Genomic DNA, 70339 nt, shown 5'->3' with positions numbered 1-70339 from the left:
AGAAAGAACAATTTAGACCAATGGGGGAAGGGAGGCACTGTCCTACATATTGAAAAAGGGCAAAATTAAGAAAGGTGTGTAAGCAAGGAGAGAGAGAGAGAGAGAGAGAGAGAGAGAGAGAGAGAGAGCGCTAGCTCTTGGCCAAGCATTACTTTTTTTTTTTTTTTTTTTTTGGACTTTTTTTTTTGTGTTTAAAGTAACCCCACTTCTCATCCCGAGGAGACCTAGGCGATGAGAAGCTGGATTGGGAAGAAGGCTCCTAATGTCAGGTCATTTTATAGATCTTCTCACACAGTCATCCAGGCAAGCCCGCCAGATAGGGAAATTGTTCTTTAAAAACTGAGAGTTTGTAGGGCAAGGTGGGAAAATGATTCACCCAAGACCACAGACTTAAAGCTGGGATTAGATACGTCTGTCAAAACTGCTAAGTGCTGCACTGCAGCTAAACCAAGAACTAGAAGCACATGTTTCTTAAGCCGAACCTCCGTCTTGTATTAGCCCTCTCACTGACACCCACGAGGATGTCTTTCCCGCATCGCGGAAGGATAGCGGCCAGCAGCTTCCTGTGTGGGCATACTACTCAATCTTCGTTGAAGAGAGGGATGGGCCGGCCCCACCCCTGGGTCCAAAGCCGCGAAGGCGGGTGAGAGGGCTGAGAGGGTAGGGATTCAGCCAATGGCGGGGCGATATGCAAATCTAAAAGACCTTGCTTTCTTAGGGTTGGCTAATCTATCAGCAGTCGTGCCCAAATCCCTCCTCTCTGAACACTGAACTATTCCGGGCGGGTGTTTGTGGCTCTAAAAAACTAAGAGGAAAAAAGTCTTGAGGATTTGGATCTGAGTTGTCCCGGCGCCCCCACCCCCATCCCCCGCTTCCCCTCCCCTGTCTCTACCTCTCAAGGCTCAAAGCTTTGGGAACCCTCTAAGTCTAGGTATCAGTTCTGGGTGTATCCAATCCCAGAGTTCGGGTTTGAGAAATTACCCCATCCCTCGGCTGGCCAGGCTCCTACTGACTTCACCGGGTCGCTCTCAGGGTTCCTTCACCTCCTCTACTACACATTAAAATAATAATAATAATAATAATAAATAAAAAGCCTTACTTCCCACGTCTAGAAGGGCGAGCCTCCAGCATCTCTTCCCTGACTTTCTTACTTGCTAGGGGGAAAGCAGTGAAGAAAGTCCTGACTCAGTTTCCCCATTCACATTCCCTTTCCCTGTACTACTGCCTATGCTGAAGGAACCAGCAATGGTGAGGTGGTAGGCAACGAGGGGCGGGCAAGAGGCAGCTGCTTGACTCTGTCTTGTGGCTTTCCACCTTGTTCCTGTCTCTTCCTCATTTCTAGTTCCAGGGCCCTTCTTGCTCTTTCTCCCGCCCTCACCCAACCTCTCACTATGGATTCCATGATGTCCAACAGTTCCCTACCTCTCTGCCAATTCCTTGGTGATGCGAATTGGACACATTTCTTTGGGGGGAAGGAAGACTACACGGGAAGAAAACACAATAGAGTATCCAGGGGTATAGAACGTCAAAGTGGCACTTCAGAAGTGCTCTGGCAGAGACCCGAAAGGAACTTTCTGCGAGGGTCCCGGTGCAACCGCTCGGTAGCTGGGATCCTGGAGCGGGTAGAGCCTGAAGGCTGCAGTGTCGCTGTGCCAAGTCCCAAGACTGGCTCTGGGTCCCCACCCTCTGGTGTTTGGAGCTGCGCGGGAGACAGTCCCACTCAGCACTCACCACCACAGTCCACCGACGTGCGCAGGGCACAAGAGCAGCAGCAGCAGCAGTCCGAGGCAGGAGGGCACCGGCGGCAGCATCCTGAGAGCTCTCCCGCAGTCTGGCGCGGGCGAGTAAGGCTGCGGGGTGAGCCGGGGCGCGCGGGCACCGGGCTTCAAGGCAAACGCGGCGACCGAGGCGGCGGCCGGGAGACTAGAGCTCCGGCGGCGGTGGCGGCGGGGGGGCCCATCCCGGGCGAGGAGGGCGCGGCGGAGGCGGAGAGCGGACCCAGCAGCCAGCGCCTGTGTCTCCTGCGGAGCTCGCTGGAGAGAAGAAATCAGAGCCGGGGGCGGGGGTGGGAGGGGAGCGGGGCCGGAGCGTGGGCGGGGGAGGGGGGTAGGGGGGCCACGGGGGTGGCAGTTGCGACAGTCAGGCGGCGGGACTCTTGGGAGGGAGCCGTGCGCCCCGGGGCGGCGGGCGCAGAGCGCTGCGAAGGGCGGGAGCAGGGTGCTGGGGCGGGGCCCGCGCGCGCTCCTGGGTGCGGGTCCCGCCTGCCGGCCCCTCTCCTTGCCTCGGTAGGGTTGTCCCCTGCCATCCTAAGACCTGGGGCAAGGAGGGGCGGGGCGAATAGTAGAGAAGGGTAAGAAGGGGAGGGAGGAAGAGGAACTGGGGAAGGGGGACTAGCAGGGAGACGTTTGACAGGTTTGTTGACTGTAAAGAGAGAAAACTTCCCAGGAATGAGGGAGTTTAGTGGGGGAACAGTACGCAGGGATATACAGATGGGGAGGAAGTCGGCCGGGGGCGCAGGATGCTCGGTTGAAGACTGTCCAACTGGACCGCGGGCCCAACGAACTTTGGAGGCGTTACTTTCTTGCGGATAGCCTACTCCCGCGTCTTTTGCCCCTTCTTCAGCCTCTGTCCCAGCAAGGGAATGAGCCCGAGGCCTGGGTTCTTGCTCCCTAGCCTTGCGGCAGCGGCCAGCCGGTATTGGGGGCGGACAGTGTGGGGGAGATAAGACAGCAAGTGGAACCTCTCCAGGGCCTGCGCTCCAGCATTCGCTACTCATAAACGTGGCGGAGGGCGGAGGTTGCTGACTTGCAAGAGAAGAGGGGTCAGTGCTGGCTGTGGCCGGGTCTCACTTGTCCACGGGTCCCTGGAGCCTCAAGTTCCTCCCCCAACTTGGCCAGGGCAGAAGGGGTGGGAGAGCCAGCTGCAGGTGAGATGGCGTTTATCTGATTCTCTAATGCCACAAAAATGTCTTTGATGCCCCTGACCCCCTCCCCACGGGGGGGGAGATCAAAGGCCTCGTGGGGAGGAGGGACAGCTCCATTCATCAAGCCAAGCGGCTGGCAGCGGGCGGCAGCCTCTGCTGCTCTGGCCTGGGGCAGAGGCCCCCCGACGTGCCCCAGGAGTGCTGAGGGACAGGTGGTGCGGACATTCCGAAGCAGGAGCCAATTTCCCCGCCACCGCTATCTAGAGGGCCCATCAACCTTAAACAGGGGACCTTAAGCCCACGTGGCAGAAATTTCACACCAGAGGGGAAAGTTCCTTGTCGTTTGGGGTGGGGAGGAATTTAGAAGTGGAAACCGAGAACACTGCCAAGATAGACAAACACCACTGGTGAGCGAAGAGATGGAACTGTCCCGAGTCGTCCAGAGAGTGGGGCAAATGGGTAACGATGAGACTGGGGGCAGAAAGAAGGCATGAGAAGACCACGGATGCCTACAGCAGGAGGGAAGCAGATCTGGGGAAAGACGATGAATGGCAGAGAGAAGAAGTGGAGACACCGTAGCCTAGACACAAAAATAAGGCCTTGGGTTTTCTGGGAGCCCCAATGTGGTCTCTGGGTGTCAAAGGTGTAGTCCTTGTCCTGGATAAGGAGATTTGCACTCTGGGGAAGGGAAGGAGAAGGTGCCCTGCCAGATATTGGACCAACCTACCTTCCTCCCATTCTAGTGCTCTGCTCTGCTCTGCTCCAGCACATAGCAATTTTGTACACAGCCTTTTGTATTAGTGCCAAGCACTGTGGACACCACCACACCCGTGGACATAGCTCATTCAAAGATGTACCAGGCTGAGTGAACACCGAGGCTCGGGGTTTTCAGTGTCCCTGGAGGCTGCAGGTGGGCCAATCCAGTGCCTCAGTTCCAAGCCCCTTACCCAGCCTGCTACTGTTATTGCAGATTATGAAATGCTCTCCTGTCCTGCATTCTTCTCTGAGGCAAGAATTTTAATGTATTTGTCTTTGTCATCAGGGGACCTGGGCTCTGGGATAGCCCTGAGAAGGGAGCGCCCCAAATCTACTCTTTGCTTATTCCAGACCCCAGGCTTTCTTGGTACTCCCACCTCCCCCCCACCCCCCATGTCCTATCCCTGCCCCCTCGCCCCCCCACACTGTCTCTCTGTGGGGTGGATAAAAATGATGTTATTGAAACAACAGAATTGGGAGCAGTGGCAGGGAGCAGGGATCAGCTCAGGAAACTGGGGCTTTTGCCAAGAAGCCTGCTCCCCCGCAGGCAGCCTTTCTGCCCCCACCCCCCACCTTTCCTCTAAACACACAGAGTTGGTCCCACCCCTCCTGCAATGTGCTCCAGCCAGATCTTGCAGAATCTTTAGCCATCCCTGGACTCTCCTAACCTTCATCCATTCTTCCCCGTCCCCCCAACCCACTCACGCCTCCAGAGTCCCACTCCAGAATCACTTGACAAATACTGCTTGCAAAAGCTTCAGAACAGGGGAGACCAGGAGCCCCTATTCCAGAACTTTGGTACCAAGGGATTGGCATTTGTCACCTGGGGAAACCAGGGCTCTGGGAGTGCCCTGCCTGCCTCTCTGCCCACAGATGCTCCCTATAGGTGCTCCCACAGATGCTCCCCATTGTCATCGTCCTTTGGCTGTTATCTGAACAGAGGCAGATTGAAGACTTTGGTCTTTTGTCCCCTCAAACCGTCAGAGACCCAAATTTGGAGGTTCTGGAAGTTTCAAGTCACTACTGTTACCTTAGTAGATTTTTGTTTCAGAGAGCAGAGCTGAAGGACCGAGACACACCAACAGCTACAGATATGTATGCACACATGCACACATGCACACATGCACACTCAGACATACCATCAGATGGGCACATACAAATGGACAACCCCACAGAAATCACACCCTTGACTCCCCCCCTCCACAATGCTAGTTCATTTTCATGAGCAGGCACAGATGGAGAGAGATGGTGGTCTTGCTGGGACTGAAATTCATGCCAACCGCCATGACGACCACACCCATGTACACACACACACACACCCACACACACACACACACACACACACACACACACACGGCTTCCGCATATACATCCATATAGAGAACAGAAAAGGTAGTGGTATGGAATGAGCAGTGTGAGTTGAGAGGCTGCAGTGGGCATTGTGAGCCTCCATCACTCCACCCTAGCCCTGTGAACCTGTAAATTCCACTGCTAGGCTCTGGTACAAAGACACTGCAGGGGAGACTTGGGTGTCTGGCTGTGGGGTGGAAGAGGAAGGAGGGGCAGAGGTGGGGACTGTGGAGGGGAGAGGCAGCTGAGACAGATAACATCAGAACCGCTGCAGGCAAAGCAGAGCGCTCTGTCTCCACTGGTCTCTCTCTCTCTCTCTCTCTCTCTCTCTCTTCTTGCCTTCTTGTGTCTTCATGTCTCCCCCATGTACAGAGTTTGGTCTCTAAATCACTCTGTTGTGTCCCCCTCCCCTCCTTTCCTCAGGATGGCTGAAGCTGCAGGAGCCCAGGAATTTAGGCCTGTGAACCTTCCCCTCCCAGTAACCTCCATCCTCTCCTCTTCCCCTCCCTCCTTCCCTGCATCTCTAGCAACGGGATATAACTGTCCTTTTCAGGATGGTCATAGACCCTGAGAAATTCTACAAGCTCTGGGTCTCTCAGACCTAGGAGAACAGAGAGAGCAAAGGCCAACCCTCTAGAGAGATGGAGGGAAGGAAAAAAGAAAGAGAAGGGAGACCTGATTTCCTCTCCCTCTAGGTATCCCAGACAGCTTTATTCAGCTTACACGGCCTGCCTAATATCCCAAGAGTGTATCCACCTTGTCACCCCTGCCTCACGGGGCCCAGTTCCACAGAGATTCCCCCTGAGTCATTGTGTCTCACCACAGAGCTCACCTGCCTCACTCTGGCCCATCTTGATCCCCTCAAACCTCCAATAGCACCAAGGAGAGAAAAAAACCTGCCTGGAAGAATTTTGAAATAGGGGACGGGGTTGGGGGGGGCTGAGGACCAACCAAGGGGCTGTTTCCCACCAAGGCTGGATTGGGAGGGTGCCAGGGAGCGTAGGTTTCCTCTTAGTTCAACTTCAGCTGACCAACAGGAAGGGCTAACCCCCTGAACCCCTACAGTCATCTTGTTCCGGGCTGTCTCCTGCATAGTTTTCCCCTTTTGTTTTGATTTGTTTTTTTCTTGTTGTTTTGTCCTTGTTTTTATGATAATAGATTTGATGCTTGAACTCAGGGCCTCAACTGCTCCAGGAAAGAACATTATCTCTCAGCATCTTCCCACACTCCAACTCCTGTTTCTGACTGGGGGGTTGGCAGGGGTAGGGTGGGTAGTAGCCTAATCAGAGCTCAAGAAACCAGGTCTTTTGTCAGCCTCTGTCCTGGTTATATCACTGGGACTGGGTTGTTCTGGCTTTCTCACCCTGGCAGCAGGCAGCACCCACTATGTGCTGGGCATCCAAATAGATAGTGGGGAGAAAATGGTCTCACCTATCTTCATGAATCTGGCTAATTACAGCATTTTTTTTCTCTTTTTTCTTTTTTTCGGAGCTGAGGACTGAACCCAGGGCCTTGCGCTTGCTAGGCAAGCGCTCTACCACTGAGCTAAATCCCCAACCCTAATTACAGCATTTTAAAAAAAGGAAACTTCAGCTTTGTTGGTACCTGGGGACCTAGGAAGGTTCTAGAGATGAGCCACGCAAAGAATGTAGACCTCTCTCTAAAGAGAAATGCTCCAACTAATACCTAAGAGGGTGACCTGGAGACACCAGGGAGGAAGGGCATTTTAAGCAGGGAGCAGCTATTGAGCCTTTGTAAAAGTCTTGCTAAGAGCACGGAATGGGGATGGGGTAGGGGGTGGGGTGGGAGGGAGGGAGGTCACGAAGTTGGGAGGTAGACTCCGATTTGCGGTGATCAGATCAAGAAAAGCTTTCTCGTTATGGAAGTGATTTTCTTTCTTTTTTTAAATTATTGTTTTAAAAGTAGGGAAGTGTTCGGGGCACGATGGTGCATGCTTTTAACCCCAGTACTCAGGAGGCAGAGGCAGGCGGATCTCTGTGAGTTGGAGGCCAGCCTGGTCTAAAAATGGAGTCCCGGAGGCACAGGGTAGTTATAAAGAGAAACCATGTCTGGAAAAAACCAAAACCAAACAAAGTAGAAGCCGGAGAGGTGGCTCAGCGGTCAGGAGCACTTACTGCTCTTCCAGAGGATGGAGATTCCATTTCCACCACTAATATGGCGGCTCACAACTGTCTGAAACTCCAAGATCTGACACGCTTACACAAACATGCATGCAGGCGAAACACCAGTGCACATGAAATAAAAATAATTGATTTTTTTTTTTAAAGAAAGTACTGAATTGCTATAGGTCAGACCTATTGCCAAAGAGAAGAAGGGAGACTGAGGAGGGCCTCCATGGTGCCAGAGACCTAACACCAAGGAACACAAGATGCACAATTGTGCCACAGGGTTTAGGAGTGTGTTTAGATGACAGGCAAGTTACAAATAAGCTACAGTTGAACCCTCCGTCAGCTGAATGTATGCTGCTTGGAAAATGTATTCCATATATCTAACCCACTGAGCACAGTAGCTTTGGCTGCCCCGTCCCCATGAACGTGCTCAGAACCCTTATATTACCCATGTGATTTGTAATAAAGCATTGACTATTTCATGTCATGTATACTGTACTGAAATGAGTGGATACAGCACACATGGGTGGGTATTTTATAGTCGTGAAGGGTTAAAAAAAATCACCTGCAAAACACAACATGCAAAACATACAGGCTTTACAGTGTATAGGAGGGGTCATCTCATGTTACCCCCTGGCAGGGCTGTCCAGGAACTTAGCATCTACTGCATATTTCTAGCTCATGGGAATGAGATCCAAAGGATGGTGTTTAGTGGATACGGAGAACTTTCATGCCCTTGTGGAGGCAGACCTTGTAAGCTGGGTGAGTCAAGAGCAGATCCTAAGTAGCTACTCACCACCCTAAAAGTATAGGGTAGTTGCTCTGGGGTTGAGAGAAGGAGGGAGTTGGGTCTTTAGGAGTCTGTGGATCTAGCAAAAGACCGTCTTTTCATGGAAACTCATTTCATTGGTGTGCAAGTAATGGTACATTTATTTTATCCTCTTTTCTGTGTTCTTCATTTCACTGGGTAAAGGTATGTGTGTGTGCACATGCATGCGCATGCACACATACACACACATACACACACACACACACACACACACACACACACACACACACACACACACGGAGCATGATTACGCCATGAGCAAGTGTTAACACACATCCAGATTTATTTCTATACATAGGAAAGCCACCAAGGTAGAAGTTCACTCTTTTACTTTCTTTGCAGTGCAGAGGTTTGAAGTCAGGGCCTCAGACTACACCACATCCCTAGCCTAGAAATATCCCTCAATCCTCAATACGTCCAGTCCTTTAAGTTCTATATGGTCCTTGGACCAAGTATATAAAAGCCTCACGGGACTGCTCAACAGAAAACAGAGCTGACCTTTAAGGAGATCTGTCTATATTCTATAGAGCTGTGGTTCTCTACTGTCCTAATGCTGTGGCCCTTTAATACAGTCCAGTTCTTCATGTTGTGGTGACCCTCCCCCAACCATAAAATTATTTTTTGTTGCTACTACAGAACTAATTTTGATGCTGTTGTGAATTAGAACCTAAATATCTGAGTTTTCTGGTGGTCTCAGATAATCCCTGTGAACGGATCATTCAACCCCCAAAAGTGTCTCACCCCACAGGTGGGGAACTGTTGCTGTAGAGAAACATGTAATGAAGTTACAAGGTTCAGGAGCATATGTCTTCTGGTTTTCCTAGAAGCCCAGAGGTGACCTTCCTCTCCTTCAACATCCATTCTGCACTGGTTGGCCTCACAAAACAATGTTCCCAGCAGTGGGGTTACAGGAGTAAAAGAGAGGGGGTCAACCAGGGAGACCACCGTGGAGATTTCACTCAAGCAATAGGGCGTGGTCAGCCCCAGGCTTGGAAAAGATGTGTCACAACCCTCACTGTGGAGACAGAATAAGACGGGAGCCCAAGCAGGGGCAAGAAGGCCAGCTACAAGGCTCGGTGGCTGATTGTCAAACAATGTAGCTTTCACCTGGATGTGGGGAGGAAGGGGAGGAGAAGGGGGCCGGTGTCAAGGACCTAGAATGACTAGGAGTGACAGGAGACTCAGTGAGAGAGCAGGAGGAGGCCTCAAGGTTGCCTTTAATGCCTAACAGAATGGGATGCTAGTGTCGTTTATCCTGAAAGGAACATTCAAGGGCACTCAACTCTGGGCAAGGTTGTTTGGGGGAGTTTGGGATGTGAATTCAAGGTGCTTGGAAAACATGCATGAGGATCTGTCAGGCAAGAAGTTAGATCTGCAGGTCTGGAGCAGAGGTGTGTAGGGTACAATTAGTTAGATATATGGGCTGAGTCATTGTGGCGTAGGGTACAATTACCCTGGGTTTCCCGGAGGACAGTACGGAGCTGAGAGTAGCCCTGAGGAAGGACAATCAGTAACGGCTAAATGAGGAACGAGGATGCAGAGGAGACAGGGGAGGGCTGCAGACAGGAGACAAAGAGCATGACAGCTTCACGGAAGCCAAGATAAGGTCTGCCTCAGGAGGCAGAAAACAGACAGACCTCCTCGAGGTCAATAATAGGAATGTGTTCTAGAAAGCAGGAAGGAGGCTGGGGATTTAGCTCAGTGGTAGAGCGCCTGCCTAGGAAGCGCAAGGCCCTGGGTTCGGTCCCCAACTCCGGAAAAAAAAAAAAAAAGAAAGCAGGAAGGAAAACACCGAGAGAGCTAAGCCCCAGGCCAACCGTGCTGATGCCCAAACACTGTCCCAGAACTTTCTTGCCATGAAGCGTTCATTGGCACTGCTTGGCTTGCCAAATACACACCCTGCTTAACTCGGTGTTCCCCTGCCCCATTTCCCCACCCCATTCCCTGCCCCATTCCCCTGCCCCACTCCCCACCCCATTGCCCTGCCCCACCCCCCACCCCATTGCCCTGCCCCATTCCCTGCCCCATTCCCTGCCCCATTCCCCCACCTCATTCCCCTGCCCCATTCCAGTTTGGCTCTTGCTTGTCTTCCAACCTCATCGCATTTTGTCTCTTGGAAAAGTCCTGGCCTACACGTAGCTCTTGGTCAGATCTTAAGCCCTGACCCACGGACTCCTCCTTTATACTCTGTGTACCTCACTTCTTAGCCAGCCCCGTTGAACTCCCAACTTCCCTCAAGATCTCAGATGCCTGTAACAACATCTTCATTTCTCAGGAACTCACAGGACTTCAGTTCTGCTTTGTAGAAAATACAGCATCAGCATCTAGACTGGGTTTCTCTTGTATGTTTCTTGTTTCTGAATGTGTTAAAGGATATGAGTTGAGTCTCTGGCTTGAGGAAGGGTAACCCAAGGCGATGAGGTAGAGAGTGGTATATCTTCAACCAACCAGGTCTTCTGAGCTTAGAAAAGAAACTGGAGAGCCCAACAGATTCCTAGGCAGGGCCCTCTCTGAGCACATAGACACCTACAAGTCGGCTCTTGAAGTCCTAAGAACAGCGCCACGGCGCCATCTCCTGGCAAATAGCACACTGTCCTTTAATGACTGAAAACTTGTCTGCAAGATGGGAAAATGTGAACCTAGAATGAACTCCAATTTGTAAAGATAGCAATATAGCTTATGGACTGCAAAACAAAGCCTGGGAAAGATGTGGAGAGAGCCCTGTGAGGTATTGGGGGTAAAGCCGTAAATCTGTGATTTCTGGAGATGATGCCACTGATGGGGACCTCATAGGACTTCCGAAATGATACTAGAAAGAAGTCATTCAAAAGGGGGAAAAACTGTAAACAGGTGAAACTGTAACTATGAGTACATTTTGGATTTCTAAATAGCTGGAAGTAGCCATGTTTATACACAATCACGGACATACTTGATCACCTGATAGAATATTACATGGGCATCAGTCTATAGAGCAAGTTCCAGGGGTCTTTGCAGAGAAACTCTGTATCAGAAAGTGTGTGTGTGTGTGTGTGTGTGTGTGTGTGTGTGTGAGAGAGAGAGAGAGAGAGAGAGAGAGAGAGAGAGAGAGAGAGAGAGAGAGAGAGAATATTATACAGGTGTTAAAATGTGGGGATGGGGATTTAGCTCAGCGGTAGAGCGCTTGCCTAGGAAGGCCCCGGGTTCGGTCCCCAGCTCCGAAAAAAAGAACCCCCCCCCCAAAAAAAAAAAAAAAGAATAAAAAATGTGACGTACTCTTATTGTATCAGAACCAAGAATATTCACTATAAAATGTCAAGTGATGAGTAAGCCAAGGGTGGTCTTGAGCCTTCCAGGCCACCCTGCCTTTATCTCCTCCATGCTGGGGTTACAGCTGTGCATTACCACTACAGGCTTATGCAATGCTGGGATTGAACCCAGGGTCTTCTGCACGCTAGGCAAGGACTCTACCAACTGAGCCACATCCCCAACCTTGCTAATTTTTATTATCAAGACAGCAGCTATTTAATGGAAATTGATTAGGAATGCATTGCAAGCTCAGAAGGCTAAGTTTCCTTCGGGGACAGTTATGGTCAGAGATTTGCAGAGTTTCTCCAAGTGTCCCTCTCCCTTAGCATAGGCCTGGCCCAGAGCATGTGATTCATCGATGTCCGCAGAGCCACAAGGTGAACATGACATCATAGGGCCTGCCACCTTCCTCCTTGCCATTCTTCCCCAACCTTCAGCCCAAGGCCTGCAGTTATTCGTTCTGACTATACAAAGCCCAGCCATGCGGGAAGACTGTCACTGAACACCAAGGACCAACCTTCTGCTTCCTCTCTCAGCGCCTCCATTCCAAATAAGCCTCAAATGGTCAGAGGGCAGTTCCCACTGAGCTAGGTAAGTCACCATTTGGATTTATATCAGAATCACTGAGTGGAAAGAAAATGATCCCACAGATCTTTGCATCTTAGGCATGTAAAACAGATCAGTAACAGGGTGGGTTCTCTAGATATAAATGTCAAGATGACTTTGTAGTATGAGAGGTTTGCATAAAGCAACATCTGTAAAAGATAGGAAGGAATAGGGTTTGGGCACACAAAGCTTCAACCAGTCCCCAACCCAGGAGTCCTGAGGGAGTTTGTATTAGGTGACTATCTTAGGGATTTACGGTTGTGAACAGACACCATGACCAATGCAAGTCTTTAAAAAAAAAAGATTTATTTATTTTATATATATGAGTACACTGTTGTTGTCTTAGGACACAACAGAAGAGGGCACCAGATCTCATTACAGATGGTTGTTAGCCACCATGTGGTTACCAGGAATTGAACTCAGGACCTCTGGAAGAGTAGTCAGTGCTCTTAACCACTGAGCCACCGCTCCAGCCCCCAATGCAAGTCTTATAAGGACAACATTTAATTGGGGCTGGCTTACAGGTTCAGAAGTTCAGTCCATTATCATCTAGGCAGCAGCATGGCAGCATCCAGGCAGACATGGTACAGAAGGAGCTGAGAGTTCTACATCTTCATCTGAAGTCTGCTAGTGGAAGACTGACTTCCAGGCCGCTAGGGTGAGGGTCTTAAGCCCACACCCACAGTGACACACCTACTCCAACAAGGTCACACCTTCTAATCCTGCCACTCCCTGGGCCGAGCATATACAAACCATCACAGTGACCCTTGTCAAGTTGAAGCAACCATACCTTTGCTGTCTTTGTCATTGGCTATACGAGTGGCCCCAGCCAGCGATGTTTTCTGCCACCAAAGGGAGCTGATGATTGGAGACCTATGTCTGCTGACCACACTCCTGGTAGCTAATACTTGAAGAGGAGTCTGCTTTTACATGTCTCTGTGTTTACATGGATCACACGTTTGGCAGAAGTGGACATTAGAGCCACGGTCATCATTAGGAGTGAGATGACCATTCCAGTTTGCAATTCTACCCCAACTCTCTGCCACAGCCCCATCTGTCTACCCTACCTGGGTAGACAAGTCACCCGATCCAAACCAGATTCCAATGGAGACATTATTACTAATGTCCTTCGCATGACCAACGTGAACCCACAAGATACTCAGTAGGTTCAAGGATGCGGAATGTTCCTCTTCTTGGTTGTTTATCTCTAGGATTTCTGACCCTCCCTTCCTGAGCTCCTTGTCTGCCACGTCCCACACTTGACCCCGTCTGCCTTTGCCACAAGGCTGTTGCTGCATTCACATGGCTACTGCCTGCCTCCCAGGCACACCAAGTACCTTCATTACTCAGACCCTGCCCCCCACAATTACAGCTCAACTACCACCCTGGGCCATTTTACTTGAAATTTCAGAAGGCAAGCAAAATATTATTAGTTGAATTTGCAGATAGCAAGGGTATGGTCAATTTCAGAAAAATTGCTTATCAGCTATGAAAATGCAGGCAGAGAGATAGCTAGTCTGTGCCTCCCGTGAGGATTTTAATGTTCAGAGCCAAGTCCCCAGAGCTGTGTAAGGGTTAGATAGCATCCCAAGTGCACACACAGAGAAAGACCAATGCCAAAAGATATCAGGGCCAGCTATGGTGACGCAGGCCTTTCATCCCATCATCCGGGAGGCAGATGCAGATGGGTCTTTGTGTGTTTGAGGCTAACCTGGTCTATGTAGTGAGTTCCAGGACAGCCAGAGCTATGTAGAGAAACCCTGTTTCAACAATAGCAAAAATACTAGGTATCTTCCCCCAAATCATTTTTATTTTATTTTATTTTATTATTTTGAAACAGGGTCTCATATAATCCAGGCTGGCCTCAAATTTGCGATGAAGCTGAGGTTAGCCTTAAACTCTTTTTTTTTTTTTGGTTCTTTTTTTCGGAGCTGGGGACCGAACCCAGGGCCTTGCGCTTCCTAGGCAAGCGCTCTACCACTGAGCTAAATCCCCAACCCCAGCCTTAAACTCTTGACCCTCCTTCTTCTATCTTACCCAACTGCCAAGATTACAGGATGCTAGGAACCAAACTTGGGCCCTCTGGAAGAGCAGCAAGCACTCGTAACAGCTGAGACATCTCTCTAGGCCCATTTTTTTAAAAAATTTATTAGTACATTGTTGCTATCATTTCAGATGGTTGTGAGCCACCATGTGGCTGCTGGGAATTGAACTCAGGACCTCTGGAAGAACAGTCAGTGCTCTTAACCGCTGAGCCATCTCTCCAGCCCTAGGCCCATTTTTTTAACCCCCCAAATTTCAGGTTTTTTGTTTATTTTTTCCCATTTTTTTAAGTGAAGAATTTAGGATGATAATCAAATATTTCTGAACTAGATGAGGATAATTCCTAAAGAACCAGAGGTGTCCATGGCTCCATTGCCTTAGAACTTTAAGTTAAAATGAGACGATTTAAGGATTAAATGTTGTCATAGTAGTTTACACAGAACACAGATAAAGCAAAATACATGAAGAGTCAACGCTGATGGCACCTAGGGAAACATGACCTATGCCCAGATGTTAAACTCATGCAGGAAAAGGGAGACACTCAGGGGGATCAACAGGATCTAGTGTTCCTGAGCACCTCAAAGGACAACCGAACCTGGGCTCTGACTGTATGGCAAGTCTCCCGTGCGACTGACGTTCCTGAAAGGCTGGAGGACCCGTCTGGCAACTTGTGGGTCTTTGGCGTTTTTTTCAAACAATTGTGTAATCCAGGAAGGCCAAAGTTCTGGGAGCTGAGCACTATTTTCATCTGACCCTTTCCCCATATGATAATGAATAGTGTCTGAGTCCTAGCCTAGTCTACATCCCACACTCCTCATGTGGTAGAAGTCAGCAGAGGGCACCATATCCTAACGAACAGATCGCACCATCGCACCAGCCAGTGATCCCTTCAGAACCACTGGTGAGGGCGGGGGTGGGGGGTGGGGGGAGGACACCAACACAGGACTGGATGACAACACGACACTGACTGCTTGGGTGAGATCTCCGAGGGGCTAGACCACAGCTGCTCTGGTCAAAGTCCTGAGAAGGGACAGGGTGAACCAGTGGGGTCCAGGGCTGTTCCTGGAAAGGTTTTTTCTCTCTAGGTTAATTGAAGCCTACCCTCAGTCGTGAAGAGTAGCATTCCATTCTAGCATCACCTTCCCCGTAGGAACGCCACACTGAAGATAAGACCACTCTTCTTTCTTACAAAGCATTTTTCAAAATGTTCTTGGGGGAAGAGAAACACAGCATCATTAGAACCTCCTGAGCTCCTTAGAAGACTCAAAGGGATTACCTTTGTTTCCAAGTCTGAAATGAATTTGTGATTTCAAGATTTCCAACAAAATTAGTCCATAGGTATTTATTAGTGATGTTTACTTTTTTAAAAAGCAAAAATGCAAAGTGCTTACAAGTAGGAAGATTATTACTCCTCCTACAGCATCTGTTATGAAACATGGGTGTTCCATGAACCAACAAGGCCAAACAAACAGGGACACATCCAGGATCAATCCTCAAAATCGATGCGTTTCTGAAAACAATACCTCGAGAACAAGAAAATGCTCCTCCTCCTCCTCTTCTTCTCCTTCTCCTTCTCCTTCTCTTTTTTCCCTTTTCTTTTGCTTTTTGTTTTTCTCTTCAGACCAGGCTGGCCTCAAATTCAGAGATCCACCTATTCCTCTCAAGAGCTGAGATTAAAGATGTGTGCCACGATGTCCCATTTGAATTCTCTCTCTCTTTTTTTAAAGATTTATTTATTTTTATTTACATGAGTACACTGCAGCTGTCGTCAGACACACAGTAGAAGAGGGCATGGGGATGGGGTCCTGCTACAGATGGTTGTGAACCACCATATGGTTGCTGGGGAACTGAACTCAGGACCTCTGGAAGAGCAGTCAGTGCTTTTAAACGCTGAGCCATCTCTCCAGCCCGAGTTCTTTTTTCTCTTTGTTTCATTTAAGAAAGGCCATCCTCTGCTCATTACGTAGGTAAGGATGACTTTGAATTTCTGATCCTCCTGTCTCCATTCCCAAGGTCTGAGATTACAGACCTTGGCCAACACGCCTGGTTTATGCAGTGCTGAGAATCAAATCCAGGCCCTTCTGCGTGCTAGGTAAACACTCTACATTCCCAGACTCTTTTCCATTTTATGCCTGTCTCCATTCTTTGGAAATTTCTAGTGATATGCATGCGTTACTTTGGAAACATCAACTCTGCCAGAGAGGTATTACTAATTCCCATTTTAGGAATGTGAGGGTCAAAGCTCAGGGAGCATGCGCTGGGCTCAACCGAGAGTCACGTGGCTAGTGTAGGCAGGTCTGAAGCCAGGCAGAGCAAGGATACTGTTGAGATCTTAAAGCAGTGAGGCTGTGCTCAATCCAAAGTCTCTGTCTTTTGTTTTTGGAACTGAACCTAGAGCTTGGCTCATGACAGACAAACCATCGAGCTCTAATTCCAGCCTTACCCGAGAGCTGGCTCTTGGTTCTAGGTGAACTCGAACTGCTTAGGACAGCCGAGCTGCAGCTCTGAGGGTAGGAACCTGCACCTGACCTAGATTTTTTTATTTTTCTTTTTTTAAAAAAAAGATTTATTTATTTATTTATTTATTTATTTATTTATTTATTTATTTATTTATTATAAGTACACTGTAGCTGTCTTCAGACACACCAGAAGAGGGCATCAGATCTCATTACAGATGGTTGTGAGCCACCATCTGGTTGCTGGGATTTGAACTCAGGACCCCTAGAGGAGCAGCCAGCGCTCTTAACCGCTGAGCCATCTCTCCAGCCCTAGAGGTGACATTTTTATAGCTTCATTTTATTTCTCTTTTTGTGGACCCTAGGGTTGAGCCTCTAGCCTCACACATTAGGTAAGCATTGTCCAACTGGGTTTTTATTCTGAGCCCCTAAGTTGACACCTAACCCTGGGTAGATAGTGGGGTGAGGATTCTGAAGGTCAGAGAGAGAAAGAAGAGAAAGGCAGAGAACACATGATAGTGAGAATGATCGATAAGCCCTTAGGCAAAGTCCCTGTACATACAAGCAGCATGGCAGAGCTGTTCTGAACAGTAATGCTGAGCTGGGATATCGGAGGATGCTGTGAATCCAGATTGGACAGTGAGACTGAACTTGATCATTATCTTTTTTAAGATATATTTAGTTACTGTATGTATGTGAGTACACTCTTCCTGTCTTCAGACACAACAGAAGAGGGCGTCCGACCGGCAGCTAGGCTGAGGGGTGTTTCCTTTTAGGATAAAGTGCAGGCAATGACAGTCTCTTCCTCTGTGGAGGTTGGAGGACGTGGGACACGGATCCCAGAACTGATATTGCCACCTCCATATTTGAGAAAACGAGGGCTAAGATAAAAGGAAAGTATACCAGAGCTCCCAGTTTGAATCAAATATAAAGCCTTCCTTCCTCCCAACGCCCCAGGGAGCCAATCAGTTTCAAATCAGTTAAAACAAAAGTTTTTGTCCATGGCATGTGGCTAAAATGACTCTGGTGCAACCTGTCTTCTGAGAAGTAATTCAGGGTCCCCTCACTTCCCTGACACTGAGTTCAAGTCCTCAAGAACTGACATAAGGCTGAGGTGGGCGTTTTGTCCTCAGTCGTCATCTGGGTGTGGCAGCTGCATTATTGCCCATCTGGTCCTCAGTTGGTAAGCTGCATGAGGTTATGTCATTTCTGTGTCTAAAGATCAATGCTCATTTCTGCCAGCCTTTTTCTCTCTCCATACCTGCCCTCCTCTTGAGCACAGTAGACATTCATGTTGACTCTTTGCTATGCTAAACCGCAGGAAATTTCGGGAGATTTTCTTTTTTTTTTTTTTTTTTTTAGATTTGTATATTGTATACGAGTGCACTGTCACTGTCTTCAGACACACCAGAAGAGGGCATCGAATCTCATTACAGATGGTCGTGAGCCACCATCCCGTGGTTGCTGGGATTTGAACTCATGACCTCTGGAAGAGCAGTTGGTGCTCTTAACCCCTGAGCCATCTCTCCAGCCCCCAGGAGATTTTCAAAGATGTGGTTGGTGTCCTTTCTGCACTGCGGTTGGTACTAAATTCATTGTGCTGTTTCCCTAGCATGTTGAGCCTGGGGCATTCTGGGTAGCTCCTAAAGATCTATGTCCCTAGACCATCAACCATGTAGCCCCTTCTACTCAGTTACTTCATAGAATAAGCACAGACCACCTCTTGCTCTCAGATCCCATGAAGAGCCTTTGAGAGTTCTCCTTTCAGGGATTCCCTTTGTCCTAGTGTCTCTCATGTCCTAACGTCTTGCTGTGTGTGTGTGTGTGTGTGTGTGTGTGTGTGTGTGTGTGTGTGTGTGTGTGTGTGCATGAAGTGGCCAGAAGACAACTTTGGGTGTTGTATCTCAAGACTCATCCCATCTTGATTTTTGAGGCAGGGTCTCTCATTGATCAGGGGCTCACCGATTCAGCGAGCCTGGCTGGCCAGATAGCCCCAGGGGTCCTCCTGCCTCTGAGAAGCCAAATCTTTTAAGTTCAGACTCCATTTTAGAGAACCTGACCTAAGTTTGAACTCAGGTAAACTAATAGGCTGATACCTAGCATTAGTTTCCAAGTTGCCCCCCTCAACAAAACCCAAGCCTAGCTCCAGTCTCTAGGCTAATCCCCAACAAGACCTGAGTTTCCAGGTTACATAATCCCTCAACAAGACCAGTGTCTCCAGGTTATTCCCCTAACAAACCTGCACCCCCAGGTTACAAGTCCGCCCCCGTGCCTAATGACCACTAATGCAGAGGGGATCAGAAGTTAAGTTTATGATGTGACTCCCAGCACCAGCCAATGATGTGAGAGGCCACAGTGGCTCTCCAATGAGATGCTTGCACACTCACTCTCTGCTTGCCACTCACTATTAAGCCTTGCTCCAATAGCTATTCAGGGCTCCCCCCAAAACCATCCTGCATGATGGTGGTGCATCAGGGGGGCCCCAAGCTAGCTCAAATAGAATAAAATCCCTGCTGTGTGTTGCATCCGATTGTATCCTGTCTGTTTTTTTGGGGGGGATCACTAACATTTCCCTGGCACAACACCTCTACCTCCCAGAGCTGGGATTATAAGACAGCACTACCCACATCCAGATCCTCACACTGGATGGGAAATCCTTTAACAACTGGGCTAGCCTGAGTCCCCTTGCCTTCTTGAACTTATTAACTCGATGTTTATTCTCTTGATGATTTTCCTGGTATTATCGCAACAGTATGGATATGTATCAAAACCTAGTTAATCCAAACTCTTCCTTTTCCCAGATAACATTAAGATGTTTTAAAGTACCTTTAACTCCACACCCCTGCTCCTAAGTCATGTGTGGCTATGGGAAATATTTAAATCTTTAACCTCAGTACATTATAATTACATTATTTATTTTATTATTTATTTCTAGCTATTTAATATTATTGTTATTTGCAGTGATTGAACCTAGGGCCTGGTGCATGTTAGACACACACTCTACCATTGACATGAATTCTTAGCCATGTGCTATTTATTTATTTACTTATTTATCCATCCATCTGTGGTAGTACGGATTGAAGCTATATCCTCATATGTGCTAGGAATCCGCTCTACCCTTGAGCTGTATCTCCAGACTTCTTTTTACTTCCTATTCTGAAACAGCATCTCCCTAGTCACCCAGGACGACCTTGAACGTATGATCCTCCTGCCTCAACCTCTCAAGGATTATGGGTCTGTGTCACTGGGCCTAGTTCCTCTCTATACTAACAAAATTTGTAATCCACTCATTTAGATTATCCTCAGCTTTACGATTTTTAGAGTTATGATCTACTATGTAAGATACTGCTTCCTGGCTTTGCAGATGCCGCTGTCGCTTTTTGCTGCTTGCTGCAGACATGGTCAGCCCCACTGTGTTCTTCGACATCATGGCCGATGGCGAGCCCCTGGGCCGCGTCTCCTTCGAGTTGTTTGCAGACAAAGTTCCAAAGGCAGCAGAAAACGTTCGTGCTCTGAGCACTGGAGAGAAAGGGTTTGGCTGTAAGGGTTCCTCCTTTCACAGAATTATTCCAGGGTTCATGTGCCAGGGTGGTAACGTCACCCGCCATAATGGCGCTGGCAGCAGGTCCATCTACGGAGAGAAATTTGAGGATGAGAACTTCATCCTGAAGCATACAGGTCCTGGCATCTTGTCCATGGCAAATGTTGGACCAAACACAAGTGGTTCCCAGTTTTTTATCTGTACTGTGAGCAGCTGGATGGCAAGTGTGTGGTCTTTGGGAAGGGGAGAGAAGGCACGAACATTGTGGAAGCCATGGAGCGTTTTGGGTCCAGGAAGGGCAAGACCAGCAAGGAGATCACCATTTCCAACTGTGGACAACTTTAAAGATTTATTTATTTATCATTATTTATAAGTACACTGTAGCTGTCTTCAGACACACCAGAAGAGGGAATCGGATCTCTTTACAGATGGTTGTGAGCCACCATGTGGTTGCTGGGAATTGAACTCATGACCTCTGGAAGAGCAGTCGGGTGCTCTTAACTGCTGAGCCATCTCTCCAGCCCTGTGGACAACTTTAATTTCTTTGTCTTGCAGGCATTTTACCCATCAAACCATTCCTTCTGTAGCTCAGGAGAGTGCCCCTACCCCATCTGCTCGCAATACCCTGTAATCTCTGCTCTCACTGAAGTTCTTTGGGTTCCATATTTTCCTCATTCCCCTTCAAGTCTAGCACGACTGCAAAGTTAAGTTTATGATTATGAATAAAAATTAAATTAAAAAATAAAACAAAACAACCCCCCCCAAAAGCAAACAACAACAACAAAAAGATACTGCTTCCGGGAGCATACATTCCAGAGTTTCCTGAACTAGAGTGAGGAATGGCCTGCTTTTACCTGCCGGAAGAGGTATTGTGTCAGTTGCTCTTGAGTAACTATAACCAGGGAACCTGGAGGAACAACTTAGTACAGATGTATCTTGGCTTCAGTCCATGGCTGTGTGGTCTCCTGTGCTTGCTTAGAAAAGCAGCAGCAGGCGGTGTGAAGGAGGCTGCAGATAGGAGAGAGAGAGTGAAGAAACAGACGAGACCATGTATACCCTTCAAGATTTATTTATTTATTTATTATCAATACACTGTAGGTATCTTCAGACACACCAGAAGACGGCATCAGATTGCCTTACAGATGGTTGTGAGCCACCATGTGGTTGCTGGGATTTGAACTCAGGACCTCTGGAAGAGCAGTCAGTGCTCTTAACTGCTGAGCCATCTCTTCAGCCTCCCATGTATAACCTTCAAAGTCATACTCTTTAAGGGTTTTATTTGTTCCAGCTAGGCCTCACCTCTTAAAGTTTCTCGAAGTTTCCAAAATCAACTCACCAGCAAGAAACCAAGCATTCCACACCAGAGCCTGTGGGGAGAACTCAGTGTTAAGACATATCCTTCTTTTATAAAAATACTTAATTTACTTTTATTTTATGTGCATTGGTGTTTTGCCTGCATGTCTGTTTGTGCTGTCTGTGAGGGTGTCAGATTCTCTGGAACTGGAGTTACAGACAGTTGTGAGCTGCCATGTGGGTGTTGGAAATTGACTCCAGGTCGTTTGAAGGAGCAGCCAGTGCTCTGAACTGCTGAGCCATCTCTATAGCTCTCCTTCTACCTTTTTGACAAATTTTCTTTTTGTATAAAATTGCAAGTTAGCAGCAGGATACGATGGCACACCTTTAATTCCAGCCTTGGGAGGCAGAGGCAGGCAGATCTGTGAGTCTGAGGCCAGCCTGGTCTACAGAGTGAATTCCAGGACAACCAGGGCTACACAGAGAAACCCTATCTCAAACCACTCTATCCCACGAAAAATTGCAAGTTGGTACTTTAAGTACTGAAGACATTCTTCTGCTTTCTGTTTTTTTTGTTTTGTTTTGTTTTTTGTTTGTTTTTTTTTTTTTGTTTTTTTTTAAAGATTTATTTATTGGGGCTGGAGAGATGGCTCAGCGGTTAAGAGCACTGACTGCTCTTCCAGAGGTCCTGAGTTCAATTCCCAGCAACCACAGCTACAGTGTACTGATATATAATAAATGAATAAATCTTTATAAAAAAAAAAGATTGATTTATTTATTTTACATATGTGAGTACACTGTCGCTCTCTTCAGACACACCAGAAGAGGGCATCGGATCTCTTTACAGATGGTTGTGAGCCTCCATGTGGTTGCTGGGAATTGAACTCAGGATCTCTGGAAGAGCAGTCAGTGTTCCTAACCACTGAGCCATCTCTCCAGCCCTGCTCTCTGTCTTTTTAAATACACTATTCACTTATTTATTAAAGAAATGGGGGTGGGGGGCAGAAGAGAGAAAGCTGGAAGTCAGAGAACAGTTAAAGAGAGTCACACCTTTAATTCTTCTTCTTCTGTGTGGTGCTGGGAGCTGGGAACCAAACCTGGTCTTCTATGAGCGCAGGGAGCTCAGGTGGTTTGGTTCGGGTGTGACTGACAGAAGGGCTCTTTGGTGCTGATTTGTCTTAATTTGTCTTAATTCTGCAGAGCAACCTCGGAGATCCCCACATTTCAACCTCTCAATACCAGATCCAGGGAAAGGAGTTCTGTTAACTTCAGCAAAAGTGTAACCTGCTCCCTTTGGGTAATTCTGTCCGTTTCGCCCGAGGCACTCGATGTGCAGTTAGGTGAGCGAGCAGCAGACTGTTCTGGGACCCACTATAATTGAACTCTCAGAAAGTCATGAGATCTGAGCTTGGGGGCGGTTACGGTTTCTTTAATAACTAAAGTTGCTAGGTAACAGTTTAAAGAGCAGGGGCAGGAGAAGGCTCAGTCAGGAACGTGTTTGGCATATAGGCATGAGGCCTGAGTTCAGATCCCCAGCACTTAGGTTTACCTTCTGTGATACCAGCACTGGAGGTAGGTGTGGGGAAAAGGCAGACCCCAAACCTCACAAGCCAGTCAGTTTAGCCAAATCGGTGAACTCCCTGTTTGGAGAGATGGATTGACAGAGAGATGGCTCAGTGGTTATCAAGCACCTGTTGCTCGCCCAGAGGCCCAGAGCTCAATTTCCAGCACCCATGCTGGGGAGCTCACACACGCCTGCAATTCCAGCTTTAGAGGATCGGTGGCCCGTTCTGACCTCCACAGGCACCTGCACTCACTCTTAGATACCCACCCACAGTTGCACAGACAGATACACACAATTAAAACAAAAAAAATAAATATTTAAAAGGCTGGAAATGTGGGAGACAAAGATTTAAAAGAAAAAATGGAGAACAATTGAGAAAGACATTGACATCAACTTCTGCCTCCACATGTGCCCCTCATATGCACACACACATACACACACACACACACACCACACATGTAGGGAGAGCACTGTAAATACTGAAAGCAGATGTGAGGTTTTTCCCATAGAGATGCAAAGAAATTCCAGACGCCAACAGCACCTACCCAACACTATTCCCAGTACCCCTCCAGAAGGCGGTCCACAGAGGGACTATGAGGCCACCGGGACTTATCAACACAGTCCTGGTTCTGTCCAGGACTTTGGGGCTCTAGCACTCATGATGTTGTCCAGCCATAGACAGGGTGGACAGAGCTTCCAACGTCTGTGTCTGATGAAGCAACAGAGGCCACTTTCTCAGTGTCTGAGCCACTCTGGCCCAGGGTACCCCACCTGCAGCTTATCGGAGGTAGGTTTCAACCAGGGTACTCCCCTCAACCTCTTCAAAGTGTTTTCACCCGCTTTGATTAAAAGAAAAATTACTTAAACAGGATCTCCAACTTCATGTACCAGACAACTCTGCTCTGCAGGAATGGCAGCCAAATCCACACTAGGGTCAAAGTGCACAGCCCTTATTATAAATCGAGTGTGCAAGAGAGCCAAGAAGTAGGGTTACAAGAAACATAACTCCATGGCCAGAGATGAAAACCAAGCACCAAAGAGGTTTGCATGACCCAGATGGGGCCAGTGCCTTCTGCTGATTCGCCTTGCCCAGGGGGATGAGTGGGGGTGGGGCTGGCAGCAAGAGCAGGTGTGGGAACAGTGGTCCAGGAGCAGGTGCAGGGGTGGGGACAGGGCTAGCACAGGGCAGGGCAGGGCAGGGTAGAGGCAGGGCCAGGTCAGGCCAGGCCAGGGCAGGGCAGAGGAGCACACTCTTTAAAATGAAAACCACAATGGTTTCAGTGTTGTACAGCTCTGCCCCTGCTGGAGCCATTTTGATGGCTGTGTGAGGTGAGAATCACGCTGCCAGACAAGGTCTGCCTTCAGAGTCTTGGAACTGGACGCCTGACGACATGGGGGGAGCAAGTGGGGGTGACGAATGACAATAGGAAGGATTTACCGAGCGTCTAGTACCTGCCAGACCTGAGCTTCTCACACGTCCTCTCACATGTCAGTTGTGGCTGACGGAATCCAGAAACGGCAAATGTTAGCCTTGTCCCCATCACTTGATATTTTTATCAAGTTACTAAATCTATTTTTGCCTCTGTTTCCTCCTCCTCTGCAAAACAGAAGTAATAAAACTCTTCATCTCAGAGGGCTGCGAGGGGCCACGGGCTCCACTGCCCAGGGTGCATTTTGCAATGTCTGGGAGATACTGAGCACCGTGGAAGCATTACATCAACACACGGCAACCGCTAAGTCCAGCCCACCCCACAGTGTGCGTGTGCTAGCTAGAGAAAGGCTTTTAACAAAATGTCCAACTTCTCAGTGGCTTAAACACAGCAATTTGTTTCTAATGTAACTGCCCAGAGGTGAGAAGGCCGGATGAGGAATGAGGGTGGGGATATGTTACAATCTGACTGTGTCCCCCAAAGTCCCTGTACAGCAATGTCAAGATGGAGGCTTTTGGGGGCAATGGGGTCTGTTCTATTGGAGTGAGTTGGGTCCTCCTGCACTGAAGTATGCCTTCTACTTTCTGCATTCTGCCATAAAGTCCCTGATGGCTGAAGGTTCATGATCTTGGATTTCCTCAGGCTTCAGAACCATGAGGAATAAATTTCACTGTAAATTATCCAGTCTGGGATGTTCTGTCAGGGCAACACTAAATAAAGACAGGAAGCTCTAGATGAGGGTGGGGGAGGGTCTCCCATTTCAGCCTACGTCTTCCGTCATGGTGACCTAATGGCTGCTCCAGTGCTGACTACCATTTCACAATCGGGGCCTAGGGGATGTTTCCCCCGTTCAAGGGCACCCTTATGATGTTGCTGCTGAAATCTCATTGGCCAGATTTAGTCACGTGGCCACACTATCTGCAAAGGAAGCTGGGAAATATAATTGTGGGGGTTTACTGACAGAAAAAGAAAGAAAACAGAATCATGGGTCTGCCTGCCTCCAACAGGAAGAAAACATTCATAGCTTCTGAAGAATATATATGTATTCTTTTTTAAAAAAGAATCCTGAACTAGGAAATGATGACCAACTGACCAACGTGCAGAGGCCACTGGATATTAACAATCCCTAAGTGTGGGCAGCACAGCTGACTTCCGGTACGGGCAGCTTTGCCCATGGGAAGTTGTTCCTTACCAGGTGTCCACTGCGGCTGCGTGGGAGTGGTACACCTTTCCCATCTGCTGGAGACCGGTGGATGAAAACCAGAGAGGAGGGTCGCATGAGGCCTTCCGAGTAGGCTTATGGATTCTTTGCCAATCCAGTATCCTCAAAACTTAGAAGGCTGATTGGCTCCAAATCTGAGCAACCACAGCCGATGGTGCTGTGTAAGCGCTGCTCACATGCCCAGGATTCTCCAGACTTGGAGTTCTTACCCGTTCTCCTTCACACTGATGTGACTCTCTAGATGAGTATGAGAAAACCTGCTTGGTTTTTCTCAACCTGTGGGTCGTGGCCCCTTCAGGATTTCCAACAACCCTTTCACAGGAGTCGCCTAAGACCATCGGAGAACACAGATTTACATTACAATTCATAACAGTAGCAAACTTACAATTATGAGGTAGCAATGAAAATACTTCTATGGTTGGGAGGTCCCCACAGCATGAGGAACTGTATTAAAGGGTCACAGCATTAGGGAGGTTGAGATCCACTGCTCTAAAAGGAACTCTCCTTTCCTTTGCACATTTGTGATCTGGGGTTTGTCGTGTGTGTGTGTGTGTGTGTGTGTGTGTGTGTGTGTGTGTGACAGGGTCTCATGTATCCCAGACTGGTCTTGAACCCCCTGTGTAGCTGAGGATGACCTTGAACTTATGATCTGCCTGCCTCCACTCCTGAGTGCTAAGATTACTGTATACACCACCATGCTGATTTTATGAGGTGCTGGAGGTCAAACCATGACTTCACACAGGCTGGGCAAACACTCTGAGGTACTTCCCTAGACCATTCTTCTTTTCCTCTCCCTTTCTTTTCTTTTCCTGCTTTGAGGCATGGAGTTCAGTTTCTCACACATTCGAGGTAAATACCTGTCTGCCACTGGACAACCCCACTACCTTTGGAACCATTTGCACAAGGACTAGAGTCCGGGCCCGCCCTTGCTATCTCTCCCATCCTCCTCCCTCTGGTAGCCTGAGTACACCTCTTTTGTAGGACTTTGATAACAACAGCAACAGTCTGAGTGTTTACACTGGTTGAAACGAGTTAGGAGCTCTGTGGTCCAATCCCAAGGGCACATGATGCAGTAAACCTGGAAAGGCCACTCCTGACCTTCCCAGTATACTTCCCATCCCTTTCACGGATTCAGAGCAGGCTTAAATCTCATACCTCTGCCTTCTCTTCAATGCTCCATTCTCCATGTTCCACATAGGACCTCCTCCCCTGGAAAGTCAGCCCTGATTGCATCAAACACACAGAACTGGTGCATCGTTCACTATCGCACGTGACCTTTGTACCCTCCTCAGAACAGAGCTACCCTTCCGTGTGCAAATATCTTTCAGCTCATTTGATTTCTGGCCCCTGGGTGGCCAAACCATGTTGGCTGGAAGTGACGAAAAGTTCCTTCGGGGATCGGCCAGATCCAATTAAAGTCTAAGCTGGTTGTTCGCTTGCCAAATGACCTTGGAAAGCACTGTCTGTTTTCTCTGAGTTCCTTTCCATGCCTGGGTGATGGAATGAAAACATTATGTAATGGAGACTGCCAAATGAGACTCTCTAGTTTTCTTTTCTTTTAGTGGTAGAATTAAATGAATTTGAACTGGAACGACTGCCCATCATAATGACTGAGATCACCAATTCCCTGCTCCTTGAAGCCTCGTGGCTAAAGTTGGCCAATTCGACGAGAGCAAAAGTGAGGGAGTAGCTTCCACTTTGGGTCTTAGGAGCTGCATGAATTCTTTTCTTTTTTCCTTTCCTTTCTTCCAGCTAGAATGCTAGTGCAAGGGTAGAAGCTAGAATGGTCATCTGATATTCAAGAAGAAAGTTGTTTTGGATGGTTTCACAGCTACCTTACCAGCTCTAGACTGTCTATAGACTATTGTTGTTTAAAATACCTTCCCTCTCCCCTCCCTGTGTGTGTGTGTGTGTGTGTGTGTGTGTGTGTGTGAGAGAGAGAGAGAGAGAGAGAGAGAGAGAGAGAGAGAGAGAGAGGTGGTGCCAGAGGCCAGAAGAAGTTGAGGTGTCCTGGATTGTCAGGCTGTCTTAATTTTTCTTGAGACAGAGCCTCTCACTAAACCTGAAACTAAGCTGGAGACCAGCAGGTCCCAGTGATCCTCCTGCTTCCACACCTCCACATCCAGATTTATATGTGGGCCCAGGGGACTTGAACTCAGGTCCTCACATTTGCCCAGCAAATGCTCTCACCCACTAAGCCACCTCTCAAGCTCCTGGGCATCTTTTTTTTTTTCTTTTTTTTCTTTTTTTCGGAGCTGGGGACCGAACCCAGGGCAAGCGCTCTACCACTGAGCTAAATCCCCAACCCCATCTCCTGGGCATTCTTAAAGTGGGTTTTTGTTACAGCAACCAAACGTCTATCCTAACCAACTTTTGTTTGGAAGTGCTGCTACTTAAAATGTAAAACAAATACTAGTTTAGAGACTGACTAGCCGCTAGCAAGGAAAATACTGCACAGGGGCCAGCTGTGGGCCACAGTCACAAGTCATACAGGCTATGACTGTCATGCCTAGGCAATAGAACACAGCCTCATGGACACTGAGGTGGGCCCACTCGCTGTGCCTCGGGAGTTCCCCTCTCTGGCAACAGATCCAGGTCTCAGAGACACTCAGGAAAAGCAAAAGCCTCCCTCCTACACAGTTCGTCTCCACCCTCCTTAAAGGCAGTTGCAGGTGCTTGTGCTTTGAAGGAGAGAAGAAAATATGTTCAATAGATCCAGCAGGAATCCAATAGTCCGTTCCTGAGTTCCACTCAGGGGGTCGCGGTGGAAGAGACTGGAATGACACGACGAAGGGAGGGCCAGGGAGAGGGAAGCCAGAGCAGCTGGGTCAGTGTTCCGCATTTGGGTTCTGACTCAGGCCCTAGGAATGCCAAAGAAAGCCGCGCGCCGCACAGGAGCCAGGCTGGGTTCCCCTCTGGCACAGAGAGATGCAGAGTCAGTACTCATGGTGGGTTAGGGGCTGGACTCCTTCATACCCATTCATCTCGCCTTGGCACAGGTCAATTCAGGTATTGCTCCCTCTGCACACAGGTATGAGCCCAAGCTCTCAGTCCCATCTCTCGCCTTTGTGATGACCAGCAGAGCGCCCACTGGTCTGATTCTCTTTCTCCATCCTTCATCTTTCACTAAAGAAGGGAATAGGTTTGTGGGACCCCAAATGGGAAGTCTCGGCATACCCTGGCTCCTCTCTCGGGACCACCCACAACACCCTCACCCACCTCCATCCTTGAGTGTATCCTCCCTAATTCATCCCACCCAGGCTAGGGAAGTTTGCATGGAGGAGAAGGTAAAGGCAGTCAACTTTCCTCCTTAGAACTTTCAGTTCGAAGATGAGAGTTCCACCTCCGTAGCGCCCCCAAGCTGCAGTGCGGGAACAGCTGCGGGCTGAGCTCTCCCTCCCAAGACCTGACAATCAGAGAGAACCCGATACCCCGAGGGCCTGCCGCCAGGGACCGGCCCAGAATAGTGCCACCCCGCCGCCGCCTGTCGCGCATTTGCTAACAGACTAGAGCTGGCCACATGGAGCCCGAGCTGGAGCACACACTGCCTGGGGTACCGGGGTCCCAGGGGGCCGCGGAAAAGGACAGCAAGCGCGTGGCCGTGTGTGTGTGTGTGTGTGTGTGTGTGTGTGTGTGTGTGTGTGTGGCCCGGGTACGTGGCCCCGGGTGCTTGTTGTGCACTCTATTCTGTGGTCGGTGCTATGTATGTATGTATTTTGCGTGTATGTGCCTGTGTACGGTTCCAGGTGTGCCTGGGGCATGCAAGTTGTGCATATCTGTATACCTGTGGTGTTTGGGGTGGGTGTGCTTTTTAAAGGGGGACAACCCAGGGACTTTAGATCAGAAAGCATTTTCACTTGAGACATTTTCTCCCAAAGACCCTGACCTGGAGCCACAGTGGGGGTCCAGAGAGCCCAGGTGGGTGGAGTGCTGCTCCCTGTGGGTCTCGCCTTTTCTCTTTAGCTCCCTTGTCTCCTGCCTTTTTGAACTCCAGTTCTTAACTCCTAGCTTGGCTTTTGTCAGGAGAAATTCTTTCCCCCTCAGCCTTCTCCCTTTTTTTCCTCTCCTCCCTTTCCCCAGTGTGTGTCCCCCATCTCCCCTTTCCCCTTTGCTGTGTGATTTGTGATAAATTGCTTAACCTCTCATAGTTTTGCCCCCCCCCCACCGATGCTAACTAGGAGGAAGGCTATTCCTATTTACAATGTGTGCCTTGGAAGATTCCTATGAATAGAAAACGAAAAATATTCCGAGGGGGGTGGGTGGGAGGGGCTTTGAAAGGCCAATATCCTCACTAATGACATCAGACTTGGTTTGTTGTATCATTCCCTACTAATCAAAGACGTTCCTTTCCTCCTTCCAGAGATGGACTTCTTAGAACCAGAAGAAAACTCATGGCCATCGCCAACTGTGGCCACCAGCTCAGAGAGAACCTGTGCTATACGGGGAGTCAAAGCTTCCAGATGGACGAGACAGGAGGCCGTAGAGGAAGCAGAGCCACCAGGTTTGGGAGAAGGTGAGGCCAAGGTCGGTTATGGTGACAGGGTCAGCAGGAATTCCAGAGCGGAGCTTGACCTCAGACCTCTCCATCACATGGACTTAAACCCAGTCCCATCATGGCCTCTGTCTCCCTAAACGAGACAGCAATACCTGTGCTGGCAACCCCAGGCCCCAGGGCAGCCACCTTGGAAAGGTGGAACAGAGTTACTATCAGCTAGGACTCTGAGACTCTACAATATCCCTGTGCCCCAATGCTGCCAAAGACTGAAAGCACAGAGAGTATTTGCTTTGGAAGATGAAGTTACTGTCCTCCCTGCTTCCTTCCCCCAACAGGTGCCCAGTCTGGACCAGCTGCTGAGTCCACCAGGCAGGAGGCCACATTCCCAAAGGCCACACCCTTGGCTCAAGCTGTTCCCTTGGCTGACGCGGAGACCTCCACCACAGGGTGGGACCTGCTCTTGCCCGACTGTGCAGCCTCAGCAGTGGGCTCCAGCACAGGTGACCTGGAGCTGACCATAGAGTTCCCAGGCCCAGAGGTCTGGGACTGTGAGCTCAAAGGCCTGGGGCAGGACAGGCCTCGGCCTTGCCCCTCCCCGCAGGCTCCACTTCTCAGCCTGAGTTGGGACGATGAACTTCAGAAACCCGGAGCCCAGGTCTATATGCACTTCATGCAAGAGCACACCTGTTATGATGCCATGGCCACCAGCTCTAAACTGGTCATCTTTGACACCACACTGGAGGTAAGACTCTGGGTGACTCTACTTAACCACAGGGCTCAGCCTCCTGCCTCTGTAGCTACCACCCACATTCTCCTGGATGTCTTGTCAAGTTGTAGTGTCTGAAAGCCCCTTTCTGGGACTCCTTCTTAGCATCACACACAGTAGGGAGAGAGCATGCTCTGTGGGGATCCCCTAATCGCCATCACATCTCTGCTGCCTAGAACCTGCTAAACCTGGGGTTGGCTACTCTATCTCCATCATCTCTAAAATGGGGATCAGAAGCTTGCTTCCCTTGTTTCAAAGGAGTCTTCAAACAACCCAGGGCAAAGTAAGAATACCCTAAGACATTGCAGAGCTACTCAGGACCGAGAGGAGGGTACCGGCTGCGATAACCACTCTTCCGTTAGGCTAGACTGACTCTGTCCTTAGCACTGTTACTGCATGATGTTCGAGGCATGATGCATACATGCTCAAGGCCTGGTACATGTGTCATCCACAGAACAATCTGGCTCTGGTGTTTTACAAAGAAATATACTATTGGAAAAGCTTTGCTTAAGTCTTGATATGTGTCAAAGAGTTGGCTGCAGTAGAATGCGTGTGTAATGCCAGCACTGAGGGGGCTGGGGCAGGGAGGTCTCAAGTTCCAGGCTGGCCTCTAAACCAAGGAACAACAACAACACCACACGCGCGCACACACACACGCACACACACACACACACACACACACACACACACACACACACACCAGAAACATAGGGAGGACAGGAGAGAAGAGAAAAGAGTTAAGAAAAGGGAAGAAGAGATGGGAAGGAAGGAAAGATGAAAGTCAAGCAGAGCCAGCACATATGGGTAGTGTTGCTTAGGATACAGGTCAAAACAAGTTAGTCTCAAATTTAGTGGGGAAACTGAGGCAGCTGTGCAACGGGTGACTAAGTATTACCTCTAGTCGTTAGATAAGTAAAACAGCATCGTGTCTGTATGCACATGGCCTCCTTGTGGAGGAAACACTGCTGTGTCTAATTATGGTCCCTCAGTTCCTCTGGGCACAAGCGGCCATATTTGCGTGGCAAATGTGCCCTTGCCATTGGAAAGAGGCAGACTCATATGGAGAAGACCCCACGGGAGGAGCCTGGTGGGGACAACAAGAGGGGAGGATGGACTGCTGTCAGTCCTCACTCCTCCCCTTTTGTTCTTTCCTGCCCCTCAGATAAAGAAAGCTTTCTTTGCCATGGTGGCCAACGGTGTGAGGGCAGCCCCTCTGTGGGACAGCAAGAAGCAGAGCTTTGTGGGTGAGGAGAGGCGGTTGGACCTCATGTGGTGCAAGAATGTTGGCATTGGGTCCTCACTGAGCCTTGCACTTAGGCCTAACTTCCTCCACATTTGTCACCTGCCAACCCTGTAGGCATGCTCACCATCACGGACTTCATCCTGGTGCTGCACCGTTACTACAGATCCCCCCTGGTGAGTTCTGGGGTGACTGGTGGGCTGGGATAGGGACATCTTCAGGAGGCCTGATGTTCCAGGGCTCAAGTCTGACCCCAAAATCCCACCAATGTCTTTAGGTCCAGATCTATGAGATTGAAGAACACAAGATTGAGACCTGGAGGGGTAAGTCGGAGAAGACTGCAGGGGTTCAAGTTGGGGCCCAAGGCCTGAGACAGAAGGTGGGAGGGTACAAGGCAATGGGGAAGCCTTAAGTGCCTGCAGGGAGGTAAGCAGTCAGGAGACAGCGCAAGGCCACTGGGAACTACTGTGGCCTGACTCAGGTTTTTCTGCAGAGATCTACCTACAAGGTTGCTTCAAGCCTCTGGTCTCCATCTCTCCAAATGACAGGTAAACATCTTCTCTGCTCACTTGAGCCTGCTCTCTCTCTCTCTCTCTCTCTCTCTCTCTCTCTCTCTCTCTCTCTCTTAAAGATTTTTGTTCTGATATTTGTTGCTTGGGGTGTGTGTGTGTGTGTGTGTGTGTGTGTGTGTGTGTGTGTGGTGTATCACAGTGAACATGTGGAGAACTGAGCATGTTTTGCAGAAGTTGGTTCTCGCTCTCCACCAGCAGGACAGCAGGGATTGAGCTCGGGTCAACATGCTTGGCAATGAGGGCTTTTATGTGCTGACCCATGTTGTCTGACTCTTGAATCATGCCTTGTGCTATCTCTTCCTGGGAAGCAGAGGGATGAGGGAACCTTGGTTCCCTGTTAGGGGACCTCAGATGGAGGGCCTCTACCATGTTGCTCCTGGTCTCACTGCTTCTATTCCCTAAAGTCTATTTGAAGCTGTCTATGCCCTCATCAAGAACCGAATCCACCGCCTGCCGGTCCTGGACCCTGTCTCCGGCACTGTGCTCTACATACTCACACACAAGAGGCTACTCAAGTTCCTGCATATATTTGTGAGCCTGGGATGGTGGGAGCAAGGGGAGAGCCTCGGGAGACGCTCTAGATCCAGTGTCTTGATCTGATGAGATCACTACCGTGTCCCATCCCAACAGGGTGCCCTGTTGCCCCGGCCCTCCTTCCTCTGCCGCACTATCCAAGACTTGGGCATTGGCACATTCCGAGATTTAGCTGTAGTTCTGGAAACAGCTCCTATCCTGACTGCGCTGGACATCTTTGTGGACCGACGAGTGTCTGCACTGCCTGTGGTCAATGAATCTGGTAGTACATCCAGGGTGAAAGGGTGGGCAAGGGAGGGCCTGACTGAAGGACGTGGGCAGAGCATTGAGCCAGAATCTTTGGGTCATCAACTGGAGGGCCCAAGACGGAGTGGAATTAGGAGCCCCTGCACACTTTGAACTTTGGGCTGTTCACTTAACCTTTCTGAGGCCCAGGTCCCCCAAGTGTGGAAGGGAATTGTGCTAGGGGTGTTGTTTTGAGACACGGTCTCATCCTGTTGCACAGAAGATTACTATGTAGCCCACACTACCTCTGCATCCTAATGCTAAATCGTGGGAATGCACCATCATGCCCCAGAATGCCCCATGTGTGGAGGGAACTGGTCCTTCTGCCTTTGAAGGAGGACTGACAACGCTTTTCGCAATAAGATGGTGGTCAGAGGAAACAGCAGATCCTTCGTGCGCACCTAAAAATGAACCATGGGATCCTTCACACCCAGCCAGACCTCATTGTCCTGCTTTAGAAAGGGTCAGACAGAGTATTTCTTTAGTTAGACTATGGCCACAAGGTATTTAAAGTTGTAGCTTGGGAAATGATTCCGTGGGTTAAATGATTTACTCTAAGCATAAAGACTAGAGTCTCAAAAAATGGGGGTGGTGTGTAGTTCTGGGGCTCAGGGGATGGCAGCAAGGATCCCTGGGACAATAAGCTGACTAGTTAGATTAGCTGAATCTTGGAATACCAGGTTCAGTGAGAGCTCTTGCCTGAATAAACAAAGTGAGAAGCAATAGAGGAAGACAGCTGACATCAACTCCCAGCCTACACACACACACACACACACAAGAGTGCACGCGTGTGCACACACATATGTAGAACTACACACATATGTAGAAATACACACACATGCACACACATGCAGGAGCATACACATACAAGCCCACACACACACACACACACACACACACACACACATATACACATGAAGGAGCACACACATACACAAACACACACAAGCCCACACACACATATACAAATGCAAGAGCATACACACATGTGACAACACACTCATGCCCCCCCACATGCACAATACACACAGACACTACACACAACACACACAGACACTACACACTACATTAAAAAGAGGTATGTAGCCCACACATAACTCTCTAGTTACAGTCACTGGAATGCAGCTGGATATTATGAAAGACTTTTTAAAAAAGATTTATTTATTTAATGTATGTGGGTACACTGTCGCTGTCTTCAGTCACACCAGAGAGGACATCAGATCCTGTTACAGATGGTTGTGAGCCACCATGTGGTTGCTGAGAATTGAACTCAGGACCTCTGGAAGAGCAGTCAGTGCTCTTAACCACTGAGCCATCTCTCCAGCCCCAAGGACTTTAAACTTATACTTAAATATGAAAATTTTCAAAATTTAATACAATACTAGAGAACAACATATTGCCGTGATCAACTCATCAGAAGTAACCAGGTAACTTACAGACGTTGGATGCTATCACCCCTGGATCCTTCAGTTTATACCTCTTACAGTGAGCATATTTTATACTCCCCAACACAACTGTGAATGACTGGGCAGGTGAGATGCTCAGCCAGTAAAGGCATTTACCAATCAAGTCTGGCGACCCGAGTTCAACTCCCAGAATACACACTAAGGAGAGAAGCAGCTCCTGAGACTTGTCCTGCTGTGACCACCCACACATGCTGTGGCACACGCGCACACACACACACACACACACACACACACACACACACACACATGCACAATCACATACACTAAACATAATTTAAAATGTTTTTTGTTTTTTTTTTAAAGTCCTAGGCTGGAGAGATGGTTTAGTGGTTAAGAGCACTGGTGCTCTTTCAGAGGACCCATGTTCAATTCCCAGACACACATGGCAACTCACAACTATCTGAAACTCCAGTTCCAGGGGATCCAACAGCCTCCACATACACAGACATACATGCAGGCAAAACACCAAATGCACACGAAATATAATATTTTTTTTAAAGTTCTGTCTTCAAATTTGTCCATTTGCCAAGGCTATGCCTTGTTCTTCAGGCCCTTTTTCCTGTGAACCAGAAATTGGACTTAAAGGTCTAATGGTTTAACTCCTGAAGTCGGGCATCTTAGTGATGCTAAACCTATCTGAGGCCCCATGATTAAAGCAGCAGCTTGTGGGACTGTCAAGATGCGAATTTCAAAGACTTTATTTCCCCTGAAGAGCACTCTGGTACTGAGGTGTGTTCTTTCCTGTCTTTCTCCTCCATCCTCACTGCAGGTCAAGTCGTGGGCCTCTACTCCCGCTTTGATGTCATTGTAAGTGGGGACACTTACAGGGGATACTGCAGGGAGGTTGCAGTATGGGAACCAATGGGACTACCCTCTGCAAGTGTATCAGACTGCAGTCTGGGTGATGAGATTGATTCATGACTCTTCTCCCTGCCCCAGCACTTGGCTGCACAACAAACTTACAACCACCTAGACATGAGTGTGGGAGAAGCTCTGAGGCAGAGGACACTGTGTCTGGAGGGCGTTCTCTCCTGCCAGCCTCACGAGAGCCTAGGTGAAGTCATTGACAGGATTGCACGGGAACAGGTACCTTGCACCCTGCTGGGCATGCCCTCAACACAGATGGCCTAATTCTTTGTTGCATAGCTCTCGCCATGCCTGTATCCTGGGCACTTGGCCTACCTTCCCTTTCGTGACCAACTTTTGGCATCTGCATTGGTAGGTGTCTGGTCCTGTTCATAGGGCCCTTGTGCCAAGATCCACAGCCAGCTGAGTGGTCAAAGCCATGACCAGCTGCTCCCAGGAGATGCCCTTTTCTCCTTGGGCTGTGTTAAGCTTTCCCTGCTTCATGGGACTGGCCCTATTAGCTGCTTTAACCAAAGACTCTGCCCCTCCCTGAACCCTGTGGACCCACAGGTGCATAGGCTGGTGTTGGTGGATGAGACCCAGCATCTTCTGGGTGTGGTCTCCCTCTCTGACATACTTCAAGCGCTGGTACTCAGCCCTGCTGGCATCGATGCCCTCAGTGCCTGAGACCTGAGTCCTCATACCCAAGCCATCTTCTTCACCTGAAAACCAATGAAAGGACCTTGGAACCTGAAGGGGAATTGGCTTTCACCTTCTCTCAACCCCATCTGCTGGTTCTGCTCTGGTACAGGTAGGCTTTGCCATGAACCATAGGGCTAGTCCTTCAGTCTTCCTGAGCTCCTAGATCTCAAGTTATGTTACCTCAAAGATGGCAGTGGTGCTGGTCATAATTGCACAGGCCCGTAGTAACTGTCAACATAAGGTTTTACAGACCACTGCTTAATCCCATTTGCAGGTGAGGCCATTGTGGTCCTGCTGGAAGGGATGGGTGGAGACAGAACATCCATTTGCCTCCTCTCTGGTCATTTCATTCACTTCCCACTTTCTGAGAATAAAGGAAGCTAACAAACTTATGTTGGATGCATTTCCATCATCATGGGCTAACACAGGAAGGGAATCCACCTATGCTCGTCTCCGAGGTTGACAGATTGCAGACTGTCCTCGTACCCTGCTTGGTTGTGTGGGCACTGCCAAAGGATGGGGCAGACATTCCATCCGTCTGGCAGTAGATGGTGAGATTCCTTCTGGGAAGGCACCTCCTCTTCCTGGTTTGGTCACTGTTTCCTCTTTTTCTCACAGGCTCTCCAGCCCTCCTAATTGCCCCTGCTATACCTATACTCCCAGAAGCCTTCGGGCATGCCCGGTGCACCAGGACAATGAAAGAGCAATGGAGTCAGACCTGCAAGTCCCTGAACCAGAGACCCTGCAATCAGTCTTGGATCATCTGTGTGCCCTGTCCCTACTCACTCCTTTCCCTGCTCCTGGGTCAGGGTTGAGCTCAGTGGGACAGTGAGCCTATGGATTTAGATGGGGGCCTGAAAGGCTTGGTTTCTGGACCATGTACACTCAGGTTCCCAGCTCCTGGGAGCCTTGGCTGTTCTTTCCCTGTGGGAGCCACTATTGTGTCACCACCATCCACAAGCCTACTCTCCTGGCAACTCCCAAGATGCTTGAGGCCAACACTGAACAGCCCTGGAGTCTAGAGCTGTCTGCTGGAGTGGGTGCTCCTGATACTGTTACACGGGCTGGGGCGGGGGCTCCTTAGCTCTCACCAATGAGCATTGTTCCATCCCCCTGGTCTCTTCCCACCAGACTGAGGATCTTGTATTCAGATCCTTAATGAACAATCAAGAAAAAAGAAACAAGGGAGCGAGCCACAGCCTTGGAGGCCATAGGCTTGCTCCACTGCTACAGTCATTGAGGTGAACGTGTGCCAATCTCCTTATGTCTCCTGAATTCAAAGACTTGAAGGAAAATCTGCACGTGGCAAAAGCTGCACGTGGCCTTTCTTTTGTGCATCGAATGTTATTCTGCCAACAGTTTTTTTTTAATCTTTGATTTGTAACAAAATGATAAGAAGAGTGTGTATTAATTAATTATTCACATAGTAGGTGAAACCCAGTCTACAAGTGGGAGTCTGCAGGAAACATCACTGATCCTGTAACACTGGATGTAATTTCTGCCATGGCCCCCGTTCACCAGGTAGAAAGAAATTAATCTCAGTCAATTTTGGGTCTCTTCATCTGCCTTTACCCTCCCCTGTGACGACCTGGGCCCTCAGACCCAGGGGTCCAATGCAGAAAGAGTGGATTCATATTTTGACACTCCTTTTCATCCTCTTATTTTATCATGTGTGCTTGCAAGCATAAGTGTGCTGTACTGGAGTGTGAGTGTGGGGTTAGCATGGAGGTGTGAGCGTCCCACAGTGAAGATCAGTGGACAACCCCAGGTGTGGTTATCCCCTCTACCTCCTTTGAGACAGGGTTTCTTTGTTGTGTTGCTGTCGTTAAGCACTTGTGTGTCTGGGGGTCCCCTGTGTTTACTGCCCATCTTTTGGGACTGGAGAACCAGGAGGCCAGACCCCACCATTCCCACTTTGTTGAGCTTTACATAAGCTCTGGAAACTTGAACTCAAGTCTTCACACTTCTGTGACACGTGTTTTACAAACCACTGAGCTGCCTCCCAGCTTGCTTGCTTTCTTTCTTCCTTTCTCCTCCTCTTCCTCTTCTTCCTCTTCCTCTTCCTCCTCCTTTTTCTTCCTTCTCCCCTTCCTTCAAAAATTTCTTTTGAGAGAGCATTTCACTATATATCCCTGACTGGCCTAACTCACCATGCAGGCCAGGTGGGCATCAAATTCACAGCGATCCACCTGCTTCTGCCTCCCAATTGGTGTGGGATTCAAGTTATGTGCCACCATGGCCAGCTGGGTAGCTCCACTTTTTTTTTTCCGGAGCTGAGGACCGAACCCAGGGCCTTGAGCTTGCTAGGCAAGCGCTCTACCACTGAGCTAAATCCCCAACCCCGTAGCTCCACTTTTATTTCTAAGGGAGGGGAATCTTCATACTGTTGACCATAATGGCCAGGCCATTACTACCTGAACTATAGACTGTGAACATTGACCTTCAAACCCCAATTCCCCAGTTACAACACACAGATACCCCACTCTTGCTCCTGGGCTCAGCCTCCAGGGTAGCTGGGCTATAGGCCTTCATTTTCGTGTCTGGTGGGTAACTTTTACCATCTATAGCTGAAGTGGGACTGTCACAGTGCTCTTTTTGGGTGCCCATAATAGGTCTGCCATTGAGGTCTAGGGAAGCACGAGGCTCTCACAGGCTCCAAGAGGGTCACCCACTATGATTCTAAGGTACAAAAAGATATTGCTCACAAAAAGAGGGTCAGATGCTGGGTAAGCCAATAGAACAACAAAGGCTCCCCCAAACTTGAATTTTAAATTTTATTTTAAATTGTACCCAAGCACCGTCCTGTGATATGAGGTGCTCTAATGTCTTAAATGGGTGCTGCTCAGTAGAGATTGTGTCAGACGTCTGGTGTCTATGGGAAGGGCAGAGAGGTCCCCTGTTGAATCTGGCATTGTGACATGTGACATGAGACTGGCCAAGAACTTCTGTGCCAGGGCTTCTGGACAAGTCCCATGGAGACAGGAGCCCAGCTTGGTACTACTGTCTCTGCAGAAAGCGTAGGCTCACCTTCTTGCTGGGGACCAGGACGATGCGGGACACAGACTTCACTTCTCCCATCCCGGGAGACAGGACCACCTCATACTTTTGTATCAGCTGTCAGGGAGAGAGGGCAGGGCCACCAGACTCTTAATCTCCAGTTCCTGTTCCCTTTGTAGGCTCCTATCCTGGACCTCCTTGCCTCTCCTTTCCCCAAATCCCTCCATCTTACCTGACCCACACAGCCCTCCACACATTCTCTGCTCACCCTTGACAGCAGGAGTTGCATCTCCAGTTCTGCAATCCTGCGACCCAGGCAGGACCGAACCCCATAGCCAAAGGGCACAGAGCCAAATGGGTGTTGGATCCCGGAGTTATCGTCCTCTCTCTTCCTCAGCCATCGGTGAGGCTGGAAGCTGTCGGGCTCAGGAAAGACACTGGGATCCCGGGACACCACGTAGTGGCATAACACAAACTGTGTCTACAGAGGGAGAATGGCAGTGTGATCATCAGCCAAGGCTGCAGGCATCCGTGGGCACACAGGTACTCTAGCTCCACTCACATTCTTAGGGAAGAGGAAGCCATTAATTTCAGTTTCCTTTTCTGTGATGATCCGGGAGTTTGTGGGAACCACAGGGTAGAGGCTGCAGGGAAAAGAAAGTCTGCACTCTGCTTCCAGATTGGGTGAAGGGAAGTCCTGCTCATCCTTGACCTTCTGGTGCTAGACTTTCTACCCATAGCACTCTTGTCCCTAACCTCCAGCCTCAGGAGTCCCCACAATCCATTACTGTCTGATTATAACTCCCATATAGACTCATGTCCTACCGCAGGGTCTCCTTAATCACAGCTTTTAGCAGGGGCATGTGGGCAAAGTCCTTGTTCTGGGGCACCTTCCCGAAGGGTACCACACCAGTCACTTCCTTGTGCAAGGCTTCCTGGATCTCTGGGTTCTTTGAAAGGTGATACAGGGCCCAGGTCAGTGTGTTGGATGTCTAGGAAATAGAATGGGAGATGAAGATGAAGTAAGGCGGGAATTTCTAGGGAAGAGGCTAGCTATGTGGTGGGACGGTCTGTGAGTGGACATGGATACAATATAAAAGAAAGCTGGCTTGCCGCTGGGATAACAGGAAAAAGAGTCAAGGGCTCCAGGGGACCTCTATAGTAAACATGAGCTCAGAGGTGGGGTAAGGACCAACATGGAGGAAGACTGCATTTCAACCTCAGAGGGGTCCATGAAAAGAAGCGTGACACAGAAATGCTGGAAATGGGTTCCCTGGGTACAGTAGGAGTTTGTGGCCAAGTTTTCAGTTCTTTACCTAAACTACAGCAAGGAAACTGGAATCCTATGGGAGAGATCTCTCTGCTGTCAGAAAGAGAGAGAGAGAGACAGAGAGACAGAGAGAGAGGAAAGAGAGAGACAGAGAGACAGAGACAGAGAGACAGAGATGGAGAAAGAGACAGAGAGAGACAGACACAGAGAGACAGAAACAGAGAGACAGAAACAGAGAGACAGAGAGAGAGACAGACACAGAGAGACAGAAACAGAGAGACAGAGAGAGAGACAGAGAGACAGAGAGAGAGACAGAGACAAAGAGAGAGAGAGAGAGAGACAGAGACAGAGAGACAGAGAGAGAGAGAGAGAGAGAGACAGAGACAGAGAGAGAAGAGAGAGACAGAGAGAGAGAGACAGAGAGAGAGACAGAGAGACAGAGAGACAGAGAGACAGAGATAGAGAGATAGAGAGAGACAGAGAGACAGAGAGAGAGACAGAGATGGACAGAGAGAGACAGAAACAGAGAGACAGAGAGAGACAGAGATGGACAGAGAAACAGACAGAGACAGAGGCAGAGAGACAGAGAAACAGAGGCAGAGAGACAGAGACAGAGAGAGCCCCAGGGGCTCAGAAGTTTATGGAACCCCCCTAACAAAAGGTCCAGTCCTGTTTGCCTCAACTGGACAAACAACCACAGTGATACAGGAGAAGCTAGGTCAGGGTCAGGGAATAGAGAGGGGAGGGTGTTGGGAACAGCACAAGATAAAATCAAGCAGTCCCTTAGTCTCCTTGTCAGCCTTTCCTTTGTTTGTTTGTTTGTTTACGTCCCAAATGCCACTCCCCCTTTTCAGTCCCTATCTGATGTACCGTGTCTACCCCAGCCAAGATCAGCTCAGGAAAGGTGCCGACAGTCTCTTGAGGACTGAGCAATTCCTTGGTCAGCAGGAAGTGCAGGTAGCCAGATACCTGGACCCCATCTGGCCCAGCCGCCTTTAGCTGGGCTTCTATCTCCTGGACTTTTTGATGAATCATCTTCTTCCCTGCATGAAAAACAAAGAAGAGTGTGTTTAAGTCACCCTAAGAACAGGTACTGTGAGGGAAGTCACAGGAGAGGCCAGCTTCCTTCCCTGGCCCCAGATTAGGACACCTCACCGAAGGAGAAAATGTTATCCCAGTTATTCATGTATCGCTTCCAAAAGGGTAGCAGAGGCCGAGACCACTTGGGAAGGAAAGTGACATAGACTGAGTTCTTGAACATGAGTCCAACAGATCTGATGAAGGTGGCGGTGTCCTCAGGGATGGAGGGCTCCAGGCAGCCAACCCTTTTCTCAAACAGGATATAGCAGATGGCTGCAAAGTACAGAGGCCGTCACAGCAGGCTGAGCCACAGGGCTGAGAATCCAGGGTCCTCATTAAAGTCCATTCCTGCCACCGCCCCTGCACCCCCGCACCCCTACCCCCACCCCACCCCCACCCCTGCTGTCCCAACGAGGCTACCTTCCAAGGCAAGGTGGTAGAGAAGATGTGCCACATCTGGCACCTGATCCCCTGATGCACTCTCTGCCCGCACCTGGTCCAGCCGGGCAATAAAGTCACTGATGACCTCGTTTAAGGCATCTGTGTAGAGGGCAGCCTCAGCAGGCTTCAGCATCCGCTGATTCAAACTATGACGCAGATGGTACCACTGCTGTCCTTGTCTGGGGGACGACGAGAATGGCACGAGTAAGTATGGGATTCAAGGAAATGACATTTCCCATCCACCCACAAGGTTCCTCAGACTCCTGAAATCTAGAATTAGGCAATCACCAAGTATAATTGATATAATTTAAGAATGATAAAGCAGCAAGCATGGCTGCACACACCTGTGAATCCCAGCATTTGGAGGACAGAGGCAGGAGGATCAGATGTTTGAGAGAGCCCTTTACTATGAAGTGTTTTCGATTGCTGCCTAGACTTCACGAGACCGTGTCTGTGGCGAGTGGATTATAAAAGGAATTAATCGGTCCTGAGAAGGCTCAATGCCCAGTGTAGGGGAACGCCAGGGCAGGGAGGAGGGAGGGAGTGGGTGGGTGAGTGGGGGAGCACCCTCATGGAAGCAGGGGGAGGGGGGATGGGATAGGGGTTGCTGGAGGGGAAACTGGGAAAGGGGATAACATTTGAAATGTAAATAAAGAAAATATCCAATAAGGAAAGAAAAGAAAAAAGAGAGAAAAAAAGTAAGGAATCAAGGCCAGGTGGTGGTGGTGCATGACTCTAATCCCAGCACTTAAGAGGTAGAGGCAGGCAGACCTCTGAGTTTGAGGTTAACTTGGTCTACAGCGTTCCAGGACAGTCAGAGATACACAGAGAAACCTGTCTGTAGGGGAAAGAAAAGAAAAAGGAATCGAGAATGAATCTCAAGACCTCAGCACTGTGTGAATGGGTAAAGTGGCCTTAGAATCAGACCACCTAGAATCAAATCGCTGGTCTAACCTAGGCTGGTGATGCATACCTGCATTCCCTATGTCAGCTGAGCCATCACAAGTTAGAGACCAACCTGGGCTACAGAATGAGATCTGTCTTAAAATAAAAGCAAACCGACAAAAACCATAGGTTTACACATGATTGGCTAAGTGAGCTCAAAAAGGTGGCTGAACGCTCACAGGCTTGAGTTTTGCCTTTGTATGTGAAGAGTGATCCAAAGCCTATATAACCAGGTTGTTCAGGTGTCCAGATGAGTGCTAGGCTCATGGTGGTTAGTAATATTGACTGTAAGTATCTTTAAATTATGTAACTCTGGAATCTTCTGAATGTGAGATGCCAAGAGCTGCACCCAGGCCTTCTATGGAAAGGTTGAAGAAAAAAATAGGAACAAGTTGGGGGTTCCTCTGTTGTCAAGGTCACAGGCATTGGTTCTCTTCTTGGTTCAGTGGGTCAAGGGGACAGGAGACCCCACAAAACTGAAGCTCAAAGCCTCTTGCTACGGCCACAGAGTAGACGCTTAGATGTCTCCCTTTGTTAACAGGGATGCCCAAATCAGTAGGGGACATGCTCCAAGGTCATGTTTAAGGACAGTCCTACAATCCGCTAACTCCCAAGCCTGATCCCTTCCCTAAGCAAGCTACATCAAATCCATCTTCTAAAGCTAGCTGCAGGGCAACAAATGCTGTGTGCTATGCAAAAGCCCAGTGCTATGAGGAAGAGAGGAAATGCCCCCAGCTGGGTGTGTTTACACACTTCTGTGTAAAGTGAGAATGAGCTTCAGTTAACAGCACTGACATCTTAAAGAAGGACAGAGGGGACACTTAGCCATTCCTTGCTGAAATTTCACTTTATAACAATTTCTATTAGCCAGCTGTAGTGGTACATACTTGTAATCCCAGCACTCAGGAGGCTGAGGCAGGAGAATCAAGATAACTAAGGTTAGTCTTGGCCGAATACTGAATTTAAAACTAGCCTGGGCTACAGGAGATCCTGTCTCAAGCAAATAAGCAAATAAACAAACAAGCAAAAAAAAAAAAACACCAATATTACTATCAAAAATGTTAAAACAATTAAGTTTTTAAAAGACAAAAAAGAAAAAATGGCGGAAGAGGTAGCTCAGAGGTTAAGTGCTCTGTCTCCTCCTTCAGAGGGTCAGTTCCCAGCACCCACATGGTGACTCACAACCATCTGTAACTCCGGTTTCTGGGGACCCAGCAGCCTCTACCAGCACTGCAGAAACAGTACGAGCACAGCACATGGAGACAAAACACCCGTACACGTAACAATACTGTTAAATCTTAAGGGAAAAAAATTAGAGAAAAGAAACTTTAAAATTTGAAATAAGCCCCAACCCTTCCCCCAAGGAATTTTGTTTGTGTCTAAGGAATGCTGTCACAAAGATAAAATAAAAGTTTTGGTGAAAAGAAATGACAGTCGGAATAGACCCATCGGGTTGTTAAATGTTTTTTCAAGCAGCTAAAGGTGCGGACCTTTAATGACAGCCCAGTAAAAAACTATCCCTCAGGAAAGAGCTGCTATGTAAAATAAGATTCTAAAAACAGTTAAAACAAGGCAGAAAAAAGACCTAGCATGACTTTGCAAAGTAGCTTTTATTGATTGATTATTTGGTGTTTGTTTGTTTGTTTGTTTGTTTGTTTGTTTGTGAAAGGGTCTCATGTAGCCCAGGCTGCCCTTGAATTCCTGATCCTCCTGCCTGCACTTCCTGAGTACTGGGATTAGAGGCATGTGCTACCACACCTCATACAAGTTGCCTTTAAATACATACCAGTGGCACACATAGAAAATTGACTTCAGAATAAGAGACATAACTAATCCCCCCCTCCCCAAGGGTCCCACATTGGGTTCAGCTGAGTTGTCAACTCAGATCCAGGTAGTCTCCCTCTAGCCCACAGGATCAGGGAGGTTAAGGAGGTCTTAAACAGTATTCTCTAGTTTCAGAATTGGGAATAAAAGTCTTAAGAATTATTATCTTTGTTACAAAACTATTGACCTATGAAGGAAACAGAAACAAGAAAGAAAACCTGAGACACTGAATCTCTGAACATCAGAGACAGCTACAATGAACCTGTTGTTAGCATTCTGTCTAAGCTCTACTCCACAGTTACCTGGCTGTCGCTATAAAAGGGGCTGCTTGGAGCCCCTGCTTGCTCTCTTGCTTCTCTTTTGCTCTTGCCTTCCTGCCCCCACTCTCATCCCATTCCCCAACCCCCATGTGCTCATGGCCGGCCTCTATTCCTCTACTCCTCTACTCCTCTCTCTGCTTCTCCTCTACTACCCTCTTAACTCCCCTCCCCATGCCCTGAATAAACTCTACTCTATACTATACAGTCATGTGGCTGGTCTCTCAGGGGGAAGGGATGCCTCAGTATGGGCCCACAGAGGCACCCCCTTCCTCCACACCTCGCCAGATCTCCATAGAACATATCCCCCCCTTTATCTTTTTATAAACATATCACCTGTGACCTGATCATTTTCCCCCCACAGTATCAAGGCTATACAATACATCCTTGAGTTCCAGAATAGGGGAGATTTACTTCATCATCGGCAAGGTGTATCAGCTCTGACATGGGATATAAAACCTCCCTTGGTTTTTTACAGCGGATTCTTCAGCTGTAAACTGGAGATAATAATACTCTCTATTCAAGGGCTTGTCGTAAGGGCAAAATGAAATCACATCACGGCTGTCCAGAGACAAGCTAGGTGTCTGGCATTGTCAAAACATATAGTTACAATCAATGTGGAAGCTATACTAAAGCATGATGGGAAAAACCACTTAACTGCCTTTGGAGTTGTACTGACACAGCTAAGAGATATCTGAACATGACCAGTTACAACCTGTGGCACTGGGAATTGTTAGCACCGATAATTCCACCACCTACTTCAGTGAGCTCATACGTAAATAACAATCCATCCTTCAAATGACACCAGTAGAATAATTTTACCCTTTCTAGGCACAACTGAAATCTGTGTCTGTCTACATGTAGATGGAGGCTTGTAGCCAATGACTAATGTGTAATACAGGACACTAAGACATATTTGATGAAATTAATGGAACCTTCCCAACTGAGTAATAATGACATTTTCCTCAATGACAAACTGACGTGTTTTCAACCACAATGCAGAAAAACAGATTGGAAGCTAGGCCTAGTGATTCGGGCCTGTAATCTCAAGATACTCATGACAATTTAGTGATAGAGACCCTGCTCCAAAAGTGTAAAAAAAAAGTCACAAGAAGGGCTGGGAATGTAGTTCAGTGGTTGAGTGGTTAAGTGCCCAGCCGATATGGGGGACTCAGGTTTTATCCCTATTACTACAAACCAATCCGAAAAGGCCTTGGTAGTTATTTTAGTCCAAACACCCTATATTACAGATCTGAAACACAACAAAATGAGAAAAAGGAAATCATTTACTTGTCCAAAACGACACAATGTGTTGGTAGAAGAAACAGTGCCTTGTCCCTGGGTTTCAGCCCGCTTCAATGTTTTCTAGACCAATAGCAGGCTCGGGGAGGTCCCGCTCCGCGCAGCATTTGAGTGGCTGTCTGTGCCCCATCTCTTCCCACCTGATCCTTTGTGGCCACGCTCCCAACCCTTTAAGCCCCAACTCACGTGATGAAGATCCCATAGGAGAGGCCCTTGTGGTCTCGGTGCTCCTTCCACTGCTCCATGCTGTCTCTTACGGGGTACTTGCCCTCCTGTCTCATCACTTGCTCCAAGAGCGGGGCGCTAGCCAGATTCACATTGGTGCGAGTCTCAAAGGTGGTTGTCCACATTGGGCCGTACTTGGCCTTGTTCAGCGCCTGTGGGTGTTAACCAGAGCGGTATAACTGGGGTCCAGTTGAGATGACATTTCTGGAAGGAAAGATGGGGTGGGAGATGGTCTGATGGCCACACCAGAACCAGTGGGCAGTACAAAAGTACATTATGCAAGAGGAAGGTAGAGTGGTGGCCAGCGGTTCCATTCTCAGAGACAGAATAAGTGGCCTCACGAAGAACAAGACTACTGAGACCGATGTTACCTGTAAGGAGTGGGAAGATCTGAGGCCCGGGGAGGAATATGGATATATGGGAAACTGGGGTTGTGGGCTGTTGAAGATTAAATGTAGATATTTGTTTTAAGAAATATGATCGGGAGGGCGGTAAGGGGAGGAGGATGGGGAGGTGAACACCCATGTAGAAGGGGAGGGGGAGAGGTTAGAGGGATGTTTGCTTGGAAACCGGGAAAGGTAATAACAATTGAAATGTAAATAAGAAATAACCAATTTAATAAAGATGGAGAAAAGGAAAAAAAATCTGAGCCCTTTAGTAGGCCTGAAGTTTATTAAGCCTGAAGTAGCACTGAAATCTACTATGGCAGAAATGTATAATGACATATTATGTATGAAAATGCCATAACAAAACCCATCATTTTGCATACCAACTTAGAGGAAAATAAAAATAACATAATAGGGCCAATGAGATGGCTCAGTGGATAAGGTGCTGGCTGTTAAACCATGACCTGAACCCACATGGTAGGAAAGAACCCATTTCTGCGAGTTGTCCTCTGAGTTACACACACACACACACACACACACACACACACACACACATACACACACAGTAAAATATTTTAAATTTTAGATAGGAAAATGTTAAAGATAAAGAAATAAGCCGGGTTGGGGATTTAGCTCAGTGGTAGAGAGCTTACCTAGCAAGCGCAAGGCCCTGGGTTCGGTCCCCAGCTCCGAAAAAAAAAAAAAAAAAAAAAAAAGAAAGAAAGAAATAAGCCTACTGCATCTTGTAGCCTCACTGAGTGGAAGACAAATATCTTATATAATTACCAAGAGAAAGGGAAAAAAAACACAATTAGGAATTCTAAGGGGAAAAAAAGGAATTCTAAGAAAAGCATAAATTGAGAGTGGAAATGCAAAGCCAAATATAAAGAGTAGCCTGTGTTTTGTTCGTTCGTTTGTTTGTTTTTAAAGAACAACAAAGTAATGTGTGTTATGCAATTCCTAAGTCTTTTGAAGGTGCAAGGAGCCGGGCAAGTAGCTCAAAGGCAGAGAAAGTATCTCGAAAGAAAGCCCAGCACCCTTCATGGACCCTGCACAGACACATCTGAGACTGGGGGTCTGAGACAGAGTTTCTCTGTGTAACAGGGCCCTGTCTACCCCAAAACTCACTCTATAGACTAGGCTGGCTTCGAACTCACAGAGATCAACCTCCCTTTCTGCCTCCCAAGTGCTAGGATTGAGGCCTCTACCAATCTATATAGATATAGTCTATATCCTAGACTATCTAAGGCACTTGCTAACTGAGAAATTAGCATTGCCAAGGCTAAGGGCGTTGTTAAGGTCATTCTGTGGTACAAAGCTGGCTTATTCTAAGCAAGGCCTTGGCTGCTACAATGTATTAACTGTTGCTGAAAACTGAGAGAGAAAGGAAGACAGAGGGGACGCCCAAAAGGAACCCACAAATGTGAATCAGAATCCACTGGCTAAGTTACACCCACATCATGAAAGAAAGAGCCATGCTCTTTCGGTCCCCTCTTCTTTCCCAGTTGTTGCTGAAGAGTCTTGGCAATGGGAAAGAATCAGTAAGGAAGTTAAGCTAGAGGGTGTCCGTGAAACAAACAGGAGAGTTACAGAGAAGCCATTCATTTCCAAGGTTACAGAAGGGAACTCCTGATCTGTGTAGAGTCCAGAAAATGTCAATTTTACCAGTCCGAACTATTGGCCTTAAAATGGTTTCTCTCAGAACCATGACAACATAATTGCCCCCAGTTCATTGCCCAGTTGTCTAGAATCCATCCTGAGTTAATAATAGTCAAGGTTGCCCATTGCCTGGGAGCCAGTCCTGCCAAGCTCCCAGATCCATTTGTTCCACACTTCTGCCTCCCAGGGACAGGGCCTCAGTGGGGCAGTCGGATCCTGAAGAGTTGGTTCAACATCAGCAAATACTTCTGCTCCCCCCCACCAACCCTCCGCCAGAAAAGTCTAACTACGCAGGCCTGACTGGTGAGAGTCTCAAATGGCTCATCCCCATCTGGGGGACAACCATCAATATTTATATATTGATCAATACATTTATATTGATATATATTTACTCATCATTTCATTTACTGCTCAAAATACCAAGCACATTAACAATTACAGTGGGTCCTTTTTAAACAGTTTTAGATACCTGGTTACTGTATACATAATCTTGTAGAAAGTATAGTATAGTTACAAGTTTTTCAGTATAAGGTATTTAATCGCTACAAGTTTATAAAGGAAGTACAGGGTATCCACAGAACAGAATACAATATCAACTAAGAAAGTATGAAGTGGCCCCTCTTTTACTAACACAGAAAGATACCCTAAGTAGAGAGTCAAACAAAACAGCACAACCCCTCCTGACTAAGAGAGTAGGGCAGAGCTGGGGAAATGGCTCAGCGGTGAAAGCCCCTGCAAAAGGACCAGAGTTTGGATCCCTGCAAACGACATAAATGCATGCATGCACACCACACACACATACGCATGGAGGAAAGAAGGGGGTGGAAATAAGCAAAATAAATACTCAATTTCATTGAGAAATACTAAATGGATACTATAGACACAAGAGGTTTTCCAGGGCATAGAGGAAAGGGAGGGAATGTATTAGTGACTTTGCTGCTGCTGTGACAAATCCAAAACTTCTATAAGCAAGATCTCCAGAGGGATGAGTTCATCACGGCTGGGGATGGGGGTGGGGCTTGGTGGCAGGAGCAGGAAGCTAAGACCTCATGTCTTGAACAACAAGCCAAAGCAGAAAGTGTGAACTGCAGTAGGGTAAGGCCTTGGGCACACAAAGGCCACCCCCAGTGATGTACTGTCCCCAGCAAGGCCCTACTACCTAAAACTCCCCAACAACACTACAAACCGGGGACCAAGTGTTTAAAGTGCTCAGATGGCCAAGATTGGTGGGAACATTTCTCATTCAAATCCTCACAGAGAGTAAGACTGTTTAATGCATAGCATAATGTGTTGTTTTAAGCTTTGAACTATAGAAATGTCTAATTTTTTAATTTAAGAGAAGAAAGGAAACAATATTTTCTGAAGTGCAAGTCACTAACCATCGCTTGGATAGAAGACAGAGAAATTGTTGAACCCCTGTATTCATGCAAGCGCTCCTAAAGTGAGCCCTAGTTGTATCCACTTGCCTGTGAATGATTTTTGTTGGTTTGGTTTTTCAGTTCTTTGTTTCCTTTTTACTTTTCTCAAAGTTTCCAGTAAAAAATAAATAAATAAAGGTCTGGAGATATATAGCTAAGCGAGGGGGGCGAGGGGGGCGAGGGGGGCTCTTACCCAGCTCACTTGAGGCCCAGAGTTTGGTCCCTGGGGGGCAGAGTAGAGGACAAGGGCACAGACCACTAAAACTGGAATAGATGTGGTGGCAAAAGCCTGTAATCCTAGCACTTGGGAGGTAGAGGCAGGAAGATTACAGGTTCAAGACTAGCCTGGGCCACATAACAAAGAAAAGAACAAAAATGTCCACATTTTTATTACAATGTGAATGGTGGTGACCTTCTGCACTGATAAATACCACTTTGTAGATAAATTTACTTCCTTCTTTATACTGTGATTTATTTTCCAAATTTTATATCACAATCTTGGAATCAGGGGAGCGAGAAATCATTTTTAAAAGTCTTGGTAAAAGGGCTGAAGAGAAGGCTCCGTAGTAAGGGCCATCTGCTCAGAGGACCCCGGTTTGATTCTTAGCCTGCATAGTGACTCACAATTATCTACTTTTGGGGAAGTGGACCCCATCTTCCGGCCTCCATAGGCACCAGGCACACACATGGGGCACAGCATGCATGTAGGCAAGACACTCATACACATAAAATAGTGAACATTTTGAAGGGGGAGAAAAAAAGACGAGATAAAAAGCCACAGAGTTGGGCACAAGTACCTTCCCTGCAGCCTAGAGCTTCCAAGGTTCCCTGGCTAACCATGCAGAAGTTTCTGGAAGATTTCTCCCTTTTCTCTTTAGCCTTCTCTCGGTCAGTTTAGTTGGTGGCACTTAACAAGGACCTCCTTATGTAAGGACTTATTTTAGAAAGACATCGGGACACTTGCTGAGAGATGTGCGCTGCCCTGTGTGCCGAACATTAGGAGGTAACCTGAACCAGCCGGCCAGTTCCAGGGCTCATACAGGGTGCTGCTCGTGTTGCCTCACAGCCACTCTGCTCAGCTAACATGTCTTTGAGATGGATGAGTGGGCCGGTCCTCATCTGGTGAGACCCCCAAAGGTGGAGGGAGCAGAGTTCATCAGCATTCACTGTGGAGCTCCCAGCCCACCCTGGGCCCAGGCAGACCCCAGCGAGCATGGCAGAAAAGACGGCGTCCACACCCCAGTGTATAGACAGACAGATGAGAAGTGGGTTACATGTGCTCCCGGTTTACTTCCTCATTATTTTGTAGATGTCTGTGGTGGTGGTGGTGGTGGTGGTGGTGGTGGTGGTGGTGGTGGTGGTGGTGGTGGTGGTGGTGGTGGTGGTGGTGGTTTTTGCTTTAAACTGTCACCTGAGAGGTTCATCCAGCAGCAGTTGCAAACAGATGCCGAGACCCAGAACCAAACATCAGGCAGAGCTTGGGGAGTCTTGTAGAAGAGTCCGGGATAGGATTGAGGGAGCCAAAAGAAAGCCCACAGAGTCAACTAACATGGGCCCATGGGGGCTCACAGAGACTGGACCACCAACCAAAGAACATGCGTAGACTGGACCTAGGCCTCCTACACATTTGTACCAGATGTGCAGCCTGATCTTTGTGTGGGTCCCCTAACAACTGGAGCTGGGTCTGTCTCTGTCTCTGTTGCCTGCCATTGGATTCCCTTCCCCTACCTGGACTGCCTGCTGGGAGAGCATGTGCTAAGTCCTGCTGTGACTAGATGACTCAGAGTGGGGTGGTCCCCAAGGGGGCCTTCCCCTTCTCCTCAGAGGAGGTAGTTGGGGGAGGGATTTGTAAGAGTGGGACCTGGAGGAGAGGAAGGAGGGGGGCTGCGATCATTTGTACTAAAGTAACTAAAAATAAATAAATTATTGGAAAAAATAAAAATTCACACAAGCAAAATGACTATAAATATATAAATAAATAAAGCCTGTCATCTGACTTCTACATGTGCACCATTCTCCCCACTCATATACACACGCGTGCCACACATACACGTACCCCAAATCAAAGTTAGAATAATATATCATGATATGCCCATTAGAATAGCTTGAAAAATTCAAGCAAACAAAACCTAAACAGGAAATAAACGTTGATGAAGGAGAAACTGGAAGGCTTGTATATTGCTAGTGGAGTGTACAGATAAGGAAGGTCCTTACCATGGAAAAGTTTGACACAGAAGGACATGTGACCCAGCAATTTCAGTCCTACGAACACAAGAAACTGAAAATGTGCCTGCACGGAGTTCTCCACAAAGTTTACAGCAAACAATGGAACAGCAAATGGTGCCCCAGCCCAGGCAGCCACCACTGGATGAACAGATAACAAGGTTACACTCGGACAATGGGGTGTTGTTCAGTCATGAGACAAAAGCTGATGCAAGCCATGGCTTGGGCAAATCTTAAACACAAGTGATAAGAGGACAGGCAGAACCAAAGGTCACGTGTTGTGTGACTCATTCTCCCCCTATCCCTTTCAGAATTGCTTCACCCAAACATCAAGTCAACATAAAAATGGTGGTCAGGCATGCCTGTAATCCCAGCATTCCAGAGGCTACGGCCGGAGCATTGCAAATTTGAGACCAGCCCAGAGCCTGTCTCAAGAAAATAAGACTTGTGGGGTTGGGGATTTAGCTCAGTGGTAGAGCGATTGCCTAGCAAGCACAAGGCCCTGGGTTCAGTCCCCAGCTCCGAAAAAAAAAAGAAAATAAGATTTTTCATGAACTTGCAAATTTATATTGCTGTATCACTGCCTCAACACTAAAAGCAAAACAACTTATGTATGTGTGTGCTGACATGTGTTACTCTCACATACATATAAAATGTTGTGTCTATAGGCACAATAAACTCTCTAATTAATTCTTTTCAGTTTACAGAGGGAAAAGCATAGAAACTAAAACTGTGGAATTAAACCAAATGCCTTGTGCTCGCATGAAGAGTAAATTTTCCGTACACGAGTTGGTGGAAATTGGCTGGTGCACTAAAAATGAAAGTGTCTTCACCTTTCCAGGCCTGAGTGTCCCGGCCTGAAGGTTATGTTTATCTCTGCTAGGGCGTACATGTCAGAGCTTGACCCAAAGTCATAAAACTATAACTCCAGGCTGGAACAAAATGATCTCTTCTGTAACTCTGTGGTAAACAAGCCTAATACTCTTGGCTTAATGAAAATCCGTCTCCCGAGCTGTCAGCATGAAATGCATGGGAGACACACAACTTTCTTGTGTTGGTTATTTTAGATCACAGAAGTCTACATGCGACCTAAAAATAACTATGCAAATGAGCGCCCAACACTCTGTTCCTTGCATCCTGTGTAGCAGGTTAGCTTCAGGGCTAGGCTTCGGCAAGGAGACATCTCATGTCCTCAGTGGTCATAAAGAATCAATTACGTAAACACCTGTAAGTCAGCTCCTCACATACATTAAGGCCTTAAAGCTACATTAAAGTAGGCAACAGGTAGGAAACATCAGAGTGATTTCTAAGTTAAAAAACTGAAAAAAAAAGTCATAGGAATTCAGGTATTTTGGGCTTAAATTTTATAGAAAAGACCATGTGTTTGGATCCATGTTTTTCCAGAGTTTGGTAACCTATGGAAAACTTGGGTGCTGGTATCTTTCAGGGTTTTCACCAAAAAGTAAAGGACTAAAGACTTCGACATTCTAATTACCATATATAATTTTTTTTGCATAAGAAATTGAGAAAAAGAGTAATTTTGAGATGACAGGGGTCCTGCTGAGTGAGGCCAGCTTCATGCACACAGGTTGCATGAGGGCGCAGTCCCTGTGTCGGTTACATTCACAGCCCTGGCACTTTTTACTTTTCTACTTAAGATACCCTTCAGATTGAACATGGTGTCACACACCTTTAATCCTAGCACTTGAGGCAGAAGCTAGTGAATTGCTGGGAGTTTGAAGCCAGCCTCGGCTACATAGCAAATTTCAAGTTAGGCAGAGCTACACAGCTGAGACCCTGTCTCAATAAAGAAAAGAAAGAAAAAAGAAAGAAAGAAAAGAAAGAAAGAAAGAAAGAAAGAAAGAAAGAAAAGAAAGAAAGGAAGGAAGGAAGGAAGGAAGGAAGGAAGGAAGGAAGGAAGAAAGAAAGAAAGAAAGAAAGAAAGAAAGAAAGAAAGAAAGAAAGAGAGAGAGAGAAAGGAAAGGAAAAGGAGATACGCTTTTAGCCAAGAGAGGAGGAGGGGAAGGGCAGGGTGAGGGGTAGGGAGGAAAAGAATTGGGATGGGGAGAGGAGAGAAGAGAGGAGAAAGGTAGGGAAGATGAGAAGACGGTTAGTTTTTCAAATTCTATATAGAAAAAGAAAAAATAAAAACTGCTTGCTCGGGGTTGGGGATTTAGCTCAGTGGTAGAGCGCTTGCCTAGCAAGCGCAAGGCCCTGGGTTCGGTCCCCAATTCCGAAAAAAAAAAAAGAAAGCTGACTCTCTCCTCGAAGCTATCAGCTGTCAGTAATAAACTCAGTTATAAACTCTATGCTAGAAAGTTGAGTTGATTGCAGCGTTTTCTTTGTCTGTCTGTTTGTTTATAAACAAGGTCTTATTAAGTAGCCCAGGCTAACTGGGCTTGGTGCATGCCTTTGATCCCAGCACTTGGGAGGCAGGGGCAGGCAGATCTCCAAATTCAAGGACAGCTTAGTCTATAGAGCAAGTTCCAGGACAGCCAGGGTTAAAACAGAGAAACCCTGTCTTGAAAAACAACAACAGCAACAATACAACAAAAGCTGGGGGAACTGCTAAGACTGAACCCCCAGCGAACTAGACTGTTGGAGGGAGGGCGGCAATGGGGGGAGGGTGGGGGGGGGAACACCCATAAGGAAGGGGAGGGGGGGGGATGTTTGCCCGAAACCGGAAAGGGACTAACACTCGAAAATGTATATAAGAAATATTCAAGTTAATAAAAAAAAAAAAAAAAAAAGCTGGGGAAGGAAAAACCATGTGTTGATGAGAAAACTAGTACAGGCCCTGTTATTAAGAAAAGAATATCCAGGGTTGGGGATTTAGCTCAGTGGTAGAGCGCTTGCCTAGGCGCAAGGCCCTGGTTTGGTCCCAACTCTGAAAAAGAAAAGAAAAAAAAAAAAAGAAAGAAAAGAATATCCAGCAACCACAGTTGCCACCGGTGTCAGGGACTCTCTATTCCTTGGGCAGGAGTTAACTGTCAAAGAGACATACACAACAGCTGTGGACCTGAAATTTGCTTGACATCATTGCCCAGAATGCTCCACTTGAGGGAAAATTACCCACAAAATATTGTTGCTCACATCTGTAATCCCAGCACTGGGAGGCAGACACAGCAGATTTCTGTGAGTTCAAAGCCAGTCTGGTCTGCAGAGTGAATTCCAGGACAGCCAGGACTACACAGAGAAACCCTGTCTCAAAACACCCTCGCCTCACAACTGGAAAAAAAAGTACACTGTGCTTAGTGAGCAAGTCTACGGCAATGGCAACGGTTCTAGGGAAAGCCTACAACAATGTACCTTATCCAACCTTCTCTGATTCCTGGCAGCTTGGGCTGGTGGCTAGCCACAGGATGACATGAGAAGTTTCAGCCCCTTCTAGGATGAACATTACATTGTAACAGTATCACAGTTACTCAAGTCCCTTGCTACCTATTTGTGGGAAAAGCCTGCTTGGGGTTCACACAGGAGGAGTGAATAACTTGATCAGACCATCATCTGCTGGATGCACCATTACTCAGGGCACAGGACAGTCAGTTCCATCCTGGGCCACAGAACCCAGGTTGTAGTGCACAAGCCCAAGGAGTGTCCCAGGGACAGCTTCTGGGAAACACCCAGCTCCTTTTCATGCCATGTACACTCTGAGAACCGAAACTATGAGAATTTGTCAATAGCAGAGATAAGGACGTGAATGGCTAGCTCTGACTTGCTGATCCTAGGCAACCTTGCCTGCCAAGATCGATTTTCTGATTTGGTCTCTTTGATGTCACCCCGCTATTGACTTCTTTGATATTTTTGTCACAGCTTGTTTGTTGTTCGAGGCATGTAGCCCTGGCTGTCCTGGAACTAGTGTGTAGACCAGGCTGGCAGGACGCTTACAGAGATCTGCCTGCCTGTAACTCCTGGGTGCTGGGATTAAAGGTGGGCATCACCTTACTTGGCCTTGTCCCACACAGGTCTTTTGGAGGTTGGCAACCACCTAAGGGCCAGCTGAGTAAGGATTGGCAACAGCTCTAGTTATTCTCAAAAAAAAAAAAAAAAAAAAAAATGCTGGACAAAACCTGTTCCCTAAGCAGGCCCAACCAAGCTTTACAAGACCATGTTGTATACAATGTAGTCAGATGTTATTTAAGGCAAACAGCAGATTTGTTACAAGCCCCTATTAGTAAAATGAATTATCCGAGGAGAATGACCTGTTTCTAGAATTTTTTAAGCATTCTGATTTAAACGTCATGGGAAAATTACTAGAGAATGACCTCCCAACCTGTCAGCTTTGTAAATACCTATGCCAACAACACCTTGAACCTCAGACTCTGGATTTGTGTGAACCTCCTGGAACAGGACAGAATCAGAGGCCTGGCTGCAGCTACCATGAGGCAACTTTTTGATTGGTGTTATTTCATTGGATTCTGAGGTGGCCTGAGACTTTCTGCCCTATTCATCTTAGAAAGAAGATGTTGTTTTTAGCAAAACTCTCAAACATTCGATTTTACGAAGGAGCTAGATGTTGGGGTGAAAGGCCGCCAGCTCAGTAAGCAGAGAAAGCAGTCAGCTGACCTTCCTCTTCAACCGATGTCCCAAAAGGGAACTCTCCTTCTCTACAACTCAAAACCCCCTCAAACTGAAAGTCCCTCCCTTCTATTTCCTGTGCATCTCTCTATCCTTCCTCTCAACTTCCTGTAACTTGCTATCTGTTTTTTTTTTTTCCTTATGTTCACTTCCTGTCAACTGGTTGCTCGCTCCAACTCTTGACCTATGGTTGAGTTTATTTAATCCTGTTTACAATAAACAAAAAGCTCTTGGATTAAAGTGTGCTAGGGCTGAGCCAACCCACTGGTTTTTCCAGTAAATAACACAATCTTGGAGTTCACAGTGTGATCAAATATCCTGCAACAAGCTGCTGCAAAGCCAGCACTCAGAGGCAGAGGCAGGATCTCTGAGCTCAAGGCCAGCCTGGTCTACAGAATAAGTTCAAGACAGCTAGGGGGACCCAGCAGAAACCTGTCTCAAAAAAAAAAAAAAAAAAAAAAAAAAAAGAAAGAAAAAAAGAAAAAAAGAAGGAGGAGGAGGAAAGAAAGAAAGCAAGTAAAGAATAAAAAATCCTGGAAAGGGTTTAGACTGGAGATTCTCCTGCAACACACACTGAGTTCATAGTTGCCTGGTGTTGGGGTGTTGGGGCAGGCGGGCAAGAATCTTGAAGAATAAGCATCTTGGGCTTATCCTTTTTTACACTAAATAACAAACTATCTAAACCCAAAAGAGCTCTTTGTGTTTTTAATTATTTAATTTTTACTGTTTTATTTGTTTATCTATTATTTTATTCTTTTTTACATTAAGTAACTATCTAAACCTAAAATTATCTCTTTGTGTTTGGGGGCTTTTTAAATTTTTATATTTTTATTTATATGAGTACACTGTAGCTTCAGACACACCAGAAGAGGACATGAGATGCTATTACATGCAGATGGTTGTGAGCCACCATGTGGTTGATGGGAATTGAACTCAGGTCTTCTGGAAGAGCAGTCAGTGCTCTTAATTGCTGAGCCATCTCTCCAGTCCCTCTTTGTACTTTTACCCACTAAATCTGTCGAACCTTGGTTGACTCATATGTATGAATTTAACACACACACACACACACACACACACACACACACACACACACACACACACCTGTCCTTGTCAGTTAAAGGGGATTGTTCGAGGAATTAATCCCAGAGAAGCACAGTAGCTAGCCTATATATTGAGAGGGGCAAGCTGAAGGCAGGTCTGGGAGGTTGTTAGCTAAATTGTTAAGTATGCCTAGAAGGCATAAATCTGACTTCCAGTGAAGAAACAAGGCATGCCTGCTACATAGAATCCTCTTTCTCTGGGGGATGATAACTACATGAGTCAATAAGCCTACTTAAAAAAATTAAGTGTTAAATGACTGAGGGCCATAATATGTGATTATCCCAGTGAACTTGTTCATGGGCTAAGGGTGCAGCTCAGTGGTAGGGCGTGGACTTCGCATGTGTGCGGCTCTGCAGCCTGATGTCCAGCACTACACAGGAGGGCGGGGGTGGAGGGAAGGACAGAGAGAAGAAAAGATCTTTAGATTCCAAAAAAGAAAAACTGTACAGTTGCATTTTTACCTCTTCTAGTCAGGTCCTATTTGGTTTGATGATGAGCTTAGCAAAGCAGAAAACATTCAAACCAGCCAACAGCCCTGACAACCAAAGTAAACTCACAAAGGCCAAGTTCTATTTTGCCAAGTCAACTAGCCAGGCCTTTGAGAGTTGACAGTTGGATAAACAAGAGTGACCTAACCTCAGGCACAAGTTGCTCCTTTGCCTAATGCTCATTCTGGATCCCAGGCAGGGGAGTGCAGATGGAACAGCCTGCCTCAGTGCTGTCAGAGTGCCATGGGAAGGTAACACCAACCCCTCACACAAGCAGAATCCACATCTCCAAGTAACCAGAGGTGCTAAATAATTCACAGCATTCCAGCTTCTCCTTGCTCTGAACCAGGGCTTGGATGAGCTCCTGCCACACCAAACCAAGCCAGTGGCACTGTGGCAAGTGGCATTGTGTGTAGGGACATCTTGGAGATGGTCCTGTTGAAAAGTGAGTGAAATAACATGCAAACCAAGCACCACTATAATTCTAACAGTCAGAGGCTGAGGCAGGGATCACTGGAGCTCGGGAGCCCAGCAGCAGCCTCAGCAACACAAGGAGAGAGGGCTGGAGATGGGAGTGCATGGTGGTAATCTCAGCACTTCAGCCATAAGCAAGCAGGAGGATTTCGAGTTCAAAGCCAGCCTTGGTTACAGAGAGAGTCTGAGGACAGACCAATCAGGGTACAAATACCCTGTGTGTGAAAAACAAAACAAAACAGAAATCAACAACAGAAACAGTTATATATTCACTACAATTGTTACATAGAATCCATATTTGGCGTTTTCATTATTTCTTTATCATGACTAGTTTTCAGGGCTGGGGATGGTAGGAGGGCCTAGGGCAGGCTAGGCAGTCCCTACAAATAGTCATTTTTGTGCAATTGTGCGGCAATTACTCCATTTTTTAAAATGTCTGTTTTGTTTTTTTTTTTTAATGCAAGAAGACAGAACTGTCATAGATTTCAAAGATTCATACCAGAGAGCCTGACAGGAAAAAAATGGCCCACTCATTTTGCAACCCGGAGAAACAGTGGGATATAAGCGGTGAGAGTAGAGGAGGGCCTGGGGGTGACTTGTCTATAACTCGCTCTCCTGGGTGTGAGCATTGCTTATGACCACACTCAACTCCCAGGGCACCACAGCCTCACAGCCTGACAGCAAGCTCAGCAGAGCAAAGTGCGGCTTTGTCGACAGGGATCAAGGACAAGGAGCAGAGCACTCACAGATGCTCAACCCTGAGACAGGCAGATCCCAGTGCCCAGAACTCGGAGGACAGAAATGGACAGACACAGGCCCAGCCCTTCATTTTACAACGGGTTTTTCAGCCATATTAACAGTGAGGAGAAACCCAATCCACAAAATGACAAACGTGTAGATGTGACTTGGGGGGCCACAAGGGAGGACCTCAAGCCAGGGACTTTAGAACAAGAGATATTAACTAAATGGAATATTACTATGCTTAAGATCAATATTTTTGGGAGGTAAAAATTTAATAGAGGGGTTGGAACGGTAGATTAGCAGTTAAGAGCACTGACTGCTCTTCCAGAGGAACTGGGTTCAATTCCTAGTTCCTCAGCATCCCAGCAATCGGTAATTCCAGTACCAGGGGAGCAAATGCCAACTCCTGGTCCCCTTAGATAATGTAGGCACATGCTACACTGATATACATTCAGGAAAACACACGTACACATAAAATAAAAGTAAGACCTCAAAAAGGTTTTAACTTAATAGAAACTTACATGTAAATTTGCAGCTGGACATATATTTCAGTGGCGAGGGGCACTTACTATATTTTAGGAAGACTGGGGTTCAGCACCCACACTGAGAGACACACCCACATACATACCTATAAAATAATTAAGTAAATATTTTAAAGAAAATTATATGTAAATTTATCATGTGTTCACATTGTATTTTCCTCCCAGGATGCTCAATATTATTTTTAATAGGAAGAAAAATGCAGGCTTAGGGTTATAGCTCAGAACTACAAAAGACAAAGATGCTTCCAATTTTATTTTGTGTGTATGTGGTATATGTACATGTGTGTAAGGACGTGTGTGTGTGTGTGTGTGTGTGTGTGTGTGTGTGTGTGTGTGCAGGCATGCATGTAGGTTTGTCCTCCTGCTTGTGTGTGTTCATCCACAGAGGCCAGAGGAAGACATTTGGTGCCCTGCTCTCTTACTCTCTACCTCATTTCTCCAGGACAGGTTTTTCTCACAAACCCTGAGCATCCCATTTCAGCTAGGCTGGTTGGCCACTGAGCTCCAAGCCAGTTCTGGAGGAAAAGACTAAAGTTCCTCTGCTCACCTTCTTTCTTCTTTTTCTCTTTTTTTACACAAGTGTTTGGGATTAGAATTCAGATCCCACACTTGTTCAATAAGCACTCTTACCCACTGAGCCATCTTCCCAGCCCTGGAGTGTTTTTTCTTATTTCTTTTTTGCAGAGCTGTGGCTAGAACCCAGGGCTCTGAGTATGCTGACATCTTCGGCTTCTCAGGGGAGTGCTACACAGTACTGCTTGCCTTATTCCGCCAGGGTTTCTCGTTTTCTGATGTCCGATGTGTAACTGGCATAGTGCTTGTCTGGCTGCCCCTAATACCTATCCGGCTTCCCTCTTTGTGTGATAACCACCTTGTTTGGGTAGGAGGGGCTCTAAGCCTGGCTTTAGGGGTGAGGCTGCATGGAAAAAGACAACCTCTGCCTGGCCTGCATGATAGGCCCAGGGAGGGGCAACTAACTTACACCAAGGCTTTCAACCAACTTCTGCAATATAGTAGAGCCAAGATACTGGAAGGAAAACCAAATGACGAGTTCTGTGACCCCATCAATCTTGCTGTGGACAAGTTTTATTCTCCCAAAGGTTAATGAACTAGAAGCATGGGTCTCAAATTCATGGTGTTAAAAAAATTATAGTAAGGGCTGGGTTGCTAGCTACGGCTAAAACACTTTCTGTGTAAGTGCCCAGATCTCATGTAAATACTGAACAGCTTTGGGGGCCCACATATAATACCAACCTTGGAGGATGGAGATGGGGGTTCCTAGAACAAGCTGGCTAGAGACACTGGCCTCAGAAGCTTTGCTTTAACACAAAATGTATGCAGACAGAAACTTCTACTGGTATGGAGTAGTGTTTGTAAAGGCTACGCTGACAACGTCAAGGCGCAAAGGTGAGTAGGGTCACCTTGTTCTAAGGCAGCAAAGAATTTAGTTGAATTGCATTCATGTCCAGGGTCTATAGAAGGCTGAATTTAAGGGAGATAGCTTAGGGCATTTGAAAGAAACTGTTAAGCAATATACAAACCACACTCAGTAAGATTTGGGATCAATGTGATGACCTAAGGTAGAATTTATCATTAAGAGAACAGAGCTGTTGGATACAATGCTATACCTAATCCTCCTGCCATACAAGAGGCAGAGGCAGCAAACATGGTCTACCTAGTGAGACTCTGTCTCAACCCCACAGATACACAAAAGAAGATGAGTGTAAAGGGACTGGGGTGTCTCTCATCGGTACAGTGCTTGCCTGGCCTGCAGAAGGTCCAGGTTTCATTCCCCAGAACTTCTTAAAGGGTGTGTACTTGCAAGACAGCGGAAAATGTGGAAATGGAAATTATATGTAAGGAGTGAATGGAAATATGACAAGAGGCAGCTGAAGTGCCACTTACTGAGACTAGCACTCAAGGACAGAGGCACTATGCCAGGTGTTGGTGACACACGACTGTAGTCCCAGCACTTGAAAGGCAGAGGCAGATGGATCTCTGTAAATTCAAGGCCAGTTTGGTCTACAGATCTAATTCTAGGACATCCAAGGCTATTCAAAGAAACCTGGCGAACACCATGGAGGAGGAGCTGCAGTAGGCAAGTAAGCTTCTAGAGATGGCCCACCATCTTGCTTATCTGCAATGGGTGCACTCTGGTGAGGTACAGCCCCAGGAACTTTGTCTCAGGTTTGCATCTTGCTACTGATGTGCTTTCTCATGTTTGTCATTGCCATAATCATTGATTTGGCTTGGTGTGAGTGGACATCAGAGACCCTCACTATCTATAGCCTGGTGTGATTACTTCGTAGGTAATAGCCCACCCTACTTGGAAAATTTCCTGCAGATCAGCATAAAGATGAATTTCCATGAATTAATGCTGTTTAGATGAGTTAATAACTTTATAGAAGTCCTGATTAGACTCTAATACTTTTATAAAGAAAGTTTAAGGAGATGGTTTTAGTTATTTGCCATAAAAATGTAAGTTGGAATCAGGACTAGAATGTCCTCTCCTCATAGATTAATAGGTAGGTAAAGGCTGCATAATAAGGAATACAATGAGCTTTCATAAAATGCAGTAAGAAAAAGAAGCTTGGGACAAATTTATTATCAAGGAAAACATACTTTGTAGGTCAGGTCCAAGGATGAGGCCATAGGTGTGCACTATGATGAAGCAAGGCCACATGAAACTGTTATTTGAACTTATAATGAGCTTATAGAATGAAACACTGCTTTGATCTTACTACTGACATCCTTCTGTAACGCCTCTTTTGTGTAACATTTTATCTACAAAGTAACTTTTTCTTACATAGAGAACATTTGCCTAAAAGGCTATAAAAAGCTAAAAGCTATAACAAAGGTTGCCTACTCTCCTCAGATCCACATGTTCTGGAGTAGAATGGTTGTAGGGTAGACCTAGAGGCTGCTGTCCAGAGACACCTATGCCTGGGCTCTTCTTTCCCAGTCACTGCTTAAATGGACTCCTGTATAGCTGGTGTCGTTGGTGCATGAAGGCAAATTAAAAGTCCTAGCAGAGCGAGTGTAGCTTATATTCGATGCACACAGAACCCAGTGGCTTTGGTACCACAGTGATTCAGAGTGTTAGAGGGAAGGAGGAGAGGGGAGAGGAGGGGGGGAAGGAGGGGGAAGAAAAGGAAGAAGAGGAGGGGGAGGAGGGGGAGGAGGAAGGATCCTTTAACTACCTGGCCCAGCTGGTTAGGACACTTGCTTCGAAGCCTCATGGCCTATGTTGGATCCCTGGCCCTCACATGATAGGAAAAAGCCATTGGTTGTTCTCTAAACATGTATCATGTTATGCTCATGCATTTGTGTACACACGTACAGACACATACACACCCACACACTAAATGTACAAAAAAAAAAAATCTTGTAACTTAAAATAGAAAAAGAAGCGTAGGTAGACAGGCAGGAGTTTGCCAAAGGGGTCGAACCACCAGTCATCATTTAAAGGCCTAAGGGAGCCATAACTGAGAACCCAGACAAGCAGGGTAACATCTACTAGAGAAGCACAGCAGACAAGATTGGGGGGGGGGGTCATCTCCAACCCAGGACGCAGGGCTTGGGGCTTTAGGACGCGTCCACAGTGTGGGTTTCAGTTTTACAGGGCTCTGTGACCTCTCTCTTCTGGCCCATTTCCCCCCATTGTGTGCCGGATACAGATGAGCTTTTCACTTTGCAGGCTAACGGCAGGAGGGAGTCAGCTCGAGGGCTGGATTACTCTAGACTTTTGACTTGGTGCTCAAACAGGACTTTTGGGACTACTGGCACAATCGAATGCATTTCTCCTTATAAGAAGAACATGAAACTGGGGTGTCGGGTGGAATACCATAGCGCAGGATGTGGTCTGTTTTCCTCAAAGGCGTGTGTATTGAAAGTTTGATCCACAATGTAACAGTATGGAAAGGCTCTGGGACCTCTAAGAGGTGGGACCTAAAAAAGTTTGGGTTTAGGTTTATAATCATCCTGGGCTCCCAAGAGTGGATTAATTCCCACAAAAACAGGATGCTATTAAAAAACAAAACAAGGGGCTGGAGAGATGGCTCAGTGGTTAAGAGCACCGATTGCTCTTCCTGAGGTCCTGAGTTCAAATCCCAGCAACCACATGGTGGCTCGCAACCATCTGTAATGAGATCTGATGCCCTCTTCTGGTGTGTCTGAAGGCAGCTACAGTGTACTCATATACAATAAAATAATATCTAAAAAAAAAAACAAAGCAAAAAGACAAAACAAAAAACAAGCCTAGCCCGGCTTGCTGGCACATGCCTTTAATCCAGCACTTGGAGGTAGAAGTAGGTGGATCTTGATCTCTGAGTTCAAGGACAGCCAGCCTGGTTTACAGAGTGAGTTCCAGGACAGCCAGGGTACACAGAGAACCCTGACTCAGAAAAAAAAAAAAAAAAAAAAAAAAAAAAAAAGCCTGTCTCTTCCCATACCCTCTTACCATGTGACCTCTCTCTTGCACATCACAGGCAAGCGCATGCCATGTGATGCCACCCACTAGGATACATACAGTAACAAGACTTTTTCACCTGAAGCTAGATAGCTTGCTAATGGAGCCACCCATTTTGATTTTCAATTTGCTAAATCATGAACATAATATGAACCTTTTCTTTCCAATGTAGTCACTCCTCAGCACTGTTGCAGTGAAACCAAACAGCCCCAGATTCGGAGCAGATCACAGCCAAAGGAGACTGAACTATAGGAGTTCGCCACCTGAGCACTTAAGACTGTTTAAACGACAAGCCAGTGCTGACAATACAAAGCAAGTTATGGGAACACACAGACTTCCTCCACAGTGCTGTTGCCGAGTTTGATGGATGTGCCACCCTCTGCTAAATCACAGCAGCCCCAAGCACAGGAAGTGACGGTTAATGGGCGGCTCAGACTCATACCAACAAGACGTCGAGAGTCCTAAAACTGCTACCCTCAGTACCCATTTAAAAGACAATTTGCAGGGCTGGAGGGGCGGGGCAGCACTTAAGTTTTCTTCTACTCCACACAGAACCTGAGTCAGCTCCCAGTACCCATGAACTACCTGTAACTCCAGCTCTAACAGATCCTCTCTGGCCTCTTCATACAGACACGAACACTCAAACACAGACACGGAAATAAAATAAATCCTTTTTTTAAAAAAATCTATCTCTGGGGCATGATGGCACAAATACACAATGCCAGCACTTAGGAGGCTGAGGCAGGAGGACAGGGCTAAAGTCAACCTAGACTATGTAGGGAAACTATCTTAACAAAACAAAAACAAGCAGACAAAACCCTATATATTCATGGTTTTGCTTCCCCAGTCTCCTTATAAAATCATCTAGAATTACATCTTGAGCAAATCCCCCTGAGAAAGCTTCAGTCCCTAGCCCCTGGGCACTCCCCAGGCCTCTCAATTTCTGGAGACTGAAATCAAACTAGAGGACTTTTCAGTTTTGTTAGAGGACTTTGTCTCTTGGCCTAGAGATATCAAGATATCAGGTCTACAGGGAATGGTTTATACTCTCTCTCTCTCTCTCTCTCTCTCTCTCTCTCTCTCTCTCTCTCTCTCTCTCTCTAGTACAATTTATAGAGATTCTAATGCCTCTCCCTCCTCCTGATATCTGGGAGTCTCCTGATATCTGGGATTCAAAGTGCATTGCACCATGCCAGGCTTCCTGCTTGCTTGCTATGATTTGTATTTTTTTTTTTTCCTTTTCTTTTTTTCGGAGCTGGGGACGGAACCCAGGGCCTTGATTTGTATTATTTTTAATTACGCATATGTGTGTCGGCGGGTACGTGCTCATGAGTGCATGGTTCTGGAAGGGCAGAGACTTCAGACTGCCCTGGATGGTTGCAAACTGACTGACCAGGGTACTTGCTGACTGACTCAGGTCCTCTGGAACAGAGAGACACCCACTCCTAACCACGGAGCCCTCTCTCCTGTCCCAGGGGATGTTTTTTTTTTTGTTTTTTTTTTTTTTTGTTTTTGTTTTTTGTTTTTTTTTTTTAAAATCATCTCTCAGTACTTCCTGAGCCTGACAGGGACAGCAGCAGTGGCAGCTCTCCTGGCTGCTGGTTTTGTCCAGAGACTTCATTTTCTCCTCTGTGCCCCTCATCCTCAAACCCCTCTCAGCCTGGCATGGTAGAGGTGCAATTACATCAGAAATTCCTTTTACTGCTCCCTAACATGTTTTCTTTCACTTCCCGAGAAGCAATCTTTTTCCTCCTGTGGACAAATGTGTCCCAAAGATTGCAAAGAAGCTCCCAAATTTAACTCCTCTGGAAGAAGCAGGAGGGGAGCGGCATCTCTGAAGTAACAGGGCTCCCCAACATCGGGCAGTTTATACATTAACATGAGCCATTCTCTCCCAACACAACCTCTTCCTCTCCCAACTTGTGTCTACCACATTGCTGGTGGTCTTTTGATCGGTGACACCCATCGCTTGTTTTAGCTCAAAGGATTCTCTCTGCACCCTGCACAACCTTCCAGTTTGTGGTTGGAGCCCAGACAGTGGCGAGCTACATTCTATTTACTATTTATCCCACTTTTCTCCTATGTCCAGCTTCTTTTTCTGTCCCAGTGCCCAGCCCTGGGTGGCGATGCCGCTGCCGGGTGGTTACCTGGAGCTCGTGCAAGTGCAGCACATAGCCTCGTAGAAATAGCTGGAATAAAAAGCGTAGCGTTCCGGGTCCCGGAAGCTCCGCCAGACTCCGCAGGCGCGGTCGGTCTTGACCTGTTCCTGGACCCTCCGTGCTCTCGTGATCCCGGAGGGCTGCAGGGATCGCGGCCTTGGCTCTGGCCCCTTGTGGGCAGAGGCCATGGCCCATCACACGAGTGTCCAGAAGCGCCCATCTCAGTCTCATGCGGCTCAACACAGCCATAGATCGTGTCTGAGAAGCCAAGAGTTTAGATCCAGAGACTACGCGCCCCATCCAGGCAAGGAGGCAGAACTCCAGCTTTGCGCGACCTGGCGACTTTAAGGCAGAGGTGATCCCGGGGCGGGCCGATAGAGGACAAGCCAGATCCTTTCATAACCCCTTCCAATCAGGATGTGTCGAACACACAAATGCAACCTTCTCCAGCTGCAAGACCCCTACTAAGAAGGCAGGCAGAGGTGGACAAGGTGGCCTAGAAAAGTCCGGAGCTCTCTGGCGGTAGCAGCCTCCTCCTCCACGGATTCTCAAGAACGTCGCTGGCTCCCAATTGTGAGGGGGAGCACAGCAGTCAACTTCCAAGTCCCTCAGGCCCCACCCAGCTAGGCTCGCCTTTGCTTGACCTGCAGAGCGCCATCTCTGGTGTCCCTCACTTTCCAGATGGCCCGGGAACCCGCTGTTGTTCCCCGGACGCTGAGGCTGATTGTGGAACTGGAGAGCCAGAGCAGTTCAAGCAGCCAAGGTAATGTGAGGCCCAGGAGAAGGAAAACAAAACAAATTGCGGTATTAGGGATTTTTTTTTTCTTTAAGCGTCATCATCGCTTTTGAGAACAGATTTAGGGATTTGATTTTGTTTTCATTTCCCTGGGTTTTGATTTCGTTTTCGTTTTTCCCGTTTTGTTATGTTTTGTTTTGTTTAACACATAGTCTCATCATGTAGGCCAGGCTGGGCTCAATTCTCCACCTTCCTGCCCCAACCTCCAGAGTGCAGGGATTAAAGATTTGTATGAGCCAATTATGGTGGCATAAGCCTTTAATTCCAGTATTTGTGAGGCAGAGGCAAGTGAACTCTGTGAGTTCCAGGCTAGTCTGATCTACATAGCAAGTCCCAGGTCAGCTAGAGTTAGTCAAACTCTATCTCAAAAAAAAAAAAAAAAGGGGGGCTGGAGATGGCTCAGTGGTTAAGAGCACTGACTGCTCTTCCAGAGGTCCTGAGTTCAAATCCAGCAACCACATGGTGGCTCACAACCATCTGTACTCTTCTGGTGTGTCTGAAGAGCTACAGTGTACTTATATATAAATAAAAAAAAAAAAAAAAAAGGGGGGGGGGGTTTTGCCAGGGGAAGGGCGTTTGCCTAAAAAGGGCAAGGCCCCGGGTTCAACCCCACCCAAAAAAAAAAAAAAAAAAAAAAAAAAAAAAAAGAACAAAAAACCTAACTGCAACAACAAAATTTTAAAAGGAGGAAGGGCTAAAGAGACGGCTGCTCTTCCAGAAGGGTGGCTCACAGCCTTCAAAACCCCTCTGCCTGCACGAGGCATGCAAGTGGTACAGACAATATGCAGGAAACACACCTATACACAAACCATAAATTCTTAAATTTTTGTTTAAAAAAAAAAAAAGACTGCCCACCACATGGTCTGGCTTCAAGATTATTTCAATAAAGCAAAAAGAATAAAATGGGACAAAAAATTTGCTGCAAGAAAAAAAAAGTGTCGTTTCCTGAACTCTTTGTTTTATGTGTATGAGAAGTATAGCTTTCTTTTAGTTGTTGTTGGGTCATTGGTTGGTTTGAAGCTGGGTTTCTCTGTGTAGCCTCAACTGTCCTGAAACTGCTCTGTAGACCAGACTGGCCTAGAACTCAAGAGACCTGGCTGCCTCTGTCTCCAAATGCTGGGATTAAAAGTGTGCACCACCGTGCCTGGCCAGAAGTGTAGTTTTCAAAACGTTAAAAACAATACAGGGCTATAGATAGGGCTATAGATGGGGCTCAGCAGCTAAGAGCACTTGCTGCTGCTGTAGAGGACCTGGGTTCGATTCCCAGCACCAGTGTGGTGGTTCACAGCCATTCATAACTCCAGGGATCAGCTGACCTTTCCAATTTCCACGGGAACCTAACACATACATTGTTCATGTACATACATACAAGGAAGAACATCACATACAATAAAATGAATAAATCTGATTTTATTTTTTTAATGAAAATCAAGACTCATGCAAGTGCAAATTAAACACAGGGATTGGGGATAGAGTTCAGTGGAGGAGAACGTCCTTAGTATGATGAAGTCCTATGCCTAATCCCTGGCATCCTCAGCTACACAGCAAATTCTGAGGCCATCAGACATTACATGAGACCCTGTCCCAAAGGGAATAAGGAACAAACACAGGCTCGGTGATGATTTAACCAGGGAATGTAGGAACCAGAAAGAGGGTAAAGCAGGTTCTAATAACATGAGGAAGTTTTTGGGTTTTTTTTTTTTTTTTTGGTTCTTTTTTTTTTCGGAGCTGGGGATCGAACCCAGGGCCTTGCGCTTCCTAGGCAAGCGCTCTACCCCTGAGCTAAATCCCCAACCCTGGGTTTTTTTTTTTGTTGTTGTTGTTGTTGTTTTTTTTTTGGAAGCCACCCAGGAGGAGGAAACAGGCTTACTGATGTCAATAACTGGACCGATAGCTAATGTGGCTAGGTGTGGAGTTCTTATTTATGCTAAGGTTCATCTTTTTAACCCAATGCAGAGGGTTAGCCTCCTAGGAGATGTAAGCACAACTAGACAATAAAAGAAGCTCATTACCTGCAGCAAGTGAGAAAAGCATTGGGCACAGTCCTCAAGGCAGTACTCGCCCCAAAGAAACAAAGGGCTCTTTATTGGCACAAGTTATGCATCTTTATAAAGGAAAAGTTCATTGCATGTAGCAGTGGGCACACCCATTCACTTCCCTCACTCTCTTACCTGCTCTTTCCTGCCTGTCCCCCTTTCCCCAAACAGTCCCTTCTACTTCTATGTATTAAACACACACCGCACACACACACACACACACACACACACACACACACACACACACACACTCACACACTCAATGCACACATATACTCTTTGTGTGTCTATGCCCATTCATAAGTGGACATATAGAGGCAACTGCATTAGTTTCTTTTCTACTGCTGTGATGAGATACCATAACCAAGGCCATTGATAAAATAGTATAATTGTGCTTATAGTTCCAGGGTATTAGAGTCCATGATGATGAAGACAGGGTAGCAGGCAGCTGGAGCAGTAGCTAAGAGATTGCATCCTGATCCACAAGCAGGGGGCAAGCAGCTCCCAGCACACTGGGAACTAGAAGAGCATTTACT

The 70339-nt window shown here is 47.3% G+C and overlaps 3 protein-coding genes and 1 pseudogene across 5 annotated transcripts in view; 2 read left to right on the top strand and 2 right to left on the bottom strand.

Moving 5' to 3' along the window:
- Window positions 1-1835, bottom strand: part of Wnt6 (Wnt family member 6) — a 13204-nt gene extending 11369 nt beyond the window's left edge. Inside the window, exon 1 of the mRNA XM_032899583.1 lies at window positions 1732-1835. Within this exon, the coding sequence (XP_032755474.1) occupies window positions 1732-1811 (80 nt within the window). The 5' untranslated portion in view covers window positions 1812-1835. The remainder of the gene's footprint in view (window positions 1-1731) is intronic.
- Window positions 1836-19766: 17931 nt separating this feature from the next.
- On the top strand, window positions 19767-20263 carry LOC116898227 (annotated as a pseudogene).
- An 8658-nt stretch (window positions 20264-28921) lies between these two features.
- Window positions 28922-36318, top strand: Prkag3 (protein kinase AMP-activated non-catalytic subunit gamma 3). The gene is made up of 13 exons (XM_032899582.1): window positions 28922-28980; window positions 29306-29345; window positions 29788-29940; window positions 30258-30664; window positions 31851-31932; window positions 32046-32104; window positions 32206-32251; window positions 32422-32476; window positions 32905-33031; window positions 33131-33296; window positions 35555-35592; window positions 35725-35871; window positions 36202-36318. The coding sequence occupies exons 1-13, from the start codon at window positions 28948-28950 to the stop codon at window positions 36316-36318; spliced, it is 1470 nt and encodes a 489-aa protein (XP_032755473.1). The 5' UTR covers window positions 28922-28947.
- Window positions 36319-39087: 2769 nt separating this feature from the next.
- Window positions 39088-67708, bottom strand: LOC116899511 (sterol 26-hydroxylase, mitochondrial). 3 transcript variants are annotated; one of them, XM_032901366.1, is made up of 9 exons: window positions 66960-67704; window positions 46696-46886; window positions 42101-42300; window positions 41756-41953; window positions 41471-41643; window positions 40156-40322; window positions 39893-39974; window positions 39599-39811; window positions 39088-39447 (listed from the first exon to the last, which is right to left on the bottom strand). In XM_032901366.1, exons 1-9 carry the CDS (start codon window positions 67269-67271, stop codon window positions 39331-39333), a joined length of 1653 nt encoding a protein of 550 aa, XP_032757257.1. In that variant the 5' UTR covers window positions 67272-67704; the 3' UTR covers window positions 39088-39330. The 3 variants fall into 3 exon arrangements, 2 of the variants coding, with proteins under 2 accessions (XP_032757257.1, XP_032757258.1); XR_004387731.1 differs by lacking the exon at window positions 39893-39974 and having other exon boundaries at window positions 66960-67708; XM_032901367.1 differs by lacking the exon at window positions 41756-41953 and having other exon boundaries at window positions 66960-67705.
- Window positions 67709-70339: the final 2631 nt, after the last annotated feature.

The sequence above is a fragment of the Rattus rattus genome, chromosome 4 (genome assembly GCF_011064425.1).
Source record: "Rattus rattus isolate New Zealand chromosome 4, Rrattus_CSIRO_v1, whole genome shotgun sequence".
NCBI lineage: Eukaryota > Metazoa > Chordata > Mammalia > Rodentia > Muridae > Rattus > Rattus rattus.
The sequence above is the reverse complement of the archived record's forward strand: the minus strand, read 5'-3'. Positions and strand labels throughout refer to the sequence as shown.

Bases quoted from the DNA above. Each gene is read 5' to 3' on its own strand.
- LOC116899511 (XM_032901366.1), bottom strand. From the start codon at position 67,271: ATGGGGCGCGTAGTCTCTGGATCTAAACTCTTGGCTTCTCAGACACGA. The intron at 39,975-40,155 runs GTAGGACATGAG...TTTTCCCTGCAG, and splicing joins GTGATTAAGGAGACCCTGCG to CCTCTACCCTGTGGTTCCCA. The intron at 39,448-39,598 runs GTGAGCAGAGAA...TCTCCCTGACAG, and splicing joins TGCAACTCCTGCTGTCAAGG to CTGATACAAAAGTATGAGGT.
- Prkag3 (XM_032899582.1), top strand. From the start codon at position 28,948: ATGGAGCCCGAGCTGGAGCACACACTGCCTGGG. The intron at 29,941-30,257 runs GTGAGGCCAAGG...TTCCCCCAACAG, and splicing joins GCCACCAGGTTTGGGAGAAG to GTGCCCAGTCTGGACCAGCT. The intron at 30,665-31,850 runs GTAAGACTCTGG...CCTGCCCCTCAG, and splicing joins TCTTTGACACCACACTGGAG to ATAAAGAAAGCTTTCTTTGC.